Source organism: Apodemus sylvaticus, chromosome 8 (assembly GCF_947179515.1).
Source record: "Apodemus sylvaticus chromosome 8, mApoSyl1.1, whole genome shotgun sequence".
NCBI lineage: Eukaryota > Metazoa > Chordata > Mammalia > Rodentia > Muridae > Apodemus > Apodemus sylvaticus.
The window spans coordinates 70558804-70629523 of NC_067479.1; the positions used below are offsets into that span (position 1 = coordinate 70558804).

Here is a 70720-nt window from a genome sequence, read left to right on the forward strand (position 1 = left end):
TGGTTCAAGAGATTAAGTTAAAGGTCTCAGAAAGGTGCCTAGACATTGAAATCATTAGTGAACTCTAAATGTAGTCAAGGTGAAGGCAGTCAAAATGGCAACCTGAATTACAGGCAAATCACCTGAGGTTATGATTGATTTCCAAAATAAAGAATAGCTGGATCTTAATTGTACATAAAGTAATGTAAGTGTCCTAGTGTGTGTGTGTGTGGTTGGTGTGTATGTGTGTATGTATGTGTGTACCTGTGTATGTGTGTGTGTATGTATGTATATAAACACACACATATATACACAATGAAATTTAGAATGGTGGCAATGTCCCTCAACAGACATTCATTTCATATCTGAAATTTTGATATTTAGATGTTTCCAAATTCTGTTCGTTGATATCACATCCAGCACTAGTATACAACTCAATTTTGAACCTGTTTTCCCACTATTCTGAAGAATTGGAGTCTGTGAAACACAGACCACAAGTTCTCTAGACAGAGGGCCAGAGAATGAAAGAGCTGATAGCTGGTGTCTAGGAAGTAGAGATCCCCCTTGTGGAGTAGGAGCCCGAGGGTCAGAAGTCTGATGAACATGGAGGGTAGAGGGTAGACAGAAAGTGTTCTGCCAAAATGGAGCCGGCACCCTCAAGTGCCACATATCCTCCCCTCTACACTTAGGTCCTCAACTAAAGTAACAAGAATAAAGCTTGAGAAGAGAGTCATGTCACAGAACTTAATTTAATTTCACATTTTCCTTTCCATGGAGATAGAGAAATGGAGTACTTATATGATGCCGTACGATTCTGAGGGGTCTTTTAGAGGGAAAAAAGTCTCAACATGTCTTCACTGAGAACTTGAGGTGTCATCCCAAGTTGACCATGGCATCTGAAGGTTGGTGTCTCCAGGGAGAGAGGCGGGAAGTCCATGTGGAACTGTCAATGGATAGGTAGCATTCCAGGCTTCCTTGCTGGGAAACATTGAATGCTGACTGGACATCATCGGGGATGGGTTCCCATGGAGCTGTGCAGAAGGTGCAGACATGTCATCATCCCAAGACTGGTATACTGGAGATGGCATCACCATTGGATGTTGAGGTTCCATGGAAGACAGGGAGTTCCCAGACCATCCATACAGAGCACCTGAGAGTAGAAGAAACACAGAGAGCATAAACATGGTGTCTTCACTCGCCCTGAGTCACTATAAGCAATGGCCTGGCCTCTGGATCACAGTCAACAATGAACAAGTCCACCTTCCATTGCCTTGGGCTGACACAGGAAGTTAGACACACAGAGGACACTCCTGTGGGAAAGGGGACTTGCTACATGGTCTGCTCAGCTCTGTGCTCATGAAGGACAGGCCAGCTGTGCCACTATTTACAGTAACCAAAGAGTCAATGCAGAAGAGACTCACCTGGGACAGGGCCTCCCTGACATTTGTGGCCCAAGATCCTGTAGAGAGCTTCTGCATAAGGAGAAAACAAGGGGATGGTCCCTGGTCTCTCATTACAGAGAGTCCTGTGCAGATCCTGCAGGCTGAGCATCAGGTCCAGACAGCTTTCGAAGGTCTTGCTCAGGCCCAACTGATGGAGACGCTGGAAAACTGCGCTGGTCTTCTTCTCCATCTTCTGGCCTGGGTGGCCGAGTTCAACTGCTTCCCACTGCTGCAGGAAGATCCTGATTTCAAGGTCTGTCCACGGGCTAGGGGAAAGACCTGCAGGGACAGAGGGACGGGATGAGTGTATCAGATGTCAGGCATATGTATATATCAGCTATTTCAGGGACTCTTCCCACACAGTGAGCTTCCAGAAATGGCCTCTTTCTGTTTGCAAGAGGTTAGGAACAATGCTTGAGAGCCAAGGATCCAGAGTTTACGTGGCTCTTAATACCAAGAGCTACACTCACTGGGAATTCAACTCTGTCTTCAGCTATAGAACAAGGAAATAACCTTTCAGATTTTAGGTTTTAGTAATGGGCAGATTACAGGAACTATTAAACAACATGGGAAGACCACACTGTCTGGATTGAAAATGATGAGAGATGTGAAGTGAAGCCAAGGTCAGTCATTAAGTTACTTTTAGAGCATTGGAAGCCGGGCGGTGGTGGAGCACGCCTGTAATCCCAGCACTCTGGGAGGCAGAGGCAGGTGGATTTCTGAGTTGGAGGCCAGCCTGGTCTACAGAGAGAGCTCCAGGACAGCCAGGGCTATACAGAGAAACCCTGTCTCGAAAAAAACCAAATCCCCCCCCCAAAAAAACAAAAAACAAAACAAAACAAAAAACAAACTTTTAGAGCATTGGGTTCTCGTCCATACTGCTGGTCATCCTACAACTCACTAACATTAAGACTACAGTCTCGAGACTGGAGATATGGTTCCAGTGCTTAAGAGCACCTACTGCTCTTCCAAAGGTCATAAAATCAAATCCCAGCACCCACATGATGGCTCACAACCATCTGCAATGAGACCTGAGGCCCACCCTGGTCTGTCTGAGGATAGCCACAGTGTACTAAATATAACAAATAAATTAAAAAAAAAAAAAACAAAACGAACTTTCCAAGACATCATACTGCTCTGCTTGCCTCTGGCTCCCATCTCCCGAGGGGTGGAATTAAAGGCTTGGGATGCCAAACTCACACAGTTGCTAACTATCTTCCCTTCTTGTGTCTTAAAACCAGAGACAAACAGAATTTTTTTTTAAATTTGTTTGTTTGCAACTAAGATGGAATCAACTGGACAACAAAGAACTCCCCTGAGCAGGCAACCTCCAGTCAACTGCTGACAATAATGTCTCCTTAGGTCATGCCTAATTTCCAAAGGAAACAATAACCTGTATTCAATGGCAGGAATGTGATACTACCATCCAAGGAAGAATGGCAAATGCATTATATAATTTATTGCGTCATAATTGTGCCTAACATGATAGAATATTCCTGACACAAACACGTGCAGTAAAACTTACAAGAGGTAGTAATGTAAAGGAATATCGGAATTTCAATCATGCCAACTGGAAATCAGTATATGACCCTCGGCCATCATGAGTGATGAGATCCGATTAAGCTTTCCAATAGGTGGATGGATTTGGCAATCCCAAGGCCCATACCTGGAGAGTCAGCCCCACCAATGCAGAGGTAAGGAGTTTGGTCTGCAGGCAGGAAACCACGCCCATCACACCAAGGACCTGAAAGGAGGAGAAGGGGAGAGAGCATAAGCATGGCACCCTCACCTTCCCTGAGGCACTCAAAGTAATTGCCTGGCCTCTAAGTCAGAGTGAACGCAGAGCAAGTCCACATTCCATTGTCTAGGGGTGACTGAGGAACTTAGACACACAGAGCAGACTGCTATGTGAAGTAAAGGCCTATGGGAAAAGGACTTCCTCAATTCTGTGCTCTGCTCTATCCCCAGCTGATGCTACGCTCTGGGACATGAAAGCCTTTTCTACACAAGAGGCTCACCTGGGAAATGGCCTCTCTGGGACCTGTGGCCCAAGATCTTGTAGAGGTCCCATGCATAAGGAGAAAACAAGGGGTCAGGCCTTGCCCTCTCGTGACAGAGAGTTTCATGCAGGTCCTTCATCTGCAGCATCAGATCAAGACAGCTCTTCCAGCTCTTCCTCAGACGCCGCTTAGAGAGGCGCCTGCTAAGGGACTTGGCCTTCTGGAACATTTTCTCGCCTGGCTTCCCCATTTTATATTCCACCACTTCCCACTCTTGCAGGAAGATCCAGATTTCAGGCTCAATCCATGGGCTATCAGAAGGACCTGCAAGGGGCAGAGGGATGGCATGAAGATATCAAAGGTCACACACACAACCACATCAACTTTTCTCGGGGACTCTTGCTGCACATTGCTTGGCCAAAAAGGGCTGCAGTCAGTTATCAAGTGGTTATGGACACTGTCTTACCAGCCCTGTTACAACACCTACCCTGCTCTTCACAGTCAGAAGTACATTCACTGGGAAAGACAAGGTGTCTGCAGATTTAGGAGCATTGTCTCAGAAGAAACAGGATCCACAGCATTAGTGCTACCAGGGGATGTGGTGCCTGCATAGACTCAAACCCACATCTACAACAGGGAGACACTCAGATCCGTTGGCTTTCCTGGGATACAGGCAGACATCAGGGACCACTGAGTGCCAGGCTACCCTTGACACGGATGTCCACATCAGGGCTCTTGCATCTGCTCACAGTCACAGACTAAAGAAATATAAGAGCAGGGTTTATGGTTTAGCAGGGATTTGACTCTGAATACCTGAGGATCTTCGGCCTTCCTGCCTCGGCCTCGGCCTCCTATTGGCTTCTTGAGTGTTTCTCACACTCTTCACTCGGTTGTCCTCTCTCTGTGCAGAAATGAATACATTAAATATTAAAACAGGTCCATGCTACAGGAATCCCTGTCTCCTAGCTGTGAATGATCTCAGGATTGGCACTGCCTTTGCAAGAGCTAAGCCATGGACTCTGACTTCCTCATCCACTGGAGCTGGTCCATTCTCATGAAATGGGACAGCACTCCTGTAAAGTTGAACCAAGGAATGTCTAGAGTGAACAGGACAGGTGCCCTTGATCAATGGAAGGTAAGAAACAGAAGCACATCTCGACTGAGAAGACCACAGTCAGTCTCTGCAGTTCAATGTCTTCCCATTTTCTGCGGGTGGAAAAAATCCCTTTCAGAATCTCCTAATAAACTCCTGCTGTGCTCCAAACATAAAAAAGTATCACACAAAAGTGTGAAACTATACTCTCCCATCCGATATCACAAAACATGGGTGTCTTGAGGTGCGCACAAGGTCATCTACTCCTAAGACCTATGGCAATTCCCAGAAGTTCTTCATGATCCTTGGCCACCCAGATGGTTGTGGGCTACTCCTTGGATAATTAAGACACCGACTCAATGAACTCAAACAAAGAAACCCAAGGACAAAATAAATCTAGTTCTACTTCCTCTACAAATTATAGACATGGGTTCAAATTTAAGGAAGTTAACCATGTTTGGTCATATGTTAAGGCACAAATATCCCACAGACACCATGAATGAATTTCACCCAACTCACTGGCATTTTCTCTCTTGGGCTTCCTTTGCTGCAAACAATGAGGAAAGCAGCGTCAGCTGTGTCCTGGTGTTCACAAGACTCTGGATTATACAGAGAGCTCTGCTTACTTCTCTGGACTTCTTCAACTATGAGAGTTCTGTGCAAACGTGGTCTGTTATATTGGTCTTGGGTTGGAATGGCTCGGGATGGGTAGGGTGGGGCAGGAATTGCCTTTAATCCCGCCTTTAGTCCCACCTCACATGCTGAGGACAGAATCGGGATCTCCACAGTCTCCACTGAAAACCATCAAAGAAACAAAGTAACAAGAAGCCAATTAATTTCAGTTCCTTCTAGGAGACTGATTATCTACACAGTCCTGGGCATTCTTCACTCACTAAAATTCAGAGCAAACTCTAGTGCCCAGTACAATGCTCTGCCTGCCTGTGCTCCCCCTGTGCTGTGCTGGGATCAAATATGTGGCTCATCGATCAACAAACATATTGGTGAGAAACTGAGAGGAACAGAAATTTGTTTTTAAGTAGTTTCCTGTAATTGAGAACCCAGTCTCTTTTTTGATTGGATATGGTCTTTATTTACATTTCAAACCCTGGTTTCCCCCACCTTCTGGGGAAAGTATAACTAAGAATGCTATGAATATAGTGGAGTATCTGTCCTTATTACATGGTGGAGCATCTTCTGGGTATATATATGCCCTGGAGTGATATGGCTAGGTCCTCACATAGTCTACTATTCTCAGGAGCCGCCATACTGATTCCCAGACAGCTTGTACCAGCTTACAATCCCACCAGAAATGTAGGAGTGTTCCTCTTTATCTACATCCTCACCAGCATCTCTACACCTCACCTGGGTTTTTGATTTTAGCCATTCTGACTGGTGTGAGATGGAATCTGTATTAGTTTGGGTTCTCTAGAGTCACAGAACGTATGGATAGTCTTTATATAGTTAGAGAATTTGTCGATGACTTACAGTCCATAGTCCAACTCCCAATGGTCAGCAGCAGATGTGGATGCAAGTCCAAGGATCTAGCAGTTGCTCAGTCTCACGAGGCAAGCAGGCAAGGAAGAGTGAGTAAATCTTCCTTCTTCCAATGTTCTTATATATCTCCAGCAGAGGGTGTAGCGCAGATTACAGGCGTGTGGATCTCCAGCAGAGGGGGGGGCCCCGATTAAAGGCGTGTGCCTCCATGCCTTTAATCCCAGAAGATCTTGAACTCAGAGATCTCCTTGCCTTAATCTTCTGAAATTCACAGCCAGTATGCTTCAAGATCTCCTTGCCAAGATCCAGGTCAGAAACTTACATCTCTGAGCCTCCAGATTAGGATCATAGGTGAGTCTTCCAATTCTAGATTGTAGTTCATTCCAGATAGAGTCAAGTTGACAACCAGGAATAGCCACTACACAATCTCAGGGTTGTTTTGATTGGCATTTCCCCTGATGATTAAGAATGGTGAGCATTTCTTTAGGTGCTTCTCAGCCATTTGATACTCCTCAGTTGAAAATCTTTGTTTAGCAATTTATCCAAGTTTTTAATAAGGTTATTTGATTCTCTGGAGTCCAGCTTCTGGAGTTCTTTGTATATATTGGATATTAGCCCTCTATGGGATGTAGTGTTGATAAAAAAGCTTTTCCCAAACTGATTGTTGTCGTTCTGTCCTATTGACTGTGAGCTTTGCCTTACAGAAGCTTTGCAATTTTGAGGACCCATTGTCGATTCTTGATCTCAGAACATAAGCCATTTGCGGTCTGTTCTAAAGAAAAGCACCTCAGTGACAACTACAGTCACGACCTCAGAGTAAGAAGTTGGAAAACAATTTTCCAAGCAAATAGCATAGAGTGACAGGGAAGTTTTAATGTCCCCAAACAGGTTTGGGATCTTTGCCTATGCATAAACCCAGCAGCTGAGCAGAGTCCAATATTAAGGAATTAACATATGAGCCCTGTATCAGAACAGTTTCCTATGAGTACCAAGGGTAGTTACTAAGCCTTAATCATGCTTTTGATAGTAGAACCTAGATATGTTGCATACATTATTCAGATTATTTTCAATTTCTGTGCTTATAGAATGTGCTTATATATGTACTTTAGGTTGTAGACAGACAAATTGAGAGAAAGAAAGAAAGAGGGAGAGAGAGAGACAGGGAGACAGAGAGACAGAGAGACAGAGTGAGAAAGAGACAGAGAGATAGAGGGATGTCATGAATAAGGTCACTTTATAAAAAAAAAAAAAGCTTTTATTGGGACTAATTTTCCTCCTTATAGGTGTGGTTGGTTTTATATGCTTGGCACAGAGAATGGCAACCTAGGAACATGTAGTCTTTTTTTTTTTTTTCAGTTTTTTTGAGACAGGGCTTCTCTGTGTAGCCCTGGCTGTCCTGGAACTCACTCTGTAGACCAGGCTGGCCTCGAACTCAGAAATCTGCCTGCCTCTGCCTTCCAAATTCTGGGATTAAAGGCGTGCCCCACCACCACCCAGCGAGAGATGTACTCTTCTTAGAGTAGGTTTGGACTTGTTGGAAGGAATGTCCTTGTGGGAGTGGGTATTCAGAACCTCCTCTTACCTGTCTCTTAGCTTAGATGAAGTTATAGATTTCTCAGGTGCTACACCACCATGTCTGCCTAGATGCTGCCATGGTTCTTGCCTTGATGATATTGGGCTGAACCTCAGAACCCCATGTCATTCCCAAGTAAATATTGTCTTTCCTAAGAGTTGTTGATCATGGTGTGTCTTTGCAGCAATGGGAACACAAAGTAAGGTGGAAGCTGGGACCAGGAGTGAGGTATTGCTGGGATAGGCCTGAACAGATTTTTAATTAAAGGAATGTGGATATGAGGACTTTGAGTTTGTCAGCTTTGGATTGGAAAAGCCATGGGATGCCTTATGTGGATCAGGATGGGTCACTCTAGTAGGGATGTGGTTGGTGTTGGTGATGGTTGTTTGAACTGTGGGAGCAAGGCTCAAGAGGTTTCAGAGGAGAGGAATGTTAGTATGGGCCTAGAGACTGTTTTTCTGATATTTGTTGAAGAGTGTAGCTGCTCTTTGTCATTGTCCGAAGAGTCTATCTGAGGGTAAGGTGAAGAGACTGAGATTAATTGCACTGACAAAGGAAGTCTTTCAGAAGTCCAGCATAGACTTTGTTCTTTAGTTTTCTGTGATCCAGACCATGAGGACAAAGCAGTGCAAAGTTAAAAACCAAAATACAAATACTATGGTTCAATCAATTTGGTGTCACCAGAAGGTGAAATGCAGCTGAATGCTGTATTCAAGGAGATAATGAGATTAAGGGAATGGTGGTCTCTGGGCAAAATCCCACCCAGAGAAGCTTATTGATGTCTTTTCATGTGAATAAAGAACAATTCTATGTTTTAATCTGGAATGAACAACAATCCAGAAACGGAGGGCAGGGCACAATTGTGTTACAGATATAGAAACTCTAAGAAACAGGGTTTTGATCTTGTCTTGAGGAGCAGGGCCCTTGTAGAATATAGGCCTGAGCTGCAGGGTACACCCCTTTAATCCCAGAAGACAAATGCAAGCAGATCTTTAAGAACAAGACTAGCTTGGAATGGAACAAGCCCTAGGTGGAGACAAGCATAAGTTGGGTCTAAGGGGTACACAACTTTCATCCCAGGACTCAGGAGACAGAGGCCTTAAGATCTCTGAGTTCCAAGTCAGAAGAAAGATTAAGTTCTAAGAAAGCCAAGTTTAAGGCGGGCAGTGGTGGCACATGTCTTTCATCCCAGCAAATGGGAGGCAGAGGTAGGCAGATTTCAGAATTCAAGGCCAGCCTGGTTTACAAAGTGAAATCCAGGACAGCCAGGATTATACACAGAAACCCTGTCTCCAAAAGCAAAGAAGAAGAAGAAGAAGAAGAAGAAGAAGAAGAAGAGGAGGAGGACGAGGAGGAGGAGGAAGAGGAGGAGGAGGAGGAGGAGGAGGAGGAGGAGGAGAAGAAGAAGAAGAAGAAGAAGAAGAAGAAGAAGAAGAAGAAGAAGAAGAAGAAGAAGAAGACGAAGAAGAAGAAGAAGACGAAGAAGAAGAAGTAAAAGAAAGAAAGAAAGAAAGCAAGAAAGAAAGACAGCAAGAAAGCAAGAAAGCAAGAAAGAAAGAAAGCAAGCAAGAAAGCAAGCAAGAAAGAAAGCAAGAAAGAAAGAAAGGCAAGTTGTGGCAATGAATGAAATCATTGAACACAGAAAACTGATAAAGATGAAATAGAGCATGGGGTGCCATGTTGCAGACCCAGCCTCCAGCACAACTCTGCCTAACTTTGGCCAAGTGAGGTAATTAGGCATCAATGATTTTGCACCATTCTGTTAATAAGGTGTCCATCTTTCCTCTTGCCCACAACAAGCAGAGGTAGTGGAAGAGAAAAGTTATTAGGATATGGGTAAAGTGGAGTTGTTCATCAATAGGTTTTGGGGGCAAGCTATATCTTGGACATGAGTTCATTCCTATAGCTAACACCAAATAAGATTCAGTTGCTGCAGACCAGTCCTCTACTCAAGCAGACACCAGTCAGAAACCAGAAGCTACATGCCAGTTTTGAAGAAATGGCAAGACATGCCAACTGGCATGAAGAAGCCCACAGACGTACAAAGCTGACACGGGAATGTAGGTAGCATTTCTAGGGCAAGGTTCTCTCAGTGGCAGCATCACCACGAGTAATGACTCAATAACTCTATGGAAGGCGAAGCGATACTTGTTTCTAGTTAGTGAAGAACAGTAACACAGAACACATCAAACCACTCTTCAGCGCTCATTCCCCACTGTTAGTGGGATCTCATTACACTCTGACCTCACAGGTCCTTTCACTTATCTGCTATATCAAATCAGCCTTTCACCTGTGTCTGCTCCAGCAAAAGATCCGCTCACCTGTGTTCACCTCAGAACGACATCCTTTCACCTCTGTGACCCAATGATACATCATTTAGCATAACTTACTTGCCAAAGAATCTAGGAGTTTCCACTTCCATGTGGCTCTAGCATTAGAATCAGGAGCAGGAGGGGTTACTGGGTCAATTGATGATAGCTAGCTGCAGAATAGAAATTAGGGGTGATTAAGAACAGACCAGCATCCCTGAGGTGAAATCTTATGGGGAGTATTTTATGAGAACACACAGAAGCTGTGTTCAAGAGATTGCCAAGGTTGTACCTCGTGCTGTAGCTGGACATGGTAATGGATGAAAATCATCCAGGTGGTGTGGGTCTTTAAGATCTAAAGAGGTCATGGAAAGCAGCTGAGTCTTGGCACTGGAAGAGGCCAGGCAAGGCTTTTTGTTTTTGTTGGTGTTGGTGTTGGTGGTTTGTTTGTATTTATTTCTGTTTTTCTTCTTCTTTCTTCATTTAAAATTCATGAATTTATTTCCATCCCAAAGGATTCCCTTCTCAAAATCCTTCCTCAGAGGTTTCCTCCATCCACTGCCTTTTCCTTATTCTCTCAGAAGGTAGACCCCACTGGGTATTACTCCTACTCTAGTACTTAAAATATGTATAGGATTAGGATCATCCTTTCCCATGGAGAATAAACAAGGCAGTCCTCTGATACATATGTGCCTGAGGCCTCAGAACATCCCATGGATGCTCTTTGGTTGGTAGAGCAGACTCTAGGAATTCCGAGGTGTTCAGGTTGCACTCACAAGATGCGACTGTGGGGATACTATGGACATCAGGGCCAAGAGCCTTAAGGTCATTTGTGAAGATAAAGCTATAGTGGGAGTTGATAACTTGGGACTGAAGTGGTCATGCAAAGAATTAGAAGAGAGGCACCAATGAGGGAGTCTATGAGAGGCTATTGGTGAAGCCTAGATGCAGTAGAAGACCCCAATCTATTGGAGATGCCAACACCATAGGATTCCCACCAAGAACAGCAACAATGGAGTGTCATCAACCAAATCCTAGAGCACTACACAGGGCAGTGAGGGAGAAGTGACCCAAGCCCTTTGGAGGAGTCCAGATGATCGTGTGTGGATCCCAGACATTGGAACCAGAAGCTGCAAATTTAGGTTGCCTTGGAGACTCCAAGATATTAGAGAAGCCGGAGGCATAGGTAACCTGCCCAGGAAAGGTATTAACAAACAGTGGAACCATTCAAAAACTACTCATGTGGCACACAAGAAAGATGTAAGGAGTTGGAGATATGAAGAGCTCATTTTCAACTGACATGGACACACAGAGTTTGGAATTTGCACAGCTGAATTTTGATCTTGCTTTGGTCCAGTTATTTCCCCACTATGACATTTTAGAAAAGGAATAAATATCCTGTGATGATTGAGGTAGGTAATCTGCTCTTTGACTTTGATTTTTAGGGCACTACAGTCATTAGGTGACAATCACATCAGATGTGGAACTTTGTACATTTCACATATTTGAGAGTGCTATAGACCGTGTAGACTTTTGAAGTTGAACTGAATGTTTTGGCATTATGTTATTGATGCCTAAGGCCCCCTTTGGAATCATGTGTTCGAAGAAGGGGCAAGGAAGTGGAATGTGGGGGTTTGAATACTCTGGGCTCAGGGACTAGATTCAGGAGACCCCTGTGTAAGCTTCATCAACTCCAAAAGGATCACAATCAGAAAATGGACACCTCTACCTCCAGTCAGTGGATGAACTTACCAGGAATGGTGATACCAAGAAGGCAATAAAGAACTTCGTTCCTTTGTGTCCTTTATATAAGATTATAGCAGAAAAAGTATTCAAGATGAGGTCCTGGTTTTGCCAACTCTAAAGACTGGGAAAAGAGCCGGGTGGTGGTGGAGCATGCCTCTAATCCCAGCACTTGGGAGGCAGAGTCATGCAGATTTCTGAGTTCAAGGCCAGCCTGGTTTACAGTGTGAGTTACAAGACAGCCAGGTCAACACAGAGAAATCCTGTCTCAAAAAAAACCAAACACCAAAAAAAAAAAAAAAAAAAAAAAACACTCCAAGAAAAAGTCTGGGAACGGGTTACTTTTCTAACTCACAGATCTAGATCAGTGGTAGCACATCCTGGTTCAAGAGATTAAGCTAAACATCTCAGAAATGTGCCTAGACATTGAAATGGTTAGTGAACTCTAAATGTAGTCAAGTTGAAGGCAGTCACAATGGCAACCTGACTTACAGGCAAATCACCTGAGGTTATGATTGATTTCCAAAATAAAGAATAGCTGGATCTTAATTGTACATAAAGTGATGTAAGTGTCCTAGTGTGTGTGTGGGTGTGTGTGTATATATGTGTATATGTGTGTGTATGTATGTATATATATGTGTGTGTATATGTATATAAACACAAACACATACACAATGAAATTTAGAATGGTGGCAATGTCCCTCGACAGACATTCATTTCATATCTGAAACTTTGATATTTAGATGTTTCCAAATTCTGATCATTGATATTGTATCCAGCACTAATATACAACTCAATTTTGAACCTGTTTTCCCAGTATTCTGAAGAATTGGAGTCTGTGAAACACAGACCACAAGTTCTCTAGACAGAGGGCCAGAGAATGAAAGAGCTGCTAGCTGGTGTCTAGGAAGTAGAGATCCCCCTTGTGGAGTAGGAGCCAGAGGGTCAGGAGTCTGATGAACATGGAGGGTAGAGGGTAGACAGAAAGTGTTCTGCCCAAATGGCAGCTCTTCCAGCTCTTCCTCAGACACCGCTTAGAGAGGCGCCTGCTAAGGGACTTGGCCTTCTGGAACATTTTCTCGCCTGGCTTCCCCATTTTATATTCCACCACTTCTCACTCTTGCAGGAAGATCCAGATTTCAGGCTCAATCCATGGGCTATCAGAAGGACCTGCAAGGGGCAGAGGGATGGCATGAAGATATCAAAGGTCACACACACAACCACATCAACTTTTCTCGGGGACTCTTGCTGCACATTGCTTGGCCAAAGAGGGCTGCAGTCAGTTATCAAGTGGTTATGAACACTGTCTTACCAGCCCTGTTACAACACCTACCCTGCTCATCACAGTCAGAAGTACATTCACTGGGAAAGACAAGGTGTCTGCAGATTTAGGAGCATTGTCTCAGAATACAACAGGATCCACAGCATTAGTGCTACCAGGGGATGTGGTGCCTGCATAGACTCAAACCCACATCTACAACAGGGAGACACTCAGAGCCGTTGGCTCTCCTGGGAGACAGGCAGACATCAGGAACCACTGAGTGCCAGGCTACCCTGACACGGATATCCACATCAGGGCTCTTGCATCTGCTCACAGTCACAGACCAAAGAAATATAAGAGCAGGGTTTATGGTTTAGCAGGGATTTGACTCTGAATACCTGAGGATCTTCGGCCTTCCTGCCTCGGCCTCGGCCTCCTATTGGCTTCTTGAGTGTTTCTCACACTCTGCACTCGGTTGTCCTCTCTCTGTGCAGAAATGAATACATTAAATATTAAAACAGGTCCATGTTACAGGAATCCCTGTCTCCTAGCTGTGAATGATCTCAGGAACGGCACTGCCTTTGCACGAGCTAAGCCATGGACTCTGACTTCCTCATCCACTGGAGCTGGTCCATTCTCGTGAAATGGGACAGCACTCCTGTAAAGTTGAACCAAGGAATGTCTAGAGTGAACAGGACAGGTGCCCTTGATCAATGGAAGGTAAGAAACAGAAGCACATCTCGAATGAGAAGACCACAGTCAGTCTCTGCAGTTCAGTGTCTTCCCATTTTCTGCGGGTGGAAAAAATCCCTTTCAGAATCTCCTAATAAACTCCTGCTGTGCTCCAAACATAAAAAAGTATCACACAAAAGTGTGAAACTATACTCTCCCATCCGATATCACAAAACATGGGTGTCTTGAGGTTCGCACAAGGTCATCTACTCCTAAGACCTATGGCAATTCCCAGAAGTTCTTCATGATCCTTGGCCACCCAGATGGTTGTGGGCTACTCCTTGGATAATTAAGAGACCGACTCAATGAACTCAAACAAAGAAACCCAAGGACAAAATAAATCTAGTTCTACTTCCTCTACAAATTATAGACATGGGTTCAAATTTAAGGAAGTTAACCATGTTTGGTCATATGTTAAGGCACAAATATCCCACAGACACCATGAATGAATTTCACCCAACTCACTGGCATTTTCTCTCTTGGGCTTCCTTTGCTGCAAACAATGAGGAAAGCAGCGTCAGCTGTGTCCTGGTGTTCACAAGACTCTGGATCATACAGAGAGCTCTGCTTACTTCTCTGGACTTCTTCAACTATGAGAGTTCTGTGCAAACGTGGTCTGTTATATTGGTCTTGGGTTGGAATGGCTCGGGATGGGTAGGGTGGGGCAGGAATTGCCTTTAATCCCGCCTTTAGTCCCACCTCACATGCTGAGGACAGAACCGGGATCTCCACAGTCTCCACTGAAAACCATCAAAGAAACAAAGTAACACAAAGCCAATTAATTTCAGTTCCTTCTAGGAGACTGATTATCTACACAGTCCTGGGCATTCTTCACTCACTAACATTCAGACCAAACTCTAGCGCCCAGTACAATGCTCTGCCTGCCTGTGCTCCCCCTGTGCTGTGCTGGGATCAAATGTATGGCTCATCGATCAACAAACATATTGGTGAGAAACTGAGAGGAACAGAAATTTGTTTTTAAGTAGTTTCCTGTAATTGAGAACTTTTTTGTTCTCAGATTGTCTCTTTTGTTATTGGATATGATCTTTTTTTACATTTCAAATCCCGGTCCCCCACCCCCCTCCTTCTGGGGAAAGTATAACTAAGAATGCTATGAATATAGTGGAATATCTGTCCTTATTACATGGTGGAGCATCTTCTGGGTAACATATATCCCCTGGAGTGATATGGCTGGGTTCTCACATAGTACTACGTCTACTATTCTCAGGAGCCGCCATACTGATTTCCAGACAGCTTGTACCAGCTTACAATCCCACCAGAAATGTAGGAGTGTTTCTCTTTCTCTACATCCTCACCAGCATCTCTACACCTCACCTGGGTTTTTGATTTTAGCCATTCTGACTGGTGTGAGATGGAATCTGTATTAGTTTGGGTTCTCTAGAGTCACAGAACGTATGGTTACTCTTTATATAGCTAGAGAATTTGTCGATGACTTACAGTCCATAGTCCAACTCCCCAACAATGGTCAGCAGTAGCTGTGGATGCAAGTCCAAGGATCTAGCAGTTGCTCAGTCTCACGAGGCAAGCAGGCAAGGAAGAGTGAGTAAATCTTCCTTCTTCCAATGTCCTTATATATCTCCAGCAGAGGGTGTAGAGCAGATTACAGGCGTGTAGATCCCGAGCAGAGGGGGTGGCTCCGATTAAAGGCGTGTGCCTCCATGCCTTTAATCCCAGAAGATCTTGAACTCGGAGATCTCCTTGCCTTAATCTTCTGAAATTCATAGACACTATGCTTCAAGATCTCCTTGCCAAGATCCAGGTCAGAAACTTATATCTCTGAGCATCCAGATTAGGATCATAGGTGAGTCTTCCAATTCTAGATTGTAGTTCATTCCAGATAGAGTCAAGTTGACAACCAGGAATAGCCACTACACAATCTCAGGGTTGTTTTGATTGGCATTTCCCCTGATGATTAAGAATGGTGAGCATTTCTTTAGGTGCTTCTCAGCCATTTGATACTCCTCAGTTGAAAATCTTTGTTTAGCAATTTATCCAAGTTTTTAATAAGGTTATTTGATTCTCTGGAGTCCAACTTCTGGAGTTCTTTGTATATATTGGATATTAGCCCTCTATGGGATGTAGTGTTGATAAAAAAGCTTTTCCCAAACTGATTGTTGTCGTTCTGTCCTATTGACTGTGAGCTTTGCCTTACAGAAGCTTTGCAATTTTATGAGGACCTATTGTCGATTCTTGATCTCAGAACATAAGCCATTTGTGGTCTGTTCAAAAGAAAAGCACCTCAGTGACAACTACAGTCACGACCTCAGAGTAAGAAGTAGGAAAACAATTTTCCAAGCAAATAGCATAGAGTGACAGGGAAGTTTTAATGTCCCCAAACAGGTTTGGGATCTTTGCCTATGCATAAACCCAGCAGCTGAGCAGAGTCCAATATTAAGGAATTAACATATGAGCCCTGTATCAGAACAGTTTCCTATGAGTACCAAGGGTAGTTACTAAGCCTTAATCATGCTTTTGATAGTAGAACCTAGATATGTTGCATGCATTATTCAGATTATTTTCAATTACAGTGCTTATAGAATGTGCTTATATATGTACTTTAGATTGTAGACAGACAAATTGAGAGAAAGAAAGAAAGAGGGAGAGAGAGAGACAGGGAGACAGAGAGACAGAGTGAGAAAGAGACAGAGAGATAGAGGAATGTCATGAATAAGGTCACTTTATAAAAAAAAAAGTTTTTATTGGGACTAATTTTCCTCCTTATAGGTGTGGTGGGTTTTATATGCTTGGCACAGAGAATGGCACCCTAGGGACATGTAGTCTTTTTTTTTTTCAGTTTTTTTGAGACAGGGCTTCTCTGTGTAGCCCTGGCTGTCCTGGAACTCACTCTGTAGACCAGGCTGGCCTCGAACTCAGAAATCTGCCTGCCTCTGCCTTCCAAATTCTGGGATTAAAGGCGTGCCCCACCACCACCCGGCGAGAGATGTAGTCTTCTTAGAGTAGGTTTGGACTTGTTGGAAGGAATGTCCTTGTGGGAGTGGGAATTCAGACCCTCCTCTTACCTGTCTCTTAGCTTAGATGAAGTTATAGATTTCTCAGGTGCTACACCACCATGTCTGCCTAGATGCTGCCATGGTTCTTGCCTTGATGATATTGGGCTGAACCTCAGAACCCCATGTCATTCCCAAGTAAATATTGTCTTTCCTAAGAGTTGTTGATCATGGTGTGTCTTTGCAGCAATGGGAACACAAAGTAAGGTGGAAGTTGGGACCAGGAGTGAGGTATTGCTGGGATAGGCCTGAACAGATTTTTAATTAAAGGAATGTGGATATGAGGACTTTGAGTTTGTCAGCTTTGGATTGGAAAAGCCATGGGATGCCTTATGTGGATCAGGATGGGTCACTCTAGTAGGGATGTGGTTGGTGTTGGTGATGGTTGTTTGAACTGTGGGAGCAAGGCTCAAGAGGTTTCAGAGGAGAGGAATGTTAGTATGGGCCTAGAGACTGTTTTTCTGATATTTGTTGAAGAGTGTAGCTGCTCTTTGCCATTGTCCGAAGAGTCTGTCTGAGGGTAAGGTGAAGAGACTGAGATTAATTGCACTGACAAAGGAAGTCTTTCAGAAGTCCAGCATAGACTTTGTTCTTTAGTTTTCTGTGATCCAGACCATGAGGACGAAGCAGTGCAAACTTAAAAACCAAAATACAAATACTATGGTTCAATCAATATGGTGTCACCAGAAGGTGAAATGCAGCTGAATGCTGTATTCAAGGAGATAATGAGATTAAGGGAATGGTGGTCTCTGGGCAAAATCCCACCCAGAGAAGCTTATTGATGTCTTTTCATGTGAATAAAGAACAATTCTATGTTTTAATCTGGAATGAACAACAATCCAGAAACGGAGGGCAGGGCACAATTGTGTTACAGATATAGAAACCCTAAGAAACAGGGTTTTGATCTTGTCTTGAGGAGCAGGGCCCTTGTAGAATATAGGCCTGAGCTGCAGGGTACACCCCTTTAATCCCAGAAGACAAATGCAAGCAGATCTTTAAGAACAAGACTAGCTTGGAATGGAACAAGCCCTAGGTGGAGACAAGCATAAGTTGGGTCTAAGGGGTACACAACTTTCATCCCAGGACTCAGGAGACAGAGGCCTTAAGATCTCTGAGTTCCAAGTCAGAAGAAAGATTAAGTTCTAAGAAAGCCAAGTTTAAGGCGGGCAGTGGTGGCACATGTCTTTCATCCCAGAAAATGGGAGGCAGAGGCAGGCAGATTTCAGAATTCAAGGCCAGCCTGGTTTACAAAGTGAATTCCAGGACAGCCAGGATTATACAGAGAAACCCTGTCTCCAAAAGCAAAGAAGAAGAAGAAGAAGAAGAAGAAGAAGAAGAAGAAGAAGAAGAAGAAGAAGAAAGAAAGAAAGAAAGAAAGAGAGAGAGAAAGAAAGAAAGAAAGAAAGAAAGAAAGAAAGAAAGAAAGAAAGAAAGAAAGAAAGAAAGAAAGAAAGAAAGAAAGAAAGAAAGAAAGGCAAGTTTTGGCAGTGAATGAAATCACTGAACACAGAAAGCTGTTAAAGATGAAATAGAGCATGGGGTGCCATGTTGCAGACCCAGCCTCCAGCACAACTCTGCCTAACTCTGGCCATGTGAGCAAATTAGGCATCAATGATTTTGCACCATTGTGTTAATAAGGGTTCCATCTTTCCTCTTGCCCACAACAAGCAGAGGTAGTGGAAGAGAAAAGTTATTAGGATATGCGTTAAGTGGAGTTGTTCATCAATAGGTTTTGGGGGCAAGCTATATCTTGGGCATGAGTTCATTCCTATAGCTAACACCAAATAAGATTCAGTTGCTGCAGACCAGTCGTCTACTCAAGCAGACACCAGTCAGAAACCAGAAGCTACATGCCAGTTTTGAAGAAATGGCAAGACATGCCAACTGGCATGAAGAAGCCCACAGACGTACAAAGCTGACACGGGAATGTAGGTAGCATTTCTAGGGCAAGGTTCTCTCAGTGGCAGCATCACCACAAGTAATGACTCAATAACTCTCTGGAAGGCGAAGCGATACTTGTTTCTAGTTAGTGAAGAACAGTAACACAGAACACATCAAACCACTCTTCAGCGCTCATTCCCCACTGTTAGTGGGATCTCATTATACTCTGACCTCACAGGTCCTTTCACTTATTTGCTATATCAAATCAGCCTTTCACCTCTGTCTGCTCCAGCAAAAGATCCGTTCACCTGTGTTCAGCTCAGAACGGCATCCTTTCACCTCTGTGACCCAATGAAACATCCTTTAGCATAGTTTACTTGCCAAAGAATCTAGGAGTTTCCACTTCCATGTGGCTCTAGCATTAGAATCAGGAGCAGGAGGGGTTACTGGGTCAATTGATGATAGCTAGCTGGAGAATAGAAATTAGGGGTGATTAAGAACAGACCAGCATCCCTGAGGTGAACTCTTATGGGGAGTATTTTATGAGAACACACAGAAGCTGTGTGCAAGAGATTGCCAAGGTTGTACCTCGTGCTGTAGCTGGACATGGTAATGGGTGAAAATCATCCAGGTGGTATGGGTTTTTACAATCTAAAGAGGTCATGGAAAGCAGCTGAGCCTTGGCACTGGAAGAGTCCAGGCAAGGCTTTTTGTTTTTTTTGGTGTTGGTGGTGGTGGTTTGTTTGTATTTATTTCTGTTTTTCTTCTCCTTTCTTCATTTAAAATTCATGAATTTATTTCCATCCCAAAGGATTCCCTTCTCAAAATCCTTCCTCAGAGATTTCCTCCATCCACTGCCTTTTCCTTATTCTCTCAGAGGGTACACCCCACTGGGTATTACTCCTGCTCTAATATTTAAAGTATGTATAGGATTAGGATCATCCTTTTCCATTGAGAATAAACAAGGCAGTCCTCTGATACATATGTGCCTGAGGCCTCAGAACATCCCATGGATGCTCTTTGGTTGGTAGGTCAGACTCTAGGAGTTCCCAGGTGTTCAGGTTGCACTCACAAGATGCCACTGTGGGGATACCATGGACATCAGGGCCAAGGGCCTTAAGGTCATTTGTGAAGATAAAGCTATAGTGGGAGTTGATAACCTGGGACTGAAGTGGTCATGCAAAGAATTAGAAGAGAGGCACCAATGAGGGAGTCTATGAGAGGCTATTGGTGAATCCTAGATGCAGTAGAAGACCCCAATCTATTGGAGATGCCAACACCATAGGATTCCCACCAAGAACAGCAACAATGGAGTGTCATCAACCAAAGCCTAGAGCACTACACAGGGCAGTGAGGGAGAAGTGACCCAAGCCCTTTGGAGGAGCCCAGATGATCATGTGTGGATCCCAGACATTGGAACCAGAAGCTGCAAATTTAGGTTGCCTTGGAGACTCCAAGATATTAGAGAAGCCGGAGACATTGGAAACCTGCCCAGGAAAGGTATTAATAAACAGGAAACCATTCAAAAAATACTCATGTGGCACACAAGAAAGATGTAAGGAGTTGGAGGTATGAAGAGCTCATTTTCAACTGACATGGACACACAGAGTTTGGAATTTGCACAGCTGAATTTTGATCTTGCTTTGATCCAGTTATTTCCCCACTATGACATTTTAGAAAAGGAATAAATATCCTGTGATGATTAAGGTAGGTAATCTGCTCTTTGACTTTGATTTTTAGGGCACTACAATCAAGTCATTAGATGACTATCACAACAGATGTAAAACTGTACATTTCACATATTTGAGAGTGTTATAGACAGTGTAGACTTTTGAAGTTGAACTGAATGTTTTGGCAATGTGTTATTGATGCCTAAGGCCCCCTTTGGAATCATGTGTTTGAAGAAGGGAAAGGGAGTGGAATGTGGGGGTTTGAATACTCTGGGCTCAGGGACTAGATTCAGGAGACCCCTGTGTAAGCTTCATCAACTCCAAAAGGATCACAATCAGAAAATGGACACCTCTACCTCCAGTCAGTGGATGAACTTACCAGGAATGGTGATACTAAGAAGGCAATACAGAACTTTGTTCCTTTGTGTCCTATATATAAGACTATAGCAGAAAAAGTATTCAAGATGAAGTCCTGGTTTTGCCAACTCTAAAGACTGGGAAAAGAGCCGGGTGGTGGTGGAGCACGCCTCTAATCCCAGCACTTGGGAGGCAAAGTCAGGCATATTTCTGAGTTCAAGGCCAGCCTGGTCTACAGAGTGACTTCCAAGACAGCCAGGTCAACACAGAGAAACCCTGACTCGAAAAAAAACAAAAAACAAAAACAAAAACAACCACCCACACCCCAAAAAAAGACTGGGAAAGGCTTACTTTTCTAACTCACAGATCTAGATTAGTGGTAGCACATCGTGGTTCAAGAGATTAAGTTAAACGTCTCAGAAAGGTGCCTAGACATTGAAATCATTAGTGAACTCTAAATGTAGTCAAGGTGAAGGCAGTCAAAATGGCAACCTGAATTACAGGCAAATCACCTGAGGTTATGATTGATTTCCAAAATAAAGAATAGCTGGATCTTAATTGTACATAAAGTAATGTAAGTGTCCTAGTGTGTGTGTGTGTGGTTGGTGTGTATGTGTGTATGTATGTGTGTACCTGTGTATGTGTGTGTGTATGTATGTATATAAACACACACATATATACACAATGAAATTTAGAATGGTGGCAATGTCCCTCAACAGACATTCATTTCATATCTGAAATTTTGATATTTAGATGTTTCCAAATTCTGTTCGTTGATATCACATCCAGCACTAGTATACAACTCAATTTTGAACCTGTTTTCCCACTATTCTGAAGAATTGGAGTCTGTGAAACACAGACCACAAGTTCTCTAGACAGAGGGCCAGAGAATGAAAGAGCTGATAGCTGGTGTCTAGGAAGTAGAGATCCCCCTTGTGGAGTAGGAGCCCGAGGGTCAGAAGTCTGATGAACATGGAGGGTAGAGGGTAGACAGAAAGTGTTCTGCCAAAATGGAGCCGGCACCCTCAAGTGCCACATATCCTCCCCTCTACACTTAGGTCCTCAACTAAAGTAACAAGAATAAAGCTTGAGAAGAGAGTCATGTCACAGAACTTAATTTAATTTCACATTTTCCTTTCCATGGAGATAGAGAAATGGAGTACTTATATGATGCCGTACGATTCTGAGGGGTCTTTTAGAGGGAAAAAAGTCTCAACATGTCTTCACTGAGAACTTGAGGTGTCATCCCAAGTTGACCATGGCATCTGAAGGTTGGTGTCTCCAGGGAGAGAGGCGGGAAGTCCATGTGGAACTGTCAATGGATAGGTAGCATTCCAGGCTTCCTTGCTGGGAAACATTGAATGCTGACTGGACATCATCGGGGATGGGTTCCCATGGAGCTGTGCAGAAGGTGCAGACATGTCATCATCCCAAGACTGGTATACTGGAGATGGCATCACCATTGGATGTTGAGGTTCCATGGAAGACAGGGAGTTCCCAGACCATCCATACAGAGCACCTGAGAGTAGAAGAAACACAGAGAGCATAAACATGGTGTCTTCACTCGCCCTGAGTCACTATAAGCAATGGCCTGGCCTCTGGATCACAGTCAACAATGAACAAGTCCACCTTCCATTGCCTTGGGCTGACACAGGAAGTTAGACACACAGAGGACACTCCTGTGGGAAAGGGGACTTGCTACATGGTCTGCTCAGCTCTGTGCTCATGAAGGACAGGCCAGCTGTGCCACTATTTACAGTAACCAAAGAGTCAATGCAGAAGAGACTCACCTGGGACAGGGCCTCCCTGACATTTGTGGCCCAAGATCCTGTAGAGAGCTTCTGCATAAGGAGAAAACAAGGGGATGGTCCCTGGTCTCTCATTACAGAGAGTCCTGTGCAGATCCTGCAGGCTGAGCATCAGGTCCAGACAGCTTTCGAAGGTCTTGCTCAGGCCCAACTGATGGAGACGCTGGAAAACTGCGCTGGTCTTCTTCTCCATCTTCTGGCCTGGGTGGCCGAGTTCAACTGCTTCCCACTGCTGCAGGAAGATCCTGATTTCAAGGTCTGTCCACGGGCTAGGGGAAAGACCTGCAGGGACAGAGGGACGGGATGAGTGTATCAGATGTCAGGCATATGTATATATCAGCTATTTCAGGGACTCTTCCCACACAGTGAGCTTCCAGAAATGGCCTCTTTCTGTTTGCAAGAGGTTAGGAACAATGCTTGAGAGCCAAGGATCCAGAGTTTACGTGGCTCTTAATACCAAGAGCTACACTCACTGGGAATTCAACTCTGTCTTCAGCTATAGAACAAGGAAATAACCTTTCAGATTTTAGGTTTTAGTAATGGGCAGATTACAGGAACTATTAAACAACATGGGAAGACCACACTGTCTGGATTGAAAATGATGAGAGATGTGAAGTGAAGCCAAGGTCAGTCATTAAGTTACTTTTAGAGCATTGGAAGCCGGGCGGTGGTGGAGCACGCCTGTAATCCCAGCACTCTGGGAGGCAGAGGCAGGTGGATTTCTGAGTTGGAGGCCAGCCTGGTCTACAGAGAGAGCTCCAGGACAGCCAGGGCTATACAGAGAAACCCTGTCTCGAAAAAAACCAAATCCCCCCCCCCAAAAAAACAAAAAACAAAACAAAACAAAAAACAAACTTTTAGAGCATTGGGTTCTCGTCCATACTGCTGGTCATCCTACAACTCACTAACATTAAGACTACAGTCTCGAGACTGGAGATATGGTTCCAGTGCTTAAGAGCACCTACTGCTCTTCCAAAGGTCATAAAATCAAATCCCAGCACCCACATGATGGCTCACAACCATCTGCAATGAGACCTGAGGCCCACCCTGGTCTGTCTGAGGATAGCCACAGTGTACTAAATATAACAAATAAATTAAAAAAAAAAACAAAACGAACTTTCCAAGACATCATACTGCTCTGCTTGCCTCTGGCTCCCATCTCCCGAGGGGTGGAATTAAAGGCTTGGGATGCCAAACTCACACAGTTGCTAACTATCTTCCCTTCTTGTGTCTTAAAACCAGAGACAAACAGAATTTTTTTTTTAATTTGTTTGTTTGCAACTAAGATGGAATCAACTGGACAACAAAGAACTCCCCTGAGCAGGCAACCTCCAGTCAACTGCTGACAATAATGTCTCCTTAGGTCATGCCTAATTTCCAAAGGAAACAATAACCTGTATTCAATGGCAGGAATGTGATACTACCATCCAAGGAAGAATGGCAAATGCATTATATAATTTATTGCGTCATAATTGTGCCTAACATGATAGAATATTCCTGACACAAACACGTGCAGTAAAACTTACAAGAGGTAGTAATGTAAAGGAATATCGGAATTTCAATCATGCCAACTGGAAATCAGTATATGACCCTCGGCCATCATGAGTGATGAGATCCGATTAAGCTTTCCAATAGGTGGATGGATTTGGCAATCCCAAGGCCCATACCTGGAGAGTCAGCCCCACCAATGCAGAGGTAAGGAGTTTGGTCTGCAGGCAGGAAACCACGCCCATCACACCAAGGACCTGAAAGGAGGAGAAGGGGAGAGAGCATAAGCATGGCACCCTCACCTTCCCTGAGGCACTCAAAGTAATTGCCTGGCCTCTAAGTCAGAGTGAACGCAGAGCAAGTCCACATTCCATTGTCTAGGGGTGACTGAGGAACTTAGACACACAGAGCAGACTGCTATGTGAAGTAAAGGCCTATGGGAAAAGGACTTCCTCAATTCTGTGCTCTGCTCTATCCCCAGCTGATGCTACGCTCTGGGACATGAAAGCCTTTTCTACACAAGAGGCTCACCTGGGAAATGGCCTCTCTGGGACCTGTGGCCCAAGATCTTGTAGAGGTCCCATGCATAAGGAGAAAACAAGGGGTCAGGCCTTGCCCTCTCGTGACAGAGAGTTTCATGCAGGTCCTTCATCTGCAGCATCAGATCAAGACAGCTCTTCCAGCTCTTCCTCAGACGCCGCTTAGAGAGGCGCCTGCTAAGGGACTTGGCCTTCTGGAACATTTTCTCGCCTGGCTTCCCCATTTTATATTCCACCACTTCCCACTCTTGCAGGAAGATCCAGATTTCAGGCTCAATCCATGGGCTATCAGAAGGACCTGCAAGGGGCAGAGGGATGGCATGAAGATATCAAAGGTCACACACACAACCACATCAACTTTTCTCGGGGACTCTTGCTGCACATTGCTTGGCCAAAAAGGGCTGCAGTCAGTTATCAAGTGGTTATGGACACTGTCTTACCAGCCCTGTTACAACACCTACCCTGCTCTTCACAGTCAGAAGTACATTCACTGGGAAAGACAAGGTGTCTGCAGATTTAGGAGCATTGTCTCAGAAGAAACAGGATCCACAGCATTAGTGCTACCAGGGGATGTGGTGCCTGCATAGACTCAAACCCACATCTACAACAGGGAGACACTCAGATCCGTTGGCTTTCCTGGGATACAGGCAGACATCAGGGACCACTGAGTGCCAGGCTACCCTTGACACGGATGTCCACATCAGGGCTCTTGCATCTGCTCACAGTCACAGACTAAAGAAATATAAGAGCAGGGTTTATGGTTTAGCAGGGATTTGACTCTGAATACCTGAGGATCTTCGGCCTTCCTGCCTCGGCCTCGGCCTCCTATTGGCTTCTTGAGTGTTTCTCACACTCTTCACTCGGTTGTCCTCTCTCTGTGCAGAAATGAATACATTAAATATTAAAACAGGTCCATGCTACAGGAATCCCTGTCTCCTAGCTGTGAATGATCTCAGGATTGGCACTGCCTTTGCAAGAGCTAAGCCATGGACTCTGACTTCCTCATCCACTGGAGCTGGTCCATTCTCATGAAATGGGACAGCACTCCTGTAAAGTTGAACCAAGGAATGTCTAGAGTGAACAGGACAGGTGCCCTTGATCAATGGAAGGTAAGAAACAGAAGCACATCTCGACTGAGAAGACCACAGTCAGTCTCTGCAGTTCAATGTCTTCCCATTTTCTGCGGGTGGAAAAAATCCCTTTCAGAATCTCCTAATAAACTCCTGCTGTGCTCCAAACATAAAAAAGTATCACACAAAAGTGTGAAACTATACTCTCCCATCCGATATCACAAAACATGGGTGTCTTGAGGTGCGCACAAGGTCATCTACTCCTAAGACCTATGGCAATTCCCAGAAGTTCTTCATGATCCTTGGCCACCCAGATGGTTGTGGGCTACTCCTTGGATAATTAAGACACCGACTCAATGAACTCAAACAAAGAAACCCAAGGACAAAATAAATCTAGTTCTACTTCCTCTACAAATTATAGACATGGGTTCAAATTTAAGGAAGTTAACCATGTTTGGTCATATGTTAAGGCACAAATATCCCACAGACACCATGAATGAATTTCACCCAACTCACTGGCATTTTCTCTCTTGGGCTTCCTTTGCTGCAAACAATGAGGAAAGCAGCGTCAGCTGTGTCCTGGTGTTCACAAGACTCTGGATTATACAGAGAGCTCTGCTTACTTCTCTGGACTTCTTCAACTATGAGAGTTCTGTGCAAACGTGGTCTGTTATATTGGTCTTGGGTTGGAATGGCTCGGGATGGGTAGGGTGGGGCAGGAATTGCCTTTAATCCCGCCTTTAGTCCCACCTCACATGCTGAGGACAGAACCGGGATCTCCACAGTCTCCACTGAAAACCATCAAAGAAACAAAGTAACAAGAAGCCAATTAATTTCAGTTCCTTCTAGGAGACTGATTATCTACACAGTCCTGGGCATTCTTCACTCACTAAAATTCAGAGCAAACTCTAGTGCCCAGTACAATGCTCTGCCTGCCTGTGCTCCCCCTGTGCTGTGCTGGGATCAAATATGTGGCTCATCGATCAACAAACATATTGGTGAGAAACTGAGAGGAACAGAAATTTGTTTTTAAGTAGTTTCCTGTAATTGAGAACCCAGTCTCTTTTTTGATTGGATATGGTCTTTATTTACATTTCAAACCCTGGTTTCCCCCACCTTCTGGGGAAAGTATAACTAAGAATGCTATGAATATAGTGGAGTATCTGTCCTTATTACATGGTGGAGCATCTTCTGGGTATATATATGCCCTGGAGTGATATGGCTAGGTCCTCACATAGTCTACTATTCTCAGGAGCCGCCATACTGATTCCCAGACAGCTTGTACCAGCTTACAATCCCACCAGAAATGTAGGAGTGTTCCTCTTTATCTACATCCTCACCAGCATCTCTACACCTCACCTGGGTTTTTGATTTTAGCCATTCTGACTGGTGTGAGATGGAATCTGTATTAGTTTGGGTTCTCTAGAGTCACAGAACGTATGGATAGTCTTTATATAGTTAGAGAATTTGTCGATGACTTACAGTCCATAGTCCAACTCCCAATGGTCAGCAGCAGATGTGGATGCAAGTCCAAGGATCTAGCAGTTGCTCAGTCTCACGAGGCAAGCAGGCAAGGAAGAGTGAGTAAATCTTCCTTCTTCCAATGTTCTTATATATCTCCAGCAGAGGGTGTAGCGCAGATTACAGGCGTGTGGATCTCCAGCAGAGGGGGGGGCCCCGATTAAAGGCGTGTGCCTCCATGCCTTTAATCCCAGAAGATCTTGAACTCAGAGATCTCCTTGCCTTAATCTTCTGAAATTCACAGCCAGTATGCTTCAAGATCTCCTTGCCAAGATCCAGGTCAGAAACTTACATCTCTGAGCCTCCAGATTAGGATCATAGGTGAGTCTTCCAATTCTAGATTGTAGTTCATTCCAGATAGAGTCAAGTTGACAACCAGGAATAGCCACTACACAATCTCAGGGTTGTTTTGATTGGCATTTCCCCTGATGATTAAGAATGGTGAGCATTTCTTTAGGTGCTTCTCAGCCATTTGATACTCCTCAGTTGAAAATCTTTGTTTAGCAATTTATCCAAGTTTTTAATAAGGTTATTTGATTCTCTGGAGTCCAGCTTCTGGAGTTCTTTGTATATATTGGATATTAGCCCTCTATGGGATGTAGTGTTGATAAAAAAGCTTTTCCCAAACTGATTGTTGTCGTTCTGTCCTATTGACTGTGAGCTTTGCCTTACAGAAGCTTTGCAATTTTGAGGACCCATTGTCGATTCTTGATCTCAGAACATAAGCCATTTGCGGTCTGTTCTAAAGAAAAGCACCTCAGTGACAACTACAGTCACGACCTCAGAGTAAGAAGTTGGAAAACAATTTTCCAAGCAAATAGCATAGAGTGACAGGGAAGTTTTAATGTCCCCAAACAGGTTTGGGATCTTTGCCTATGCATAAACCCAGCAGCTGAGCAGAGTCCAATATTAAGGAATTAACATATGAGCCCTGTATCAGAACAGTTTCCTATGAGTACCAAGGGTAGTTACTAAGCCTTAATCATGCTTTTGATAGTAGAACCTAGATATGTTGCATACATTATTCAGATTATTTTCAATTTCTGTGCTTATAGAATGTGCTTATATATGTACTTTAGGTTGTAGACAGACAAATTGAGAGAAAGAAAGAAAGAGGGAGAGAGAGAGACAGGGAGACAGAGAGACAGAGAGACAGAGTGAGAAAGAGACAGAGAGATAGAGGGATGTCATGAATAAGGTCACTTTATAAAAAAAAAAAAGCTTTTATTGGGACTAATTTTCCTCCTTATAGGTGTGGTTGGTTTTATATGCTTGGCACAGAGAATGGCAACCTAGGAACATGTAGTCTTTTTTTTTTTTTCAGTTTTTTTGAGACAGGGCTTCTCTGTGTAGCCCTGGCTGTCCTGGAACTCACTCTGTAGACCAGGCTGGCCTCGAACTCAGAAATCTGCCTGCCTCTGCCTTCCAAATTCTGGGATTAAAGGCGTGCCCCACCACCACCCAGCGAGAGATGTACTCTTCTTAGAGTAGGTTTGGACTTGTTGGAAGGAATGTCCTTGTGGGAGTGGGTATTCAGAACCTCCTCTTACCTGTCTCTTAGCTTAGATGAAGTTATAGATTTCTCAGGTGCTACACCACCATGTCTGCCTAGATGCTGCCATGGTTCTTGCCTTGATGATATTGGGCTGAACCTCAGAACCCCATGTCATTCCCAAGTAAATATTGTCTTTCCTAAGAGTTGTTGATCATGGTGTGTCTTTGCAGCAATGGGAACACAAAGTAAGGTGGAAGCTGGGACCAGGAGTGAGGTATTGCTGGGATAGGCCTGAACAGATTTTTAATTAAAGGAATGTGGATATGAGGACTTTGAGTTTGTCAGCTTTGGATTGGAAAAGCCATGGGATGCCTTATGTGGATCAGGATGGGTCACTCTAGTAGGGATGTGGTTGGTGTTGGTGATGGTTGTTTGAACTGTGGGAGCAAGGCTCAAGAGGTTTCAGAGGAGAGGAATGTTAGTATGGGCCTAGAGACTGTTTTTCTGATATTTGTTGAAGAGTGTAGCTGCTCTTTGTCATTGTCCGAAGAGTCTATCTGAGGGTAAGGTGAAGAGACTGAGATTAATTGCACTGACAAAGGAAGTCTTTCAGAAGTCCAGCATAGACTTTGTTCTTTAGTTTTCTGTGATCCAGACCATGAGGACAAAGCAGTGCAAAGTTAAAAACCAAAATACAAATACTATGGTTCAATCAATTTGGTGTCACCAGAAGGTGAAATGCAGCTGAATGCTGTATTCAAGGAGATAATGAGATTAAGGGAATGGTGGTCTCTGGGCAAAATCCCACCCAGAGAAGCTTATTGATGTCTTTTCATGTGAATAAAGAACAATTCTATGTTTTAATCTGGAATGAACAACAATCCAGAAACGGAGGGCAGGGCACAATTGTGTTACAGATATAGAAACTCTAAGAAACAGGGTTTTGATCTTGTCTTGAGGAGCAGGGCCCTTGTAGAATATAGGCCTGAGCTGCAGGGTACACCCCTTTAATCCCAGAAGACAAATGCAAGCAGATCTTTAAGAACAAGACTAGCTTGGAATGGAACAAGCCCTAGGTGGAGACAAGCATAAGTTGGGTCTAAGGGGTACACAACTTTCATCCCAGGACTCAGGAGACAGAGGCCTTAAGATCTCTGAGTTCCAAGTCAGAAGAAAGATTAAGTTCTAAGAAAGCCAAGTTTAAGGCGGGCAGTGGTGGCACATGTCTTTCATCCCAGCAAATGGGAGGCAGAGGTAGGCAGATTTCAGAATTCAAGGCCAGCCTGGTTTACAAAGTGAATTCCAGGACAGCCAGGATTATACACAGAAACCCTGTCTCCAAAAGCAAAGAAGAAGAAGAAGAAGAAGAAGAAGAAGAAGAAGAAGAGGAGGAGGAGGAGGAGGAGGAGGAAGAGGAGGAGGAGGAGGAGGAGGAGGAGGAGGAGAAGAAGAAGAAGAAGAAGAAGAAGAAGAAGAAGAAGACGAAGAAGAAGAAGAAGACGAAGAAGAAGAAGTAAAAGAAAGAAAGAAAGAAAGCAAGAAAGAAAGACAGCAAGAAAGCAAGAAAGCAAGAAAGAAAGAAAGCAAGCAAGAAAGCAAGCAAGAAAGAAAGCAAGAAAGAAAGAAAGGCAAGTTGTGGCAATGAATGAAATCATTGAACACAGAAAGCTGATAAAGATGAAATAGAGCATGGGGTGCCATGTTGCAGACCCAGCCTCCAGCACAACTCTGCCTAACTTTGGCCAAGTGAGGTAATTAGGCATCAATGATTTTGCACCATTCTGTTAATAAGGTGTCCATCTTTCCTCTTGCCCACAACAAGCAGAGGTAGTGGAAGAGAAAAGTTATTAGGATATGGGTAAAGTGGAGTTGTTCATCAATAGGTTTTGGGGGCAAGCTATATCTTGGACATGAGTTCATTCCTATAGCTAACACCAAATAAGATTCAGTTGCTGCAGACCAGTCCTCTACTCAAGCAGACACCAGTCAGAAACCAGAAGCTACATGCCAGTTTTGAAGAAATGGCAAGACATGCCAACTGGCATGAAGAAGCCCACAGACGTACAAAGCTGACACGGGAATGTAGGTAGCATTTCTAGGGCAAGGTTCTCTCAGTGGCAGCATCACCACGAGTAATGACTCAATAACTCTATGGAAGGCGAAGCGATACTTGTTTCTAGTTAGTGAAGAACAGTAACACAGAACACATCAAACCACTCTTCAGCGCTCATTCCCCACTGTTAGTGGGATCTCATTACACTCTGACCTCACAGGTCCTTTCACTTATCTGCTATATCAAATCAGCCTTTCACCTGTGTCTGCTCCAGCAAAAGATCCGCTCACCTGTGTTCACCTCAGAACGACATCCTTTCACCTCTGTGACCCAATGATACATCATTTAGCATAACTTACTTGCCAAAGAATCTAGGAGTTTCCACTTCCATGTGGCTCTAGCATTAGAATCAGGAGCAGGAGGGGTTACTGGGTCAATTGATGATAGCTAGCTGCAGAATAGAAATTAGGGGTGATTAAGAACAGACCAGCATCCCTGAGGTGAAATCTTATGGGGAGTATTTTATGAGAACACACAGAAGCTGTGTTCAAGAGATTGCCAAGGTTGTACCTCGTGCTGTAGCTGGACATGGTAATGGATGAAAATCATCCAGGTGGTGTGGGTCTTTAAGATCTAAAGAGGTCATGGAAAGCAGCTGAGTCTTGGCACTGGAAGAGGCCAGGCAAGGCTTTTTGTTTTTGTTGGTGTTGGTGTTGGTGGTTTGTTTGTATTTATTTCTGTTTTTCTTCTTCTTTCTTCATTTAAAATTCATGAATTTATTTCCATCCCAAAGGATTCCCTTCTCAAAATCCTTCCTCAGAGGTTTCCTCCATCCACTGCCTTTTCCTTATTCTCTCAGAAGGTAGACCCCACTGGGTATTACTCCTACTCTAGTACTTAAAATATGTATAGGATTAGGATCATCCTTTCCCATGGAGAATAAACAAGGCAGTCCTCTGATACATATGTGCCTGAGGCCTCAGAACATCCCATGGATGCTCTTTGGTTGGTAGAGCAGACTCTAGGAATTCCGAGGTGTTCAGGTTGCACTCACAAGATGCGACTGTGGGGATACTATGGACATCAGGGCCAAGAGCCTTAAGGTCATTTGTGAAGATAAAGCTATAGTGGGAGTTGATAACTTGGGACTGAAGTGGTCATGCAAAGAATTAGAAGAGAGGCACCAATGAGGGAGTCTATGAGAGGCTATTGGTGAAGCCTAGATGCAGTAGAAGACCCCAATCTATTGGAGATGCCAACACCATAGGATTCCCACCAAGAACAGCAACAATGGAGTGTCATCAACCAAATCCTAGAGCACTACACAGGGCAGTGAGGGAGAAGTGACCCAAGCCCTTTGGAGGAGTCCAGATGATCGTGTGTGGATCCCAGACATTGGAACCAGAAGCTGCAAATTTAGGTTGCCTTGGAGACTCCAAGATATTAGAGAAGCCGGAGGCATAGGTAACCTGCCCAGGAAAGGTATTAACAAACAGTGGAACCATTCAAAAACTACTCATGTGGCACACAAGAAAGATGTAAGGAGTTGGAGATATGAAGAGCTCATTTTCAACTGACATGGACACACAGAGTTTGGAATTTGCACAGCTGAATTTTGATCTTGCTTTGGTCCAGTTATTTCCCCACTATGACATTTTAGAAAAGGAATAAATATCCTGTGATGATTGAGGTAGGTAATCTGCTCTTTGACTTTGATTTTTAGGGCACTACAGTCATTAGGTGACAATCACATCAGATGTGGAACTTTGTACATTTCACATATTTGAGAGTGCTATAGACCGTGTAGACTTTTGAAGTTGAACTGAATGTTTTGGCATTATGTTATTGATGCCTAAGGCCCCCTTTGGAATCATGTGTTCGAAGAAGGGGCAAGGAAGTGGAATGTGGGGGTTTGAATACTCTGGGCTCAGGGACTAGATTCAGGAGACCCCTGTGTAAGCTTCATCAACTCCAAAAGGATCACAATCAGAAAATGGACACCTCTACCTCCAGTCAGTGGATGAACTTACCAGGAATGGTGATACCAAGAAGGCAATAAAGAACTTCGTTCCTTTGTGTCCTTTATATAAGATTATAGCAGAAAAAGTATTCAAGATGAGGTCCTGGTTTTGCCAACTCTAAAGACTGGGAAAAGAGCCGGGTGGTGGTGGAGCATGCCTCTAATCCCAGCACTTGGGAGGCAGAGTCATGCAGATTTCTGAGTTCAAGGCCAGCCTGGTTTACAGTGTGAGTTACAAGACAGCCAGGTCAACACAGAGAAATCCTGTCTCAAAAAAAACCAAACACCAAAAAAAAAAAAAAAAAAAAAAAAAAACACCCCAAGAAAAAGTCTGGGAACGGGTTACTTTTCTAACTCACAGATCTAGATCAGTGGTAGCACATCCTGGTTCAAGAGATTAAGCTAAACATCTCAGAAATGTGCCTAGACATTGAAATGGTTAGTGAACTCTAAATGTAGTCAAGTTGAAGGCAGTCACAATGGCAACCTGACTTACAGGCAAATCACCTGAGGTTATGATTGATTTCCAAAATAAAGAATAGCTGGATCTTAATTGTACATAAAGTGATGTAAGTGTCCTAGTGTGTGTGTGGGTGTGTGTGTATATATGTGTATATGTGTGTGTATGTATGTATATATATGTGTGTGTATATGTATATAAACACAAACACATACACAATGAAATTTAGAATGGTGGCAATGTCCCTCGACAGACATTCATTTCATATCTGAAACTTTGATATTTAGATGTTTCCAAATTCTGATCATTGATATTGTATCCAGCACTAATATACAACTCAATTTTGAACCTGTTTTCCCAGTATTCTGAAGAATTGGAGTCTGTGAAACACAGACCACAAGTTCTCTAGACAGAGGGCCAGAGAATGAAAGAGCTGCTAGCTGGTGTCTAGGAAGTAGAGATCCCCCTTGTGGAGTAGGAGCCAGAGGGTCAGGAGTCTGATGAACATGGAGGGTAGAGGGTAGACAGAAAGTGTTCTGCCCAAATGGCAGCTCTTCCAGCTCTTCCTCAGACACCGCTTAGAGAGGCGCCTGCTAAGGGACTTGGCCTTCTGGAACATTTTCTCGCCTGGCTTCCCCATTTTATATTCCACCACTTCTCACTCTTGCAGGAAGATCCAGATTTCAGGCTCAATCCATGGGCTATCAGAAGGACCTGCAAGGGGCAGAGGGATGGCATGAAGATATCAAAGGTCACACACACAACCACATCAACTTTTCTCGGGGACTCTTGCTGCACATTGCTTGGCCAAAGAGGGCTGCAGTCAGTTATCAAGTGGTTATGAACACTGTCTTACCAGCCCTGTTACAACACCTACCCTGCTCATCACAGTCAGAAGTACATTCACTGGGAAAGACAAGGTGTCTGCAGATTTAGGAGCATTGTCTCAGAATACAACAGGATCCACAGCATTAGTGCTACCAGGGGATGTGGTGCCTGCATAGACTCAAACCCACATCTACAACAGGGAGACACTCAGAGCCGTTGGCTCTCCTGGGAGACAGGCAGACATCAGGAACCACTGAGTGCCAGGCTACCCTGACACGAATATCCACATCAGGGCTCTTGCATCTGCTCACAGTCACAGACCAAAGAAATATAAGAGCAGGGTTTATGGTTTAGCAGGGATTTGACTCTGAATACCTGAGGATCTTCGGCCTTCCTGCCTCGGCCTCGGCCTCCTATTGGCTTCTTGAGTGTTTCTCACACTCTGCACTCGGTTGTCCTCTCTCTGTGCAGAAATGAATACATTAAATATTAAAACAGGTCCATGTTACAGGAATCCCTGTCTCCTAGCTGTGAATGATCTCAGGAACGGCACTGCCTTTGCACGAGCTAAGCCATGGACTCTGACTTCCTCATCCACTGGAGCTGGTCCATTCTCGTGAAATGGGACAGCACTCCTGTAAAGTTGAACCAAGGAATGTCTAGAGTGAACAGGACAGGTGCCCTTGATCAATGGAAGGTAAGAAACAGAAGCACATCTCGAATGAGAAGACCACAGTCAGTCTCTGCAGTTCAGTGTCTTCCCATTTTCTGCGGGTGGAAAAAATCCCTTTCAGAATCTCCTAATAAACTCCTGCTGTGCTCCAAACATAAAAAAGTATCACACAAAAGTGTGAAACTATACTCTCCCATCCGATATCACAAAACATGGGTGTCTTGAGGTTCGCACAAGGTCATCTACTCCTAAGACCTATGGCAATTCCCAGAAGTTCTTCATGATCCTTGGCCACCCAGATGGTTGTGGGCTACTCCTTGGATAATTAAGACACCGACTCAATGAACTCAAACAAAGAAACCCAAGGACAAAATAAATCTAGTTCTACTTCCTCTACAAATTATAGACATGGGTTCAAATTTAAGGAAGTTAACCATGTTTGGTCATATGTTAAGGCACAAATATCCCACAGACACCATGAATGAATTTCACCCAACTCACTGGCATTTTCTCTCTTGGGCTTCCTTTGCTGCAAACAATGAGGAAAGCAGCGTCAGCTGTGTCCTGGTGTTCACAAGACTCTGGATCATACAGAGAGCTCTGCTTACTTCTCTGGACTTCTTCAACTATGAGAGTTCTGTGCAAACGTGGTCTGTTATATTGGTCTTGGGTTGGAATGGCTCGGGATGGGTAGGGTGGGGCAGGAATTGCCTTTAATCCCGCCTTTAGTCCCACCTCACATGCTGAGGACAGAACCGGGATCTCCACAGTCTCCACTGAAAACCATCAAAGAAACAAAGTAACACAAAGCCAATTAATTTCAGTTCCTTCTAGGAGACTGATTATCTACACAGTCCTGGGCATTCTTCACTCACTAACATTCAGACCAAACTCTAGCGCCCAGTACAATGCTCTGCCTGCCTGTGCTCCCCCTGTGCTGTGCTGGGATCAAATGTATGGCTCATCGATCAACAAACATATTGGTGAGAAACTGAGAGGAACAGAAATTTGTTTTTAAGTAGTTTCCTGTAATTGAGAACTTTTTTGTTCTCAGATTGTCTCTTTTGTTATTGGATATGATCTTTTTTTACATTTCAAATCCCGGTCCCCCACCCCCCTCCTTCTGGGGAAAGTATAACTAAGAATGCTATGAATATAGTGGAATATCTGTCCTTATTACATGGTGGAGCATCTTCTGGGTAACATATATCCCCTGGAGTGATATGGCTGGGTTCTCACATAGTACTACGTCTACTATTCTCAGGAGCCGCCATACTGATTTCCAGACAGCTTGTACCAGCTTACAATCCCACCAGAAATGTAGGAGTGTTTCTCTTTCTCTACATCCTCACCAGCATCTCTACACCTCACCTGGGTTTTTGATTTTAGCCATTCTGACTGGTGTGAGATGGAATCTGTATTAGTTTGGGTTCTCTAGAGTCACAGAACGTATGGTTACTCTTTATATAGCTAGAGAATTTGTCGATGACTTACAGTCCATAGTCCAACTCCCCAACAATGGTCAGCAGTAGCTGTGGATGCAAGTCCAAGGATCTAGCAGTTGCTCAGTCTCACGAGGCAAGCAGGCAAGGAAGAGTGAGTAAATCTTCCTTCTTCCAATGTCCTTATATATCTCCAGCAGAGGGTGTAGAGCAGATTACAGGCGTGTAGATCCCGAGCAGAGGGGGTGGCTCCGATTAAAGGCGTGTGCCTCCATGCCTTTAATCCCAGAAGATCTTGAACTCGGAGATCTCCTTGCCTTAATCTTCTGAAATTCATAGACACTATGCTTCAAGATCTCCTTGCCAAGATCCAGGTCAGAAACTTATATCTCTGAGCATCCAGATTAGGATCATAGGTGAGTCTTCCAATTCTAGATTGTAGTTCATTCCAGATAGAGTCAAGTTGACAACCAGGAATAGCCACTACACAATCTCAGGGTTGTTTTGATTGGCATTTCCCCTGATGATTAAGAATGGTGAGCATTTCTTTAGGTGCTTCTCAGCCATTTGATACTCCTCAGTTGAAAATCTTTGTTTAGCAATTTATCCAAGTTTTTAATAAGGTTATTTGATTCTCTGGAGTCCAACTTCTGGAGTTCTTTGTATATATTGGATATTAGCCCTCTATGGGATGTAGTGTTGATAAAAAAGCTTTTCCCAAACTGATTGTTGTCGTTCTGTCCTATTGACTGTGAGCTTTGCCTTACAGAAGCTTTGCAATTTTATGAGGACCTATTGTCGATTCTTGATCTCAGAACATAAGCCATTTGTGGTCTGTTCAAAAGAAAAGCACCTCAGTGACAACTACAGTCACGACCTCAGAGTAAGAAGTAGGAAAACAATTTTCCAAGCAAATAGCATAGAGTGACAGGGAAGTTTTAATGTGCCCAAACAGGTTTGGGATCTTTGCCTATGCATAAACCCAGCAGCTGAGCAGAGTCCAATATTAAGGAATTAACATATGAGCCCTGTATCAGAACAGTTTCCTATGAGTACCAAGGGTAGTTACTAAGCCTTAATCATGCTTTTGATAGTAGAACCTAGATATGTTGCATACATTATTCAGATTATTTTCAATTACAGTGCTTATAGAATGTGCTTATATATGTACTTTAGATTGTAGACAGACAAATTGAGAGAAAGAAAGAAAGAGGGAGAGAGAGAGACAGGGAGACAGAGAGACAGAGTGAGAAAGAGACAGAGAGATAGAGGAATGTCATGAATAAGGTCACTTTATAAAAAAAAAGTTTTTATTGGGACTAATTTTCCTCCTTATAGGTGTGGTGGGTTTTATATGCTTGGCACAGAGAATGGCACCCTAGGGACATGTAGTCTTTTTTTTTTTTCAGTTTTTTTGAGACAGGGCTTCTCTGTGTAGCCCTGGATGTCCTGGAACTCACTCTGTAGACCAGGCTGGCCTCGAACTCAGAAATCTGCCTGCCTCTGCCTTCCAAATGCTGGGATTAAAGGCGTGCCCCACCACCACCCGGCGAGAGATGTAGTCTTCTTAGAGTAGGTTTGGACTTGTTGGAAGGAATGTCCTTGTGGGAGTGGGAATTCAGACCCTCCTCTTACCTGTCTCTTAGCTTAGATGAAGTTATAGATTTCTCAGGTGCTACACCACCATGTCTGCCTAGATGCTGCCATGGTTCTTGCCTTGATGATATTGGGCTGAACCTCAGAACCCCATGTCATTCCCAAGTAAATATTGTCTTTCCTAAGAGTTGTTGATCATGGTGTGTCTTTGCAGCAATGGGAACACAAAGTAAGGTGGAAGTTGGGACCAGGAGTGAGGTATTGCTGGGATAGGCCTGAACAGATTTTTAATTAAAGGAATGTGGATATGAGGACTTTGAGTTTGTCAGCTTTGGATTGGAAAAGCCATGGGATGCCTTATGTGGATCAGGATGGGTCACTCTAGTAGGGATGTGGTTGGTGTTGGTGATGGTTGTTTGAACTGTGGGAGCAAGGCTCAAGAGGTTTCAGAGGAGAGGAATGTTAGTATGGGCCTAGAGACTGTTTTTCTGATATTTGTTGAAGAGTGTAGCTGCTCTTTGCCATTGTCCGAAGAGTCTGTCTGAGGGTAAGGTGAAGAGACTGAGATTAATTGCACTGACAAAGGAAGTCTTTCAGAAGTCCAGCATAGACTTTGTTCTTTAGTTTTCTGTGATCCAGACCATGAGGACGAAGCAGTGCAAACTTAAAAACCAAAATACAAATACTATGGTTCAATCAATATGGTGTCACCAGAAGGTGAAATGCAGCTGAATGCTGTATTCAAGGAGATAATGAGATTAAGGGAATGGTGGTCTCTGGGCAAAATCCCACCCAGAGAAGCTTATTGATGTCTTTTCATGTGAATAAAGAACAATTCTATGTTTTAATCTGGAATGAACAACAATCCAGAAACGGAGGGCAGGGCACAATTGTGTTACAGATATAGAAACCCTAAGAAACAGGGTTTTGATCTTGTCTTGAGGAGCAGGGCCCTTGTAGAATATAGGCCTGAGCTGCAGGGTACACCCCTTTAATCCCAGAAGACAAATGCAAGCAGATCTTTAAGAACAAGACTAGCTTGGAATGGAACAAGCCCTAGGTGGAGACAAGCATAAGTTGGGTCTAAGGGGTACACAACTTTCATCCCAGGACTCAGGAGACAGAGGCCTTAAGATCTCTGAGTTCCAAGTCAGAAGAAAGATTAAGTTCTAAGAAAGCCAAGTTTAAGGCGGGCAGTGGTGGCACATGTCTTTCATCCCAGAAAATGGGAGGCAGAGGCAGGCAGATTTCAGAATTCAAGGCCAGCCTGGTTTACAAAGTGAATTCCAGGACAGCCAGGATTATACAGAGAAACCCTGTCTCCAAAAGCAAAGAAGAAGAAGAAGAAGAAGAAGAAGAAGAAGAAGAAGAAGAAGAAGAAGAAGAAGAAGAAGAAGAAGAAGAAGAAAGAAAGAAAGAGAGAAAAAAAGAAAGAAAGAAAGAAAGAAAGAAAGAAAGAAAGAAAGAAAGAAAGAAAGAAAGAAAGAAAGAAAGAAAGAAAGAAAGAAAGAAAGAAAGAAAGAAAGGCAAGTTTTGGCAGTGAATGAAATCACTGAACACAGAAAGCTGTTAAAGATGAAATAGAGCATGGGGTGCCATGTTGCAGACCCAGCCTCCAGCACAACTCTGCCTAACTCTGGCCATGTGAGCAAATTAGGCATCAATGATTTTGCACCATTGTGTTAATAAGGGTTCCATCTTTCCTCTTGCCCACAACAAGCAGAGGTAGTGGAAGAGAAAAGTTATTAGGATATGTGTTAAGTGGAGTTGTTCATCAATAGGTTTTGGGGGCAAGCTATATCTTGGGCATGAGTTCATTCCTATAGCTAACACCAAATAAGATTCAGTTGCTGCAGACCAGTCGTCTACTCAAGCAGACACCAGTCAGAAACCAGAAGCTACATGCCAGTTTTGAAGAAATGGCAAGACATGCCAACTGGCATGAAGAAGCCCACAGACGTACAAAGCTGACACGGGAATGTAGGTAGCATTTCTAGGGCAAGGTTCTCTCAGTGGCAGCATCACCACAAGTAATGACTCAATAACTCTCTGGAAGGCGAAGCGATACTTGTTTCTAGTTAGTGAAGAACAGTAACACAGAACACATCAAACCACTCTTCAGCGCTCATTCCCCACTGTTAGTGGGATCTCATTATACTCTGACCTCACAGGTCCTTTCACTTATTTGCTATATCAAATCAGCCTTTCACCTCTGTCTGCTCCAGCAAAAGATCCGTTCACCTGTGTTCAGCTCAGAACGGCATCCTTTCACCTCTGTGACCCAATGAAACATCCTTTAGCATAGTTTACTTGCCAAAGAATCTAGGAGTTTCCACTTCCATGTGGCTCTAGCATTAGAATCAGGAGCAGGAGGGGTTACTGGGTCAATTGATGATAGCTAGCTGGAGAATAGAAATTAGGGGTGATTAAGAACAGACCAGCATCCCTGAGGTGAACTCTTATGGGGAGTATTTTATGAGAACACACAGAAGCTGTGTGCAAGAGATTGCCAAGGTTGTACCTCGTGCTGTAGCTGGACATGGTAATGGGTGAAAATCATCCAGGTGGTATGGGTTTTTACAATCTAAAGAGGTCATGGAAAGCAGCTGAGCCTTGGCACTGGAAGAGTCCAGGCAAGGCTTTTTGTTTTTTTTGGTGTTGGTGGTGGTGGTTTGTTTGTATTTATTTCTGTTTTTCTTCTCCTTTCTTCATTTAAAATTCATGAATTTATTTCCATCCCAAAGGATTCCCTTCTCAAAATCCTTCCTCAGAGATTTCCTCCATCCACTGCCTTTTCCTTATTCTCTCAGAGGGTACACCCCACTGGGTATTACTCCTGCTCTAATATTTAAAGTATGTATAGGATTAGGATCATCCTTTTCCATTGAGAATAAACAAGGCAGTCCTCTGATACATATGTGCCTGAGGCCTCAGAACATCCCATGGATGCTCTTTGGTTGGTAGGTCAGACTCTAGGAGTTCCCAGGTGTTCAGGTTGCACTCACAAGATGCCACTGTGGGGATACCATGGACATCAGGGCCAAGGGCCTTAAGGTCATTTGTGAAGATAAAGCTATAGTGGGAGTTGATAACCTGGGACTGAAGTGGTCATGCAAAGAATTAGAAGAGAGGCACCAATGAGGGAGTCTATGAGAGGCTATTGGTGAATCCTAGATGCAGTAGAAGACCCCAATCTATTGGAGATGCCAACACCATAGGATTCCCACCAAGAACAGCAACAATGGAGTGTCATCAACCAAAGCCTAGAGCACTACACAGGGCAGTGAGGGAGAAGTGACCCAAGCCCTTTGGAGGAGCCCAGATGATCGTGTGTGGATCCCAGACATTGGAACCAGAAGCTGCAAATTTAGGTTGCCTTGGAGACTCCAAGATATTAGAGAAGCCGGAGACATTGGAAACCTGCCCAGGAAAGGTATTAATAAACAGGAAACCATTCAAAAAATACTCATGTGGCACACAAGAAAGATGTAAGGAGTTGGAGGTATGAAGAGCTCATTTTCAACTGACATGGACACACAGAGTTTGGAATTTGCACAGCTGAATTTTGATCTTGCTTTGATCCAGTTATTTCCCCACTATGACATTTTAGAAAAGGAATAAATATCCTGTGATGATTAAGGTAGGTAATCTGCTCTTTGACTTTGATTTTTAGGGCACTACAATCAAGTCATTAGATGACTATCACAACAGATGTAAAACTGTACATTTCACATATTTGAGAGTGTTATAGACAGTGTAGACTTTTGAAGTTGAACTGAATGTTTTGGCAATGTGTTATTGATGCCTAAGGCCCCCTTTGGAATCATGTGTTTGAAGAAGGGAAAGGGAGTGGAATGTGGGGGTTTGAATACTCTGGGCTCAGGGACTAGATTCAGGAGACCCCTGTGTAAGCTTCATCAACTCCAAAAGGATCACAATCAGAAAATGGACACCTCTACCTCCAGTCAGTGGATGAACTTACCAGGAATGGTGATACTAAGAAGGCAATACAGAACTTTGTTCCTTTGTGTCCTATATATAAGACTATAGCAGAAAAAGTATTCAAGATGAAGTCCTGGTTTTGCCAACTCTAAAGACTGGGAAAAGAGCCGGGTGGTGGTGGAGCACGCCTCTAATCCCAGCACTTGGGAGGCAAAGTCAGGCATATTTCTGAGTTCAAGGCCAGCCTGGTCTACAGAGTGACTTCCAAGACAGCCAGGTCAACACAGAGAAACCCTGACTCGAAAAAAAACAAAAAACAAAAACAAAAACAACCACCCACACCCCAAAAAAAGACTGGGAAAGGCTTACTTTTCTAACTCACAGATCTAGATTAGTGGTAGCACATCGTGGTTCAAGAGATTAAGTTAAACGTCTCAGAAAGGTGCCTAGACATTGAAATCATTAGTGAACTCTAAATGTAGTCAAGGTGAAGGCAGTCAAAATGGCAACCTGAATTACAGGCAAATCACCTGAGGTTATGATTGATTTCCAAAATAAAGAATAGCTGGATCTTAATTGTACATAAAGTAATGTAAGTGTCCTAGTGTGTGTGTGTGTGGTTGGTGTGTATGTGTGTATGTATGTGTGTACCTGTGTATGTGTGTGTGTATGTATGTATATAAACACACACATATATACACAATGAAATTTAGAATGGTGGCAATGTCCCTCAACAGACATTCATTTCATATCTGAAATTTTGATATTTAGATGTTTCCAAATTCTGTTCGTTGATATCACATCCAGCACTAGTATACAACTCAATTTTGAACCTGTTTTCCCACTATTCTGAAGAATTGGAGTCTGTGAAACACAGACCACAAGTTCTCTAGACAGAGGGCCAGAGAATGAAAGAGCTGATAGCTGGTGTCTAGGAAGTAGAGATCCCCCTTGTGGAGTAGGAGCCCGAGGGTCAGAAGTCTGATGAACATGGAGGGTAGAGGGTAGACAGAAAGTGTTCTGCCAAAATGGAGCCGGCACCCTCAAGTGCCACATATCCTCCCCTCTACACTTAGGTCCTCAACTAAAGTAACAAGAATAAAGCTTGAGAAGAGAGTCATGTCACAGAACTTAATTTAATTTCACATTTTCCTTTCCATGGAGATAGAGAAATGGAGTACTTATATGATGCCGTACGATTCTGAGGGGTCTTTTAGAGGGAAAAAAGTCTCAACATGTCTTCACTGAGAACTTGAGGTGTCATCCCAAGTTGACCATGGCATCTGAAGGTTGGTGTCTCCAGGGAGAGAGGCGGGAAGTCCATGTGGAACTGTCAATGGATAGGTAGCATTCCAGGCTTCCTTGCTGGGAAACATTGAATGCTGACTGGACATCATCGGGGATGGGTTCCCATGGAGCTGTGCAGAAGGTGCAGACATGTCATCATCCCAAGACTGGTATACTGGAGATGGCATCACCATTGGATGTTGAGGTTCCATGGAAGACAGGGAGTTCCCAGACCATCCATACAGAGCACCTGAGAGTAGAAGAAACACAGAGAGCATAAACATGGTGTCTTCACTCGCCCTGAGTCACTATAAGCAATGGCCTGGCCTCTGGATCACAGTCAACAATGAACAAGTCCACCTTCCATTGCCTTGGGCTGACACAGGAAGTTAGACACACAGAGGACACTCCTGTGGGAAAGGGGACTTGCTACATGGTCTGCTCAGCTCTGTGCTCATGAAGGACAGGCCAGCTGTGCCACTATTTACAGTAACCAAAGAGTCAATGCAGAAGAGACTCACCTGGGACAGGGCCTCCCTGACATTTGTGGCCCAAGATCCTGTAGAGAGCTTCTGCATAAGGAGAAAACAAGGGGATGGTCCCTGGTCTCTCATTACAGAGAGTCCTGTGCAGATCCTGCAGGCTGAGCATCAGGTCCAGACAGCTTTCGAAGGTCTTGCTCAGGCCCAACTGATGGAGACGCTGGAAAACTGCGCTGGTCTTCTTCTCCATCTTCTGGCCTGGGTGGCCGAGTTCAACTGCTTCCCACTGCTGCAGGAAGATCCTGATTTCAAGGTCTGTCCACGGGCTAGGGGAAAGACCTGCAGGGACAGAGGGACGGGATGAGTGTATCAGATGTCAGGCATATGTATATATCAGCTATTTCAGGGACTCTTCCCACACAGTGAGCTTCCAGAAATGGCCTCTTTCTGTTTGCAAGAGGTTAGGAACAATGCTTGAGAGCCAAGGATCCAGAGTTTACGTGGCTCTTAATACCAAGAGCTACACTCACTGGGAATTCAACTCTGTCTTCAGCTATAGAACAAGGAAATAACCTTTCAGATTTTAGGTTTTAGTAATGGGCAGATTACAGGAACTATTAAACAACATGGGAAGACCACACTGTCTGGATTGAAAATGATGAGAGATGTGAAGTGAAGCCAAGGTCAGTCATTAAGTTACTTTTAGAGCATTGGAAGCCGGGCGGTGGTGGAGCACGCCTGTAATCCCAGCACTCTGGGAGGCAGAGGCAGGTGAATTTCTGAGTTGGAGGCCAGCCTGGTCTACAGAGAGAGCTCCAGGACAGCCAGGGCTATACAGAGAAACCCTGTCTCGAAAAAAACCAAATCCCCCCCCCCAAAAAAACAAAAAACAAAACAAAACAAAAAACAAACTTTTAGAGCATTGGGTTCTCGTCCATACTGCTGGTCATCCTACAACTCACTAACATTAAGACTACAGTCTCGAGACTGGAGATATGGTTCCAGTGCTTAAGAGCACCTACTGCTCTTCCAAAGGTCATAAAATCAAATCCCAGCACCCACATGATGGCTCACAACCATCTGCAATGAGACCTGAGGCCCACCCTGGTCTGTCTGAGGATAGCCACAGTGTACTAAATATAACAAATAAATTAAAAAAAAAAAAACAAAACGAACTTTCCAAGACATCATACTGCTCTGCTTGCCTCTGGCTCCCATCTCCCGAGGGGTGGAATTAAAGGCTTGGGATGCCAAACTCACACAGTTGCTAACTATCTTCCCTTCTTGTGTCTTAAAACCAGAGACAAACAGAATTTTTTTTTTAATTTGTTTGTTTGCAACTAAGATGGAATCAACTGGACAACAAAGAACTCCCCTGAGCAGGCAACCTCCAGTCAACTGCTGACAATAATGTCTCCTTAGGTCATGCCTAATTTCCAAAGGAAACAATAACCTGTATTCAATGGCAGGAATGTGATACTACCATCCAAGGAAGAATGGCAAATGCATTATATAATTTATTGAGTCATAATTGTGCCTAACATGATAGAATATTCCTGACACAAACACGTGCAGTAAAACTTACAAGAGGTAGTAATGTAAAGGAATATCGGAATTTCAATCATGCCAACTGGAAATCAGTATATGACCCTCGGCCATCATGAGTGATGAGATCCGATTAAGCTTTCCAATAGGTGGATGGATTTGGCAATCCCAAGGCCCATACCTGGAGAGTCAGCCCCACCAATGCAGAGGTAAGGAGTTTGGTCTGCAGGCAGGAAACCACGCCCATCACACCAAGGACCTGAAAGGAGGAGAAGGGGAGAGAGCATAAGCATGGCACCCTCACCTTCCCTGAGGCACTCAAAGTAATTGCCTGGCCTCTAAGTCAGAGTGAACGCAGAGCAAGTCCACATTCCATTGTCTAGGGGTGACTGAGGAACTTAGACACACAGAGCAGACTGCTATGTGAAGTAAAGGCCTATGGGAAAAGGACTTCCTCAATTCTGTGCTCTGCTCTATCCCCAGCTGATGCTACGCTCTGGGACATGAAAGCCTTTTCTACACAAGAGGCTCACCTGGGAAATGGCCTCTCTGGGACCTGTGGCCCAAGATCTTGTAGAGGTCCCATGCATAAGGAGAAAACAAGGGGTCAGGCCTTGCCCTCTCGTGACAGAGAGTTTCATGCAGGTCCTTCATCTGCAGCATCAGATCAAGACAGCTCTTCCAGCTCTTCCTCAGACGCCGCTTAGAGAGGCGCCTGCTAAGGGACTTGGCCTTCTGGAACATTTTCTCGCCTGGCTTCCCCATTTTATATTCCACCACTTCCCACTCTTGCAGGAAGATCCAGATTTCAGGCTCAATCCATGGGCTATCAGAAGGACCTGCAAGGGGCAGAGGGATGGCATGAAGATATCAAAGGTCACACACACAACCACATCAACTTTTCTCGGGGACTCTTGCTGCACATTGCTTGGCCAAAAAGGGCTGCAGTCAGTTATCAAGTGGTTATGGACACTGTCTTACCAGCCCTGTTACAACACCTACCCTGCTCTTCACAGTCAGAAGTACATTCACTGGGAAAGACAAGGTGTCTGCAGATTTAGGAGCATTGTCTCAGAAGAAACAGGATCCACAGCATTAGTGCTACCAGGGGATGTGGTGCCTGCATAGACTCAAACCCACATCTACAACAGGGAGACACTCAGATCCGTTGGCTTTCCTGGGATACAGGCAGACATCAGGGACCACTGAGTGCCAGGCTACCCTTGACACGGATGTCCACATCAGGGCTCTTGCATCTGCTCACAGTCACAGACTAAAGAAATATAAGAGCAGGGTTTATGGTTTAGCAGGGATTTGACTCTGAATACCTGAGGATCTTCGGCCTTCCTGCCTCGGCCTCGGCCTCCTATTGGCTTCTTGAGTGTTTCTCACACTCTTCACTCGGTTGTCCTCTCTCTGTGCAGAAATGAATACATTAAATATTAAAACAGGTCCATGCTACAGGAATCCCTGTCTCCTAGCTGTGAATGATCTCAGGATTGGCACTGCCTTTGCAAGAGCTAAGCCATGGACTCTGACTTCCTCATCCACTGGAGCTGGTCCATTCTCATGAAATGGGACAGCACTCCTGTAAAGTTGAACCAAGGAATGTCTAGAGTGAACAGGACAGGTGCCCTTGATCAATGGAAGGTAAGAAACAGAAGCACATCTCGACTGAGAAGACCACAGTCAGTCTCTGCAGTTCAATGTCTTCCCATTTTCTGCGGGTGGAAAAAATCCCTTTCAGAATCTCCTAATAAACTCCTGCTGTGCTCCAAACATAAAAAAGTATCACACAAAAGTGTGAAACTATACTCTCCCATCCGATATCACAAAACATGGGTGTCTTGAGGTGCGCACAAGGTCATCTACTCCTAAGACCTATGGCAATTCCCAGAAGTTCTTCATGATCCTTGGCCACCCAGATGGTTGTGGGCTACTCCTTGGATAATTAAGACACCGACTCAATGAACTCAAACAAAGAAACCCAAGGACAAAATAAATCTAGTTCTACTTCCTCTACAAATTATAGACATGGGTTCAAATTTAAGGAAGTTAACCATGTTTGGTCATATGTTAAGGCACAAATATCCCACAGACACCATGAATGAATTTCACCCAACTCACTGGCATTTTCTCTCTTGGGCTTCCTTTGCTGCAAACAATGAGGAAAGCAGCGTCAGCTGTGTCCTGGTGTTCACAAGACTCTGGATTATACAGAGAGCTCTGCTTACTTCTCTGGACTTCTTCAACTATGAGAGTTCTGTGCAAACGTGGTCTGTTATATTGGTCTTGGGTTGGAATGGCTCGGGATGGGTAGGGTGGGGCAGGAATTGCCTTTAATCCCGCCTTTAGTCCCACCTCACATGCTGAGGACAGAACCGGGATCTCCACAGTCTCCACTGAAAACCATCAAAGAAACAAAGTAACAAGAAGCCAATTAATTTCAGTTCCTTCTAGGAGACTGATTATCTACACAGTCCTGGGCATTCTTCACTCACTAAAATTCAGAGCAAACTCTAGTGCCCAGTACAATGCTCTGCCTGCCTGTGCTCCCCCTGTGCTGTGCTGGGATCAAATATGTGGCTCATCGATCAACAAACATATTGGTGAGAAACTGAGAGGAACAGAAATTTGTTTTTAAGTAGTTTCCTGTAATTGAGAACCCAGTCTCTTTTTTGATTGGATATGGTCTTTATTTACATTTCAAACCCTGGTTTCCCCCACCTTCTGGGGAAAGTATAACTAAGAATGCTATGAATATAGTGGAGTATCTGTCCTTATTACATGGTGGAGCATCTTCTGGGTATATATATGCCCTGGAGTGATATGGCTAGGTCCTCACATAGTCTACTATTCTCAGGAGCCGCCATACTGATTCCCAGACAGCTTGTACCAGCTTACAATCCCACCAGAAATGTAGGAGTGTTCCTCTTTATCTACATCCTCACCAGCATCTCTACACCTCACCTGGGTTTTTGATTTTAGCCATTCTGACTGGTGTGAGATGGAATCTGTATTAGTTTGGGTTCTCTAGAGTCACAGAACGTATGGATAGTCTTTATATAGTTAGAGAATTTGTCGATGACTTACAGTCCATAGTCCAACTCCCAATGGTCAGCAGCAGATGTGGATGCAAGTCCAAGGATCTAGCAGTTGCTCAGTCTCACGAGGCAAGCAGGCAAGGAAGAGTGAGTAAATCTTCCTTCTTCCAATGTTCTTATATATCTCCAGCAGAGGGTGTAGCGCAGATTACAGGCGTGTGGATCTCCAGCAGAGGGGGGGGCCCCGATTAAAGGCGTGTGCCTCCATGCCTTTAATCCCAGAAGATCTTGAACTCAGAGATCTCCTTGCCTTAATCTTCTGAAATTCACAGCCAGTATGCTTCAAGATCTCCTTGCCAAGATCCAGGTCAGAAACTTACATCTCTGAGCCTCCAGATTAGGATCATAGGTGAGTCTTCCAATTCTAGATTGTAGTTCATTCCAGATAGAGTCAAGTTGACAACCAGGAATAGCCACTACACAATCTCAGGGTTGTTTTGATTGGCATTTCCCCTGATGATTAAGAATGGTGAGCATTTCTTTAGGTGCTTCTCAGCCATTTGATACTCCTCAGTTGAAAATCTTTGTTTAGCAATTTATCCAAGTTTTTAATAAGGTTATTTGATTCTCTGGAGTCCAGCTTCTGGAGTTCTTTGTATATATTGGATATTAGCCCTCTATGGGATGTAGTGTTGATAAAAAAGCTTTTCCCAAACTGATTGTTGTCGTTCTGTCCTATTGACTGTGAGCTTTGCCTTACAGAAGCTTTGCAATTTTGAGGACCCATTGTCGATTCTTGATCTCAGAACATAAGCCATTTGCGGTCTGTTCTAAAGAAAAGCACCTCAGTGACAACTACAGTCACGACCTCAGAGTAAGAAGTTGGAAAACAATTTTCCAAGCAAATAGCATAGAGTGACAGGGAAGTTTTAATGTCCCCAAACAGGTTTGGGATCTTTGCCTATGCATAAACCCAGCAGCTGAGCAGAGTCCAATATTAAGGAATTAACATATGAGCCCTGTATCAGAACAGTTTCCTATGAGTACCAAGGGTAGTTACTAAGCCTTAATCATGCTTTTGATAGTAGAACCTAGATATGTTGCATACATTATTCAGATTATTTTCAATTTCTGTGCTTATAGAATGTGCTTATATATGTACTTTAGATTGTAGACAGACAAATTGAGAGAAAGAAAGAAAGAGGGAGAGAGAGAGACAGGGAGACAGAGAGACAGAGAGACAGAGTGAGAAAGAGACAGAGAGATAGAGGGATGTCATGAATAAGGTCACTTTATAAAAAAAAAAAAGCTTTTATTGGGACTAATTTTCCTCCTTATAGGTGTGGTTGGTTTTATATGCTTGGCACAGAGAATGGCAACCTAGGAACATGTAGTCTTTTTTTTTTTTTCAGTTTTTTTGAGACAGGGCTTCTCTGTGTAGCCCTGGCTGTCCTGGAACTCACTCTGTAGACCAGGCTGGCCTCGAACTCAGAAATCTGCCTGCCTCTGCCTTCCAAATTCTGGGATTAAAGGCGTGCCCCACCACCACCCAGCGAGAGATGTACTCTTCTTAGAGTAGGTTTGGACTTGTTGGAAGGAATGTCCTTGTGGGAGTGGGTATTCAGAACCTCCTCTTACCTGTCTCTTAGCTTAGATGAAGTTATAGATTTCTCAGGTGCTACACCACCATGTCTGCCTAGATGCTGCCATGGTTCTTGCCTTGATGATATTGGGCTGAACCTCAGAACCCCATGTCATTCCCAAGTAAATATTGTCTTTCCTAAGAGTTGTTGATCATGGTGTGTCTTTGCAGCAATGGGAACACAAAGTAAGGTGGAAGCTGGGACCAGGAGTGAGGTATTGCTGGGATAGGCCTGAACAGATTTTTAATTAAAGGAATGTGGATATGAGGACTTTGAGTTTGTCAGCTTTGGATTGGAAAAGCCATGGGATGCCTTATGTGGATCAGGATGGGTCACTCTAGTAGGGATGTGGTTGGTGTTGGTGATGGTTGTTTGAACTGTGGGAGCAAGGCTCAAGAGGTTTCAGAGGAGAGGAATGTTAGTATGGGCCTAGAGACTGTTTTTCTGATATTTGTTGAAGAGTGTAGCTGCTCTTTGTCATTGTCCGAAGAGTCTATCTGAGGGTAAGGTGAAGAGACTGAGATTAATTGCACTGACAAAGGAAGTCTTTCAGAAGTCCAGCATAGACTTTGTTCTTTAGTTTTCTGTGATCCAGACCATGAGGACAAAGCAGTGCAAAGTTAAAAACCAAAATACAAATACTATGGTTCAATCAATTTGGTGTCACCAGAAGGTGAAATGCAGCTGAATGCTGTATTCAAGGAGATAATGAGATTAAGGGAATGGTGGTCTCTGGGCAAAATCCCACCCAGAGAAGCTTATTGATGTCTTTTCATGTGAATAAAGAACAATTCTATGTTTTAATCTGGAATGAACAACAATCCAGAAACGGAGGGCAGGGCACAATTGTGTTACAGATATAGAAACTCTAAGAAACAGGGTTTTGATCTTGTCTTGAGGAGCAGGGCCCTTGTAGAATATAGGCCTGAGCTGCAGGGTACACCCCTTTAATCCCAGAAGACAAATGCAAGCAGATCTTTAAGAACAAGACTAGCTTGGAATGGAACAAGCCCTAGGTGGAGACAAGCATAAGTTGGGTCTAAGGGGTACACAACTTTCATCCCAGGACTCAGGAGACAGAGGCCTTAAGATCTCTGAGTTCCAAGTCAGAAGAAAGATTAAGTTCTAAGAAAGCCAAGTTTAAGGCGGGCAGTGGTGGCACATGTCTTTCATCCCAGCAAATGGGAGGCAGAGGTAGGCAGATTTCAGAATTCAAGGCCAGCCTGGTTTACAAAGTGAATTCCAGGACAGCCAGGATTATACACAGAAACCCTGTCTCCAAAAGCAAAGAAGAAGAAGAAGAAGAAGAAGAAGAAGAAGAAGAGGAGGAGGAGGAGGAGGAGGAGGAAGAGGAGGAGGAGGAGGAGGAGGAGGAGGAGGAGGAGAAGAAGAAGAAGAAGAAGAAGAAGAAGAAGAAGACGAAGAAGAAGAAGAAGACGAAGAAGAAGAAGTAAAAGAAAGAAAGAAAGAAAGCAAGAAAGAAAGACAGCAAGAAAGCAAGAAAGAAAGAAAGCAAGCAAGAAAGCAAGCAAGAAAGAAAGCAAGAAAGAAAGAAAGGCAAGTTGTGGCAATGAATGAAATCATTGAACACAGAAAGCTGATAAAGATGAAATAGAGCATGGGGTGCCATGTTGCAGACCCAGCCTCCAGCACAACTCTGCCTAACTTTGGCCAAGTGAGCTAATTAGGCATCAATGATTTTGCACCATTCTGTTAATAAGGTGTCCATCTTTCCTCTTGCCCACAACAAGCAGAGGTAGTGGAAGAGAAAAGTTATTAGGATATGGGTAAAGTGGAGTTGTTCATCAATAGGTTTTGGGGGCAAGCTATATCTTGGACATGAGTTCATTCCTATAGCTAACACCAAATAAGATTCAGTTGCTGCAGACCAGTCCTCTACTCAAGCAGACACCAGTCAGAAACCAGAAGCTACATGCCAGTTTTGAAGAAATGGCAAGACATGCCAACTGGCATGAAGAAGCCCACAGACGTACAAAGCTGACACGGGAATGTAGGTAGCATTTCTAGGGCAAGGTTCTCTCAGTGGCAGCATCACCACGAGTAATGACTCAATAACTCTCTGGAAGGCGAAGCGATACTTGTTTCTAGTTAGTGAAGAACAGTAACACAGAACACATCAAACCACTCTTCAGCGCTCATTCCCCACTGTTAGTGGGATCTCATTACACTCTGACCTCACAGGTCCTTTCACTTATCTGCTATATCAAATCAGCCTTTCACCTGTGTCTGCTCCAGCAAAAGATCCGCTCACCTGTGTTCACCTCAGAACGACATCCTTTCACCTCTGTGACCCAATGATACATCATTTAGCATAACTTACTTGCCAAAGAATCTAGGAGTTTCCACTTCCATGTGGCTCTAGCATTAGAATCAGGAGCAGGAGGGGTTACTGGGTCAATTGATGATAGCTAGCTGCAGAATAGAAATTAGGGGTGATTAAGAACAGACCAGCATCCCTGAGGTGAAATCTTATGGGGAGTATTTTATGAGAACACACAGAAGCTGTGTTCAAGAGATTGCCAAGGTTGTACCTCGTGCTGTAGCTGGACATGGTAATGGATGAAAATCATCCAGGTGGTGTGGGTCTTTAAGATCTAAAGAGGTCATGGAAAGCAGCTGAGTCTTGGCACTGGAAGAGGCCAGGCAAGGCTTTTTGTTTTTGTTGGTGTTGGTGTTGGTGGTTTGTTTGTATTTATTTCTGTTTTTCTTCTTCTTTCTTCATTTAAAATTCATGAATTTATTTCCATCCCAAAGGATTCCCTTCTCAAAATCCTTCCTCAGAGGTTTCCTCCATCCACTGCCTTTTCCTTATTCTCTCAGAAGGTAGACCCCACTGGGTATTACTCCTACTCTAGTACTTAAAATATGTATAGGATTAGGATCATCCTTTCCCATGGAGAATAAACAAGGCAGTCCTCTGATACATATGTGCCTGAGGCCTCAGAACATCCCATGGATGCTCTTTGGTTGGTAGAGCAGACTCTAGGAATTCCGAGGTGTTCAGGTTGCACTCACAAGATGCGACTGTGGGGATACTATGGACATCAGGGCCAAGAGCCTTAAGGTCATTTGTGAAGATAAAGCTATAGTGGGAGTTGATAACTTGGGACTGAAGTGGTCATGCAAAGAATTAGAAGAGAGGCACCAATGAGGGAGTCTATGAGAGGCTATTGGTGAAGCCTAGATGCAGTAGAAGACCCCAATCTATTGGAGATGCCAACACCATAGGATTCCCACCAAGAACAGCAACAATGGAGTGTCATCAACCAAATCCTAGAGCACTACACAGGGCAGTGAGGGAGAAGTGACCCAAGCCCTTTGGAGGAGTCCAGATGATCGTGTGTGGATCCCAGACATTGGAACCAGAAGCTGCAAATTTAGGTTGCCTTGGAGACTCCAAGATATTAGAGAAGCCGGAGGCATAGGTAACCTGCCCAGGAAAGGTATTAACAAACAGTGGAACCATTCAAAAACTACTCATGTGGCACACAAGAAAGATGTAAGGAGTTGGAGATATGAAGAGCTCATTTTCAACTGACATGGACACACAGAGTTTGGAATTTGCACAGCTGAATTTTGATCTTGCTTTGGTCCAGTTATTTCCCCACTATGACATTTTAGAAAAGGAATAAATATCCTGTGATGATTGAGGTAGGTAATCTGCTCTTTGACTTTGATTTTTAGGGCACTACAGTCATTAGGTGACAATCACATCAGATGTGGAACTTTGTACATTTCACATATTTGAGAGTGCTATAGACCGTGTAGACTTTTGAAGTTGAACTGAATGTTTTGGCATTATGTTATTGATGCCTAAGGCCCCCTTTGGAATCATGTGTTCGAAGAAGGGGCAAGGAAGTGGAATGTGGGGGTTTGAATACTCTGGGCTCAGGGACTAGATTCAGGAGACCCCTGTGTAAGCTTCATCAACTCCAAAAGGATCACAATCAGAAAATGGACACCTCTACCTCCAGTCAGTGGATGAACTTACCAGGAATGGTGATACCAAGAAGGCAATAAAGAACTTCGTTCCTTTGTGTCCTTTATATAAGATTATAGCAGAAAAAGTATTCAAGATGAGGTCCTGGTTTTGCCAACTCTAAAGACTGGGAAAAGAGCCGGGTGGTGGTGGAGCATGCCTCTAATCCCAGCACTTGGGAGGCAGAGTCATGCAGATTTCTGAGTTCAAGGCCAGCCTGGTTTACAGTGTGAGTTACAAGACAGCCAGGTCAACACAGAGAAATCCTGTCTCAAAAAAAACCAAACACCAAAAAAAAAAAAAAAAAAAAAAAAAAAAAAAAAAAAAAAACCACCCCAAGAAAAAGTCTGGGAACGGGTTACTTTTCTAACTCACAGATCTAGATCAGTGGTAGCACATCCTGGTTCAAGAGATTAAGCTAAACATCTCAGAAAGGTGCCTAGACATTGAAATGGTTAGTGAACTCTAAATGTAGTCAAGTTGAAGGCAGTCACAATGGCAACCTGACTTACAGGCAAATCACCTGAGGTTATGATTGATTTCCAAAATAAAGAATAGCTGGATCTTAATTGTACATAAAGTGATGTAAGTGTCCTAGTGTGTGTGTGGGTGTGTGTGTATATATGTGTATATGTGTGTGTATGTATGTATATATATGTGTGTGTATATGTATATAAACACAAACACATACACAATGAAATTTAGAATGGTGGCAATGTCCCTCGACAGACATTCATTTCATATCTGAAACTTTGATATTTAGATGTTTCCAAATTCTGATCATTGATATTGTATCCAGCACTAATATACAACTCAATTTTGAACCTGTTTTCCCAGTATTCTGAAGAATTGGAGTCTGTGAAACACAGACCACAAGTTCTCTAGACAGAGGGCCAGAGAATGAAAGAGCTGCTAGCTGGTGTCTAGGAAGTAGAGATCCCCCTTGTGGAGTAGGAGCCAGAGGGTCAGGAGTCTGATGAACATGGAGGGTAGAGGGTAGACAGAAAGTGTTCTGCCCAAATGGCAGCTCTTCCAGCTCTTCCTCAGACACCGCTTAGAGAGGCGCCTGCTAAGGGACTTGGCCTTCTGGAACATTTTCTCGCCTGGCTTCCCCATTTTATATTCCACCACTTCTCACTCTTGCAGGAAGATCCAGATTTCAGGCTCAATCCATGGGCTATCAGAAGGACCTGCAAGGGGCAGAGGGATGGCATGAAGATATCAAAGGTCACACACACAACCACATCAACTTTTCTCGGGGACTCTTGCTGCACATTGCTTGGCCAAAGAGGGCTGCAGTCAGTTATCAAGTGGTTATGAACACTGTCTTACCAGCCCTGTTACAACACCTACCCTGCTCATCACAGTCAGAAGTACATTCACTGGGAAAGACAAGGTGTCTGCAGATTTAGGAGCATTGTCTCAGAATACAACAGGATCCACAGCATTAGTGCTACCAGGGGATGTGGTGCCTGCATAGACTCAAACCCACATCTACAACAGGGAGACACTCAGAGCCGTTGGCTCTCCTGGGAGACAGGCAGACATCAGGAACCACTGAGTGCCAGGCTACCCTGACACGGATATCCACATCAGGGCTCTTGCATCTGCTCACAGTCACAGACCAAAGAAATATAAGAGCAGGGTTTATGGTTTAGCAGGGATTTGACTCTGAATACCTGAGGATCTTCGGCCTTCCTGCCTCGGCCTCGGCCTCCTATTGGCTTCTTGAGTGTTTCTCACACTCTGCACTCGGTTGTCCTCTCTCTGTGCAGAAATGAATACATTAAATATTAAAACAGGTCCATGTTACAGGAATCCCTGTCTCCTAGCTGTGAATGATCTCAGGAACGGCACTGCCTTTGCACGAGCTAAGCCATGGACTCTGACTTCCTCATCCACTGGAGCTGGTCCATTCTCGTGAAATGGGACAGCACTCCTGTAAAGTTGAACCAAGGAATGTCTAGAGTGAACAGGACAGGTGCCCTTGATCAATGGAAGGTAAGAAACAGAAGCACATCTCGAATGAGAAGACCACAGTCAGTCTCTGCAGTTCAGTGTCTTCCCATTTTCTGCGGGTGGAAAAAATCCCTTTCAGAATCTCCTAATAAACTCCTGCTGTGCTCCAAACATAAAAAAGTATCACACAAAAGTGTGAAACTATACTCTCCCATCCGATATCACAAAACATGGGTGTCTTGAGGTTCGCACAAGGTCATCTACTCCTAAGACCTATGGCAATTCCCAGAAGTTCTTCATGATCCTTGGCCACCCAGATGGTTGTGGGCTACTCCTTGGATAATTAAGACACCGACTCAATGAACTCAAACAAAGAAACCCAAGGACAAAATAAATCTAGTTCTACTTCCTCTACAAATTATAGACATGGGTTCAAATTTAAGGAAGTTAACCATGTTTGGTCATATGTTAAGGCACAAATATCCCACAGACACCATGAATGAATTTCACCCAACTCACTGGCATTTTCTCTCTTGGGCTTCCTTTGCTGCAAACAATGAGGAAAGCAGCGTCAGCTGTGTCCTGGTGTTCACAAGACTCTGGATCATACAGAGAGCTCTGCTTACTTCTCTGGACTTCTTCAACTATGAGAGTTCTGTGCAAACGTGGTCTGTTATATTGGTCTTGGGTTGGAATGGCTCGGGATGGGTAGGGTGGGGCAGGAATTGCCTTTAATCCCGCCTTTAGTCCCACCTCACATGCTGAGGACAGAACCGGGATCTCCACAGTCTCCACTGAAAACCATCAAAGAAACAAAGTAACAAGAAGCCAATTAATTTCAGTTCCTTCTAGGAGACTGATTATCTACACAGTCCTGGGCATTCTTCACTCACTAACATTCAGACCAAACTCTAGCGCCCAGTACAATGCTCTGCCTGCCTGTGCTCCCCCTGTGCTGTGCTGGGATCAAATGTATGGCTCATCGATCAACAAACATATTGGTGAGAAACTGAGAGGAACAGAAATTTGTTTTTAAGTAGTTTCCTGTAATTGAGAACTTTTTTGTTCTCAGATTGTCTCTTTTGTTATTGGATATGATCTTTTTTTACATTTCAAATCCCGGTCCCCCACCCCCCTCCTTCTGGGGAAAGTATAACTAAGAATGCTATGAATATAGTGGAATATCTGTCCTTATTACATGGTGGAGCATCTTCTGGGTAACATATATCCCCTGGAGTGATATGGCTGGGTTCTCACATAGTACTACGTCTACTATTCTCAGGAGCCGCCATACTGATTTCCAGACAGCTTGTACCAGCTTACAATCCCACCAGAAATGTAGGAGTGTTTCTCTTTCTCTACATCCTCACCAGCATCTCTACACCTCACCTGGGTTTTTGATTTTAGCCATTCTGACTGGTGTGAGATGGAATCTGTATTAGTTTGGGTTCTCTAGAGTCACAGAACGTATGGTTACTCTTTATATAGCTAGAGAATTTGTCGATGACTTACAGTCCATAGTCCAACTCCCCAACAATGGTCAGCAGTAGCTGTGGATGCAAGTCCAAGGATCTAGCAGTTGCTCAGTCTCACGAGGCAAGCAGGCAAGGAAGAGTGAGTAAATCTTCCTTCTTCCAATGTCCTTATATATCTCCAGCAGAGGGTGTAGCGCAGATTACAGGCGTGTGGATCTCCAGCAGAGGGGATGGCTCCGATTAAAGGCGTGTGCCTCCATGCCTTTAATCCCAGAAGATCTTGAACTCGGAGATCTCCTTGCCTTAATCTTCTGAAATTCATAGCCACTATGCTTCAAGATCTCCTTGCCAAGATCCAGGTCAGAAACTTATATCTCTGAGCATCCAGATTAGGATCATAGGTGAGTCTTCCAATTCTAGATTGTAGTTCATTCCAGATAGAGTCAAGTTGACAACCAGGAATAGCCACTACACAATCTCAGGGTTGTTTTGATTGGCATTTCCCCTGATGATTAAGAATGGTGAGCATTTCTTTAGGTGCTTCTCAGCCATTTGATACTCCTCAGTTGAAAATCTTTGTTTAGCAATTTATCCAAGTTTTTAATAAGGTTATTTGATTCTCTGGAGTCCAACTTCTGGAGTTCTTTGTATATATTGGATATTAGCCCTCTATGGGATGTAGTGTTGATAAAAAAGCTTTTCCCAAACTGATTGTTGTCGTTCTGTCCTATTGACTGTGAGCTTTGCCTTACAGAAGCTTTGCAATTTTATGAGGACCTATTGTCGATTCTTGATCTCAGAACATAAGCCATTTGTGGTCTGTTCAAAAGAAAAGCACCTCAGTGACAACTACAGTCACGACCTCAGAGTAAGAAGTTGGAAAACAATTTTCCAAGCAAATAGCATAGAGTGACAGGGAAGTTTTAATGTCCCCAAACAGGTTTGGGATCTTTGCCTATGCATAAACCCAGCAGCTGAGCAGAGTCCAATATTAAGGAATTAACATATGAGCCCTGTATCAGAACAGTTTCCTATGAGTACCAAGGGTAGTTACTAAGCCTTAATCATGCTTTTGATAGTAGAACCTAGATATGTTGCATGCATTATTCAGATTATTTTCAATTACAGTGCTTATAGAATGTGCTTATATATGTACTTTAGATTGTAGACAGACAAATTGAGAGAAAGAAAGAAAGAGGGAGAGAGAGAGACAGGGAGACAGAGAGACAGAGTGAGAAAGAGACAGAGAGATAGAGGAATGTCATGAATAAGGTCACTTTATAAAAAAAAAAGTTTTTATTGGGACTAATTTTCCTCCTTATAGGTGTGGTGGGTTTTATATGCTTGGCACAGAGAATGGCACCCTAGGGACATGTAGTCTTTTTTTTTTTTTTCAGTTTTTTTGAGACAGGGCTTCTCTGTGTAGCCCTGGATGTCCTGGAACTCACTCTGTAGACCAGGCTGGCCTCGAACTCAGAAATCTGCCTGCCTCTGCCTTCCAAATGCTGGGATTAAAGGCGTGCCCTACCACCACCCGGCGAGAGATGTAGTCTTCTTAGAGTAGGTTTGGACTTGTTGGAAGGAATGTCCTTGTGGGAGTGGGAATTCAGACCCTCCTCTTACCTGTCTCTTAGCTTAGATGAAGTTATAGATTTCTCAGGTGCTACACCACCATGTCTGCCTAGATGCTGCCATGGTTCTTGCCTTGATGATATTGGGCTGAACCTCAGAACCCCATGTCATTCCCAAGTAAATATTGTCTTTCCTAAGAGTTGTTGATCATGGTGTGTCTTTGCAGCAATGGGAACACAAAGTAAGGTGGAAGTTGGGACCAGGAGTGAGGTATTGCTGGGATAGGCCTGAACAGATTTTTAATTAAAGGAATGTGGATATGAGGACTTTGAGTTTGTCAGCTTTGGATTGGAAAAGCCATGGGATGCCTTATGTGGATCAGGATGGGTCACTCTAGTAGGGATGTGGTTGGTGTTGGTGATGGTTGTTTGAACTGTGGGAGCAAGGCTCAAGAGGTTTCAGAGGAGAGGAATGTTAGTATGGGCCTAGAGACTGTTTTTCTGATATTTGTTGAAGAGTGTAGCTGCTCTTTGCCATTGTCCGAAGAGTCTGTCTGAGGGTAAGGTGAAGAGACTGAGATTAATTGCACTGACAAAGGAAGTCTTTCAGAAGTCCAGCATAGACTTTGTTCTTTAGTTTTCTGTGATCCAGACCATGAGGACGAAGCAGTGCAAACTTAAAAACCAAAATACAAATACTATGGTTCAATCAATATGGTGTCACCAGAAGGTGAAATGCAGCTGAATGCTGTATTCAAGGAGATAATGAGATTAAGGGAATGGTGGTCTCTGGGCAAAATCCCACCCAGAGAAGCTTATTGATGTCTTTTCATGTGAATAAAGAACAATTCTATGTTTTAATCTGGAATGAACAACAATCCAGAAACGGAGGGCAGGGCACAATTGTGTTACAGATATAGAAACCCTAAGAAACAGGGTTTTGATCTTGTCTTGAGGAGCAGGGCCCTTGTAGAATATAGGCCTGAGCTGCAGGGTACACCCCTTTAATCCCAGAAGACAAATGCAAGCAGATCTTTAAGAACAAGACTAGCTTGGAATGGAACAAGCCCTAGGTGGAGACAAGCATAAGTTGGGTCTAAGGGGTACACAACTTTCATCCCAGGACTCAGGAGACAGAGGCCTTAAGATCTCTGAGTTCCAAGTCAGAAGAAAGATTAAGTTCTAAGAAAGCCAAGTTTAAGGCGGGCAGTGGTGGCACATGTCTTTCATCCCAGAAAATGGGAGGCAGAGGCAGGCAGATTTCAGAATTCAAGGCCAGCCTGGTTTACAAAGTGAATTCCAGGACAGCCAGGATTATACAGAGAAACCCTGTCTCCAAAAGCAAAGAAGAAGAAGAAGAAGAAGAAGAAGAAGAAGAAGAAGAAGAAGAAGAAGAAGAAGAAGAAGAAGAAGAAGAAGAAGAAGAAGAAGAAGAAAGAAAGAAAGAGAGAAAAAAAGAAAGAAAGAAAGAAAGAAAGAAAGAAAGAAAGAAAGAAAGAAAGAAAGAAAGAAAGAAAGAAAGAAAGAAAGAAAGAAAGGCAAGTTTTGGCAGTGAATGAAATCACTGAACACAGAAAGCTGTTAAAGATGAAATAGAGCATGGGGTGCCATGTTGCAGACCCAGCCTCCAGCACAACTCTGCCTAACTCTGGCCATGTGAGCAAATTAGGCATCAATGATTTTGCACCATTGTGTTAATAAGGGTTCCATCTTTCCTCTTGCCCACAACAAGCAGAGGTAGTGGAAGAGAAAAGTTATTAGGATATGCGTTAAGTGGAGTTGTTCATCAATAGGTTTTGGGGGCAAGCTATATCTTGGGCATGAGTTCATTCCTATAGCTAACACCAAATAAGATTCAGTTGCTGCAGACCAGTCGTCTACTCAAGCAGACACCAGTCAGAAACCAGAAGCTACATGCCAGTTTTGAAGAAATGGCAAGACATGCCAACTGGCATGAAGAAGCCCACAGACGTACAAAGCTGACACGGGAATGTAGGTAGCATTTCTAGGGCAAGGTTCTCTCAGTGGCAGCATCACCACAAGTAATGACTCAATAACTCTCTGGAAGGCGAAGCGATACTTGTTTCTAGTTAGTGAAGAACAGTAACACAGAACACATCAAACCACTCTTCAGCGCTCATTCCCCACTGTTAGTGGGATCTCATTATACTCTGACCTCACAGGTCCTTTCACTTATTTGCTATATCAAATCAGCCTTTCACCTCTGTCTGCTCCAGCAAAAGATCCGTTCACCTGTGTTCAGCTCAGAACGGCATCCTTTCACCTCTGTGACCCAATGAAACATCCTTTAGCATAGTTTACTTGCCAAAGAATCTAGGAGTTTCCACTTCCATGTGGCTCTAGCATTAGAATCAGGAGCAGGAGGGGTTACTGGGTCAATTGATGATAGCTAGCTGGAGAATAGAAATTAGGGGTGATTAAGAACAGACCAGCATCCCTGAGGTGAACTCTTATGGGGAGTATTTTATGAGAACACACAGAAGCTGTGTGCAAGAGATTGCCAAGGTTGTACCTCGTGCTGTAGCTGGACATGGTAATGGGTGAAAATCATCCAGGTGGTATGGGTTTTTACAATCTAAAGAGGTCATGGAAAGCAGCTGAGCCTTGGCACTGGAAGAGTCCAGGCAAGGCTTTTTGTTTTTTTTGGTGTTGGTGGTGGTGGTTTGTTTGTATTTATTTCTGTTTTTCTTCTCCTTTCTTCATTTAAAATTCATGAATTTATTTCCATCCCAAAGGATTCCCTTCTCAAAATCCTTCCTCAGAGATTTCCTCCATCCACTGCCTTTTCCTTATTCTCTCAGAGGGTACACCCCACTGGGTATTACTCCTGCTCTAATATTTAAAGTATGTATAGGATTAGGATCATCCTTTTCCATTGAGAATAAACAAGGCAGTCCTCTGATACATATGTGCCTGAGGCCTCAGAACATCCCATGGATGCTCTTTGGTTGGTAGGTCAGACTCTAGGAGTTCCCAGGTGTTCAGGTTGCACTCACAAGATGCCACTGTGGGGATACCATGGACATCAGGGCCAAGGGCCTTAAGGTCATTTGTGAAGATAAAGCTATAGTGGGAGTTGATAACCTGGGACTGAAGTGGTCATGCAAAGAATTAGAAGAGAGGCACCAATGAGGGAGTCTATGAGAGGCTATTGGTGAATCCTAGATGCAGTAGAAGACCCCAATCTATTGGAGATGCCAACACCATAGGATTCCCACCAAGAACAGCAACAATGGAGTGTCATCAACCAAAGCCTAGAGCACTACACAGGGCAGTGAGGGAGAAGTGACCCAAGCCCTTTGGAGGAGCCCAGATGATCGTGTGTGGATCCCAGACATTGGAACCAGAAGCTGCAAATTTAGGTTGCCTTGGAGACTCCAAGATATTAGAGAAGCCGGAGACATTGGAAACCTGCCCAGGAAAGGTATTAATAAACAGGAAACCATTCAAAAAATACTCATGTGGCACACAAGAAAGATGTAAGGAGTTGGAGGTATGAAGAGCTCATTTTCAACTGACATGGACACACAGAGTTTGGAATTTGCACAGCTGAATTTTGATCTTGCTTTGATCCAGTTATTTCCCCACTATGACATTTTAGAAAAGGAATAAATATCCTGTGATGATTAAGGTAGGTAATCTGCTCTTTGACTTTGATTTTTAGGGCACTACAATCAAGTCATTAGATGACTATCACAACAGATGTAAAACTGTACATTTCACATATTTGAGAGTGTTATAGACAGTGTAGACTTTTGAAGTTGAACTGAATGTTTTGGCAATGTGTTATTGATGCCTAAGGCCCCCTTTGGAATCATGTGTTTGAAGAAGGGAAAGGGAGTGGAATGTGGGGGTTTGAATACTCTGGGCTCAGGGACTAGATTCAGGAGACCCCTGTGTAAGCTTCATCAACTCCAAAAGGATCACAATCAGAAAATGGACACCTCTACCTCCAGTCAGTGGATGAACTTACCAGGAATGGTGATACTAAGAAGGCAATACAGAACTTTGTTCCTTTGTGTCCTATATATAAGACTATAGCAGAAAAAGTATTCAAGATGAAGTCCTGGTTTTGCCAACTCTAAAGACTGGGAAAAGAGCCGGGTGGTGGTGGAGCACGCCTCTAATCCCAGCACTTGGGAGGCAAAGTCAGGCATATTTCTGAGTTCAAGGCCAGCCTGGTCTACAGAGTGACTTCCAAGACAGCCAGGTCAACACAGAGAAACCCTGACTCGAAAAAAAACAAAAAACAAAAACAAAAACAACCACCCACACCCCAAAAAAAGACTGGGAAAGGCTTACTTTTCTAACTCACAGATCTAGATTAGTGGTAGCACATCGTGGTTCAAGAGATTAAGTTAAACGTCTCAGAAAGGTGCCTAGACATTGAAATCATTAGTGAACTCTAAATGTAGTCAAGGTGAAGGCAGTCAAAATGGCAACCTGAATTACAGGCAAATCACCTGAGGTTATGATTGATTTCCAAAATAAAGAATAGCTGGATCTTAATTGTACATAAAGTAATGTAAGTGTCCTAGTGTGTGTGTGTGTGGTTGGTGTGTATGTGTGTATGTATGTGTGTACCTGTGTATGTGTGTGTGTATGTATGTATATAAACACACACATATATACACAATGAAATTTAGAATGGTGGCAATGTCCCTCAACAGACATTCATTTCATATCTGAAATTTTGATATTTAGATGTTTCCAAATTCTGTTCGTTGATATCACATCCAGCACTAGTATACAACTCAATTTTGAACCTGTTTTCCCACTATTCTGAAGAATTGGAGTCTGTGAAACACAGACCACAAGTTCTCTAGACAGAGGGCCAGAGAATGAAAGAGCTGATAGCTGGTGTCTAGGAAGTAGAGATCCCCCTTGTGGAGTAGGAGCCCGAGGGTCAGAAGTCTGATGAACATGGAGGGTAGAGGGTAGACAGAAAGTGTTCTGCCAAAATGGAGCCGGCACCCTCAAGTGCCACATATCCTCCCCTCTACACTTAGGTCCTCAACTAAAGTAACAAGAATAAAGCTTGAGAAGAGAGTCATGTCACAGAACTTAATTTAATTTCACATTTTCCTTTCCATGGAGATAGAGAAATGGAGTACTTATATGATGCCGTACGATTCTGAGGGGTCTTTTAGAGGGAAAAAAGTCTCAACATGTCTTCACTGAGAACTTGAGGTGTCATCCCAAGTTGACCATGGCATCTGAAGGTTGGTGTCTCCAGGGAGAGAGGCGGGAAGTCCATGTGGAACTGTCAATGGATAGGTAGCATTCCAGGCTTCCTTGCTGGGAAACATTGAATGCTGACTGGACATCATCGGGGATGGGTTCCCATGGAGCTGTGCAGAAGGTGCAGACATGTCATCATCCCAAGACTGGTATACTGGAGATGGCATCACCATTGGATGTTGAGGTTCCATGGAAGACAGGGAGTTCCCAGACCATCCATACAGAGCACCTGAGAGTAGAAGAAACACAGAGAGCATAAACATGGTGTCTTCACTCGCCCTGAGTCACTATAAGCAATGGCCTGGCCTCTGGATCACAGTCAACAATGAACAAGTCCACCTTCCATTGCCTTGGGCTGACACAGGAAGTTAGACACACAGAGGACACTCCTGTGGGAAAGGGGACTTGCTACATGGTCTGCTCAGCTCTGTGCTCATGAAGGACAGGCCAGCTGTGCCACTATTTACAGTAACCAAAGAGTCAATGCAGAAGAGACTCACCTGGGACAGGGCCTCCCTGACATTTGTGGCCCAAGATCCTGTAGAGAGCTTCTGCATAAGGAGAAAACAAGGGGATGGTCCCTGGTCTCTCATTACAGAGAGTCCTGTGCAGATCCTGCAGGCTGAGCATCAGGTCCAGACAGCTTTCGAAGGTCTTGCTCAGGCCCAACTGATGGAGACGCTGGAAAACTGCGCTGGTCTTCTTCTCCATCTTCTGGCCTGGGTGGCCGAGTTCAACTGCTTCCCACTGCTGCAGGAAGATCCTGATTTCAAGGTCTGTCCACGGGCTAGGGGAAAGACCTGCAGGGACAGAGGGACGGGATGAGTGTATCAGATGTCAGGCATATGTATATATCAGCTATTTCAGGGACTCTTCCCACACAGTGAGCTTCCAGAAATGGCCTCTTTCTGTTTGCAAGAGGTTAGGAACAATGCTTGAGAGCCAAGGATCCAGAGTTTACGTGGCTCTTAATACCAAGAGCTACACTCACTGGGAATTCAACTCTGTCTTCAGCTATAGAACAAGGAAATAACCTTTCAGATTTTAGGTTTTAGTAATGGGCAGATTACAGGAACTATTAAACAACATGGGAAGACCACACTGTCTGGATTGAAAATGATGAGAGATGTGAAGTGAAGCCAAGGTCAGTCATTAAGTTACTTTTAGAGCATTGGAAGCCGGGCGGTGGTGGAGCACGCCTGTAATCCCAGCACTCTGGGAGGCAGAGGCAGGTGGATTTCTGAGTTGGAGGCCAGCCTGGTCTACAGAGAGAGCTCCAGGACAGCCAGGGCTATACAGAGAAACCCTGTCTCGAAAAAAACCAAATCCCCCCCCAAAAAAAACAAAAAACAAAACAAAACAAAAAACAAACTTTTAGAGCATTGGGTTCTCGTCCATACTGCTGGTCATCCTACAACTCACTAACATTAAGACTACAGTCTCGAGACTGGAGATATGGTTCCAGTGCTTAAGAGCACCTACTGCTCTTCCAAAGGTCATAAAATCAAATCCCAGCACCCACATGATGGCTCACAACCATCTGCAATGAGACCTGAGGCCCACCCTGGTCTGTCTGAGGATAGCCACAGTGTACTAAATATAACAAATAAATTAAAAAAAAAAAAACAAAACGAACTTTCCAAGACATCATACTGCTCTGCTTGCCTCTGGCTCCCATCTCCCGAGGGGTGGAATTAAAGGCTTGGGATGCCAAACTCACACAGTTGCTAACTATCTTCCCTTCTTGTGTCTTAAAACCAGAGACAAACAGAATTTTTTTTTTAATTTGTTTGTTTGCAACTAAGATGGAATCAACTGGACAACAAAGAACTCCCCTGAGCAGGCAACCTCCAGTCAACTGCTGACAATAATGTCTCCTTAGGTCATGCCTAATTTCCAAAGGAAACAATAACCTGTATTCAATGGCAGGAATGTGATACTACCATCCAAGGAAGAATGGCAAATGCATTATATAATTTATTGCGTCATAATTGTGCCTAACATGATAGAATATTCCTGACACAAACACGTGCAGTAAAACTTACAAGAGGTAGTAATGTAAAGGAATATCGGAATTTCAATCATGCCAACTGGAAATCAGTATATGACCCTCGGCCATCATGAGTGATGAGATCCGATTAAGCTTTCCAATAGGTGGATGGATTTGGCAATCCCAAGGCCCATACCTGGAGAGTCAGCCCCACCAATGCAGAGGTAAGGAGTTTGGTCTGCAGGCAGGAAACCACGCCCATCACACCAAGGACCTGAAAGGAGGAGAAGGGGAGAGAGCATAAGCATGGCACCCTCACCTTCCCTGAGGCACTCAAAGTAATTGCCTGGCCTCTAAGTCAGAGTGAACGCAGAGCAAGTCCACATTCCATTGTCTAGGGGTGACTGAGGAACTTAGACACACAGAGCAGACTGCTATGTGAAGTAAAGGCCTATGGGAAAAGGACTTCCTCAATTCTGTGCTCTGCTCTATCCCCAGCTGATGCTACGCTCTGGGACATGAAAGCCTTTTCTACACAAGAGGCTCACCTGGGAAATGGCCTCTCTGGGACCTGTGGCCCAAGATCTTGTAGAGGTCCCATGCATAAGGAGAAAACAAGGGGTCAGGCCTTGCCCTCTCGTGACAGAGAGTTTCATGCAGGTCCTTCATCTGCAGCATCAGATCAAGACAGCTCTTCCAGCTCTTCCTCAGACGCCGCTTAGAGAGGCGCCTGCTAAGGGACTTGGCCTTCTGGAACATTTTCTCGCCTGGCTTCCCCATTTTATATTCCACCACTTCCCACTCTTGCAGGAAGATCCAGATTTCAGGCTCAATCCATGGGCTATCAGAAGGACCTGCAAGGGGCAGAGGGATGGCATGAAGATATCAAAGGTCACACACACAACCACATCAACTTTTCTCGGGGACTCTTGCTGCACATTGCTTGGCCAAAAAGGGCTGCAGTCAGTTATCAAGTGGTTATGGACACTGTCTTACCAGCCCTGTTACAACACCTACCCTGCTCTTCACAGTCAGAAGTACATTCACTGGGAAAGACAAGGTGTCTGCAGATTTAGGAGCATTGTCTCAGAAGAAACAGGATCCACAGCATTAGTGCTACCAGGGGATGTGGTGCCTGCATAGACTCAAACCCACATCTACAACAGGGAGACACTCAGATCCGTTGGCTTTCCTGGGATACAGGCAGACATCAGGGACCACTGAGTGCCAGGCTACCCTTGACACGGATGTCCACATCAGGGCTCTTGCATCTGCTCACAGTCACAGACTAAAGAAATATAAGAGCAGGGTTTATGGTTTAGCAGGGATTTGACTCTGAATACCTGAGGATCTTCGGCCTTCCTGCCTCGGCCTCGGCCTCCTATTGGCTTCTTGAGTGTTTCTCACACTCTGCACTCGGTTGTCCTCTCTCTGTGCAGAAATGAATACATTAAATATTAAAACAGGTCCATGCTACAGGAATCCCTGTCTCCTAGCTGTGAATGATCTCAGGATTGGCACTGCCTTTGCAAGAGCTAAGCCATGGACTCTGACTTCCTCATCCACTGGAGCTGGTCCATTCTCATGAAATGGGACAGCACTCCTGTAAAGTTGAACCAAGGAATGTCTAGAGTGAACAGGACAGGTGCCCTTGATCAATGGAAGGTAAGAAACAGAAGCACATCTCGACTGAGAAGACCACAGTCAGTCTCTGCAGTTCAATGTCTTCCCATTTTCTGCGGGTGGAAAAAATCCCTTTCAGAATCTCCTAATAAACTCCTGCTGTGCTCCAAACATAAAAAAGTATCACACAAAAGTGTGAAACTATACTCTCCCATCCGATATCACAAAACATGGGTGTCTTGAGGTGCGCACAAGGTCATCTACTCCTAAGACCTATGGCAATTCCCAGAAGTTCTTCATGATCCTTGGCCACCCAGATGGTTGTGGGCTACTCCTTGGATAATTAAGACACCGACTCAATGAACTCAAACAAAGAAACCCAAGGACAAAATAAATCTAGTTCTACTTCCTCTACAAATTATAGACATGGGTTCAAATTTAAGGAAGTTAACCATGTTTGGTCATATGTTAAGGCACAAATATCCCACAGACACCATGAATGAATTTCACCCAACTCACTGGCATTTTCTCTCTTGGGCTTCCTTTGCTGCAAACAATGAGGAAAGCAGCGTCAGCTGTGTCCTGGTGTTCACAAGACTCTGGATTATACAGAGAGCTCTGCTTACTTCTCTGGACTTCTTCAACTATGAGAGTTCTGTGCAAACGTGGTCTGTTATATTGGTCTTGGGTTGGAATGGCTCGGGATGGGTAGGGTGGGGCAGGAATTGCCTTTAATCCCGCCTTTAGTCCCACCTCACATGCTGAGGACAGAACCGGGATCTCCACAGTCTCCACTGAAAACCATCAAAGAAACAAAGTAACAAGAAGCCAATTAATTTCAGTTCCTTCTAGGAGACTGATTATCTACACAGTCCTGGGCATTCTTCACTCACTAAAATTCAGAGCAAACTCTAGTGCCCAGTACAATGCTCTGCCTGCCTGTGCTCCCCCTGTGCTGTGCTGGGATCAAATATGTGGCTCATCGATCAACAAACATATTGGTGAGAAACTGAGAGGAACAGAAATTTGTTTTTAAGTAGTTTCCTGTAATTGAGAACCCAGTCTCTTTTTTGATTGGATATGGTCTTTATTTACATTTCAAACCCTGGTTTCCCCCACCTTCTGGGGAAAGTATAACTAAGAATGCTATGAATATAGTGGAGTATCTGTCCTTATTACATGGTGGAGCATCTTCTGGGTATATATATGCCCTGGAGTGATATGGCTAGGTCCTCACATAGTCTACTATTCTCAGGAGCCGCCATACTGATTCCCAGACAGCTTGTACCAGCTTACAATCCCACCAGAAATGTAGGAGTGTTCCTCTTTATCTACATCCTCACCAGCATCTCTACACCTCACCTGGGTTTTTGATTTTAGCCATTCTGACTGGTGTGAGATGGAATCTGTATTAGTTTGGGTTCTCTAGAGTCACAGAACGTATGGATAGTCTTTATATAGTTAGAGAATTTGTCGATGACTTACAGTCCATAGTCCAACTCCCAATGGTCAGCAGCAGATGTGGATGCAAGTCCAAGGATCTAGCAGTTGCTCAGTCTCACGAGGCAAGCAGGCAAGGAAGAGTGAGTAAATCTTCCTTCTTCCAATGTTCTTATATATCTCCAGCAGAGGGTGTAGCGCAGATTACAGGCGTGTGGATCTCCAGCAGAGGGGGTGGCCCCGATTAAAGGCGTGTGCCTCCATGCCTTTAATCCCAGAAGATCTTGAACTCAGAGATCTCCTTGCCTTAATCTTCTGAAATTCACAGCCAGTATGCTTCAAGATCTCCTTGCCAAGATCCAGGTCAGAAACTTACATCTCTGAGCATCCAGATTAGGATCATAGGTGAGTCTTCCAATTCTAGATTGTAGTTCATTCCAGATAGAGTCAAGTTGACAACCAGGAATAGCCACTACACAATCTCAGGGTTGTTTTGATTGGCATTTCCCCTGATGATTAAGAATGGTGAGCATTTCTTTAGGTGCTTCTCAGCCATTTGATACTCCTCAGTTGAAAATCTTTGTTTAGCAATTTATCCAAGTTTTTAATAAGGTTATTTGATTCTCTGGAGTCCAGCTTCTGGAGTTCTTTGTATATATTGGATATTAGCCCTCTATGGGATGTAGTGTTGATAAAAAAGCTTTTCCCAAACTGATTGTTGTCGTTCTGTCCTATTGACTGTGAGCTTTGCCTTACAGAAGCTTTGCAATTTTGAGGACCCATTGTCGATTCTTGATCTCAGAACATAAGCCATTTGCGGTCTGTTCTAAAGAAAAGCACCTCAGTGACAACTACAGTTACGACCTCAGAGTAAGAAGTTGGAAAACAATTTTCCAAGCAAATAGCATAGAGTGACAGGGAAGTTTTAATGTCCCCAAACAGGTTTGGGATCTTTGCCTATGCATAAACCCAGCAGCTGAGCAGAGTCCAATATTAAGGAATTAACATATGAGCCCTGTATCAGAACAGTTTCCTATGAGTACCAAGGGTAGTTACTAAGCCTTAATCATGCTTTTGATAGTAGAACCTAGATATGTTGCATACATTATTCAGATTATTTTCAATTTCTGTGCTTATAGAATGTGCTTATATATGTACTTTAGGTTGTAGACAGACAAATTGAGAGAAAGAAAGAAAGAGGGAGAGAGAGAGACAGGGAGACAGAGAGACAGAGAGACAGAGTGAGAAAGAGACAGAGAGATAGAGGGATGTCATGAATAAGGTCACTTTATAAAAAAAAAAAAGCTTTTATTGGGACTAATTTTCCTCCTTATAGGTGTGGTTGGTTTTATATGCTTGGCACAGAGAATGGCAACCTAGGAACATGTAGTCTTTTTTTTTTTTTCAGTTTTTTTGAGACAGGGCTTCTCTGTGTAGCCCTGGCTGTCCTGGAACTCACTCTGTAGACCAGGCTGGCCTCGAACTCAGAAATCTGCCTGCCTCTGCCTTCCAAATTCTGGGATTAAAGGCGTGCCCCACCACCACCCAGCGAGAGATGTACTCTTCTTAGAGTAGGTTTGGACTTGTTGGAAGGAATGTCCTTGTGGGAGTGGGTATTCAGAACCTCCTCTTACCTGTCTCTTAGCTTAGATGAAGTTATAGATTTCTCAGGTGCTACACCACCATGTCTGCCTAGATGCTGCCATGGTTCTTGCCTTGATGATATTGGGCTGAACCTCAGAACCCCATGTCATTCCCAAGTAAATATTGTCTTTCCTAAGAGTTGTTGATCATGGTGTGTCTTTGCAGCAATGGGAACACAAAGTAAGGTGGAAGCTGGGACCAGGAGTGAGGTATTGCTGGGATAGGCCTGAACAGATTTTTAATTAAAGGAATGTGGA

General features: G+C 43.9%; 4 protein-coding genes across 4 annotated transcripts in view; all 4 read right to left on the reverse strand.

Annotated features, from left to right (window-relative positions):
- Positions 1-833: 833 nt before the first annotated feature.
- LOC127690706 (uncharacterized) lies at positions 834-10221 on the reverse strand. The gene is made up of 6 exons (XM_052190270.1): positions 10183-10221; positions 4235-4322; positions 3440-3745; positions 3088-3165; positions 1401-1700; positions 834-1129 (listed from the first exon to the last, which is right to left on the reverse strand). The coding sequence occupies exons 1-6, from the start codon at positions 10219-10221 to the stop codon at positions 834-836; spliced, it is 1107 nt and encodes a 368-aa protein (XP_052046230.1).
- An 11565-nt stretch (positions 10222-21786) lies between these two features.
- LOC127690707 (uncharacterized) lies at positions 21787-35911 on the reverse strand. The gene is made up of 8 exons (XM_052190271.1): positions 35890-35911; positions 35020-35294; positions 31108-31170; positions 25186-25273; positions 24391-24696; positions 24039-24116; positions 22354-22653; positions 21787-22082 (listed from the first exon to the last, which is right to left on the reverse strand). Exons 1-8 carry the CDS (start codon positions 35909-35911, stop codon positions 21787-21789), a joined length of 1428 nt encoding a protein of 475 aa, XP_052046231.1.
- A 6828-nt stretch (positions 35912-42739) lies between these two features.
- On the reverse strand, positions 42740-56869 carry LOC127690708 (uncharacterized). The gene is made up of 8 exons (XM_052190272.1): positions 56848-56869; positions 55978-56252; positions 52052-52114; positions 46141-46228; positions 45346-45651; positions 44994-45071; positions 43307-43606; positions 42740-43035 (listed from the first exon to the last, which is right to left on the reverse strand). The coding sequence occupies exons 1-8, from the start codon at positions 56867-56869 to the stop codon at positions 42740-42742; spliced, it is 1428 nt and encodes a 475-aa protein (XP_052046232.1).
- Positions 56870-63699: 6830 nt separating this feature from the next.
- LOC127690709 (uncharacterized) overlaps positions 63700-70720 on the reverse strand; it is a 14139-nt gene continuing 7118 nt past the window's right edge. Inside the window, exons 4-8 of the mRNA XM_052190273.1 lie at positions 67100-67187; positions 66305-66610; positions 65953-66030; positions 64267-64566; positions 63700-63995 (exon numbers count right to left, since the gene is read on the reverse strand). Coding sequence (XP_052046233.1) covers positions 63700-63995; positions 64267-64566; positions 65953-66030; positions 66305-66610; positions 67100-67187 — 1068 coding nt within the window. The remainder of the gene's footprint in view (positions 63996-64266; positions 64567-65952; positions 66031-66304; positions 66611-67099; positions 67188-70720) is intronic.

What these genes read in the sequence shown, in the direction of transcription:
- LOC127690706 (XM_052190270.1), bottom strand. Translation starts at nt 10,221, where the DNA reads ATGATTTTCATCCATTACCATGTCCAGCTACAGCACGAG. An exon ending in ATGTCCAGCTACAGCACGAG is followed by an intron (nt 4,323 to 10,182) that starts GTACAACCTTGG and finishes ATTTCTGCACAG; the next exon opens with AGAGAGGACAACCGAGTGAA. An exon ending in GGAAGGCCGAAGATCCTCAG is followed by an intron (nt 3,746 to 4,234) that starts GTATTCAGAGTC and finishes TGCCCCTTGCAG; the next exon opens with GTCCTTCTGATAGCCCATGG.
- LOC127690707 (XM_052190271.1), bottom strand. Translation starts at nt 35,911, where the DNA reads ATGGCTAAAATCAAAAACCCAG. An exon ending in GGAAGGCCGAAGATCCTCAG is followed by an intron (nt 24,697 to 25,185) that starts GTATTCAGAGTC and finishes TGCCCCTTGCAG; the next exon opens with GTCCTTCTGATAGCCCATGG. An exon ending in TCAGGGAGGCCCTGTCCCAG is followed by an intron (nt 22,083 to 22,353) that starts GTGAGTCTCTTC and finishes TTCTACTCTCAG; the next exon opens with GTGCTCTGTATGGATGGTCT.
- LOC127690708 (XM_052190272.1), bottom strand. Translation starts at nt 56,869, where the DNA reads ATGGCTAAAATCAAAAACCCAG. An exon ending in GGAAGGCCGAAGATCCTCAG is followed by an intron (nt 45,652 to 46,140) that starts GTATTCAGAGTC and finishes TGCCCCTTGCAG; the next exon opens with GTCCTTCTGATAGCCCATGG. An exon ending in CCAGAGAGGCCATTTCCCAG is followed by an intron (nt 45,072 to 45,345) that starts GTGAGCCTCTTG and finishes TCCTCCTTTCAG; the next exon opens with GTCCTTGGTGTGATGGGCGT.